Raw genomic sequence first — 72089 nt, 5'->3', positions numbered from 1 at the left:
CAAGACAATTAGGACATGATTAAGAAATACCAGTTTTTGTCCTCACAATTGGAATGGTAACTAGGTAATAAAACATAATTCAAAGATTGAATATCCTTAGATAGCTAACTTTTCCTGTAGAAAAGGCTCATTTAGTTATCAACCAGGGATGTAAACTTGAAATGGGCTAGCACTATATGTGCACCAAGTTCATATTGCAACCATTCTATATTACTACAGGAAAGGAAATTCTTCTTAAAGTAAACACATGGAATCTCAAATGAACTAATACTTAATCTTACAACTAGAAATTACTTTAAACAACTATTGTTAAATGATAAAGTTCTGGTAGGTAACATGAACTACTCTGCTGCTGTGGTTGTAGGAACAAACACATGAACTGTTTCCTATGGCTGCAAGAATAGACAACTGTAGAAACAACTGCTTTAGAAGTATAAAACTAACTGGAACATACAAAGGATTACTCACCAAGTGGGCCCCCTTGAGTGAGTATCTTCAGAACTGTAGTTTACAATTATCTAATCATTCAAAATCACATTGATCTCTTTATTTCATCTTTACAGGAAAATACATAAATAATACCAGAAGACTGTGTATTACAAAATACTATGATTGTTCTCTGTTATCCCCGAGAGGAGAGAGATCCCTTTTTTAAAAGAAAAAATTATAACAAACTTCTAACTAATTGACCACATTCCTACGGAATAGGCGAACAAGATTTATTAACAAGAGAAGAAGAAGTCAGTGCAGGACAACAAAACATCTATCCTGCAACTAAGAAAATATAGCATGATGAGCCTCCTAGATCTAAGCTCCACTAGGAACAATTATAAATTTTTCATAAATCAATCTGCTGAAGAACCAGTCAAGTGGTTTCAATCATTACTGCATTTCTCTGACTGGGTCTACATTGTGGTTATATACTTGATGCTCTTTTGAATCGCCATTTGTCTTTACTTCACCTTTGCTGACCCTGCATCATGATATTAATGTTCACAACAAACATGTGTATATACTAGTGCTAACATGATATAATCTAAACCATATTTATAATTGATTTTTAGATATTTGTATAGATAGGCCATTTGAAACCATTATATGACATCCTTAGGTATGAGTTAAACCAGTTTCAAAAACACTTAAAAGGTACCAACTTAGGAGAATATTATAATCCAAATGTCATCTAATAATAAGACCTAGGCAGGAGTATTATATTAAAAATCTATCAAAATACAACTATTATTTAGGCTCATCAACCAGTAAGCACGTTAGAATCATCCATAACAATTGCACCAACACCACTTTACAAATCTTCATCGGTCAATGTCTGAAAGCTTAAGAACACAAGCAATCAACAACTGTCACAAAGAAAGATAACTTGCAGAACAACAAATCATGATCCAACTGAAATGAAGATACATAAGACCATCCCAAGAAATATCCCAAAAGCTCAACACCAAATCTGATCACACCAGAATATACTAGAGAATATACCAAATTTTGCAAAATAGTGATAAGTAAACCAACACTACAAACTGGATTAAAAAATATTCCCAATCTGCAATCACCAAAGAAAATCACAGGAATATGTGGACATCAATGACATCAACATATCCTAGCAACAACAATGACCAACAATATCCAACAATCTCCCCCTTTGGCATTAATGGCAACATATGAATGTGAAAAACAATCAATGCAAAGAAAATAAGATATCTCCAGCAAACTCCCCCTAAGATGAAGTCTTAGAAATAAGTTTTTCACATTATCTCTCTCCCCCTTTGACAACAATGACAAAGTTCACAAAATAGAAAACCAAATTCTCCAAAACAGAAACATGAATCTCTCTCCCCAAAACACAGACTACTCCAGCAGAGGAGCAACGCCAACTCACCAATCCAGATAAAAAGATAAAGCTCTAAAATCCACCGTATTGATGCAACTTAATGCATCTAGCTCTCATTAGAAGGGGTGGATACCCATAACTTGTCTCTCAAGTAGACAAATGTATCTGCAGGCAAAGGTTTAGTGAAAATATCAACTATTTGTTCCTTTGTAGATACATAGTCTAGCTTCACCTTCTCTTCATTGACTTGCTCTCTCAAGTAATGATATTTGATTGACACATGCTTAGTCTTTGAATGTTGCACCAGATTCTTTGACATGTTGATAGCACAAGAATTATCACAGTATATAATAGTAGGCTCATCATAAATAACTCTGATATCCTTCAACATTTGCTTCATCAAAACTAACTGAGTACAATTACTAGTAGCAACAATTTACTCACCTTCAATAGTAGATAAGGACACTGAATCTTGTTTCTTGCTAGCCCATGAAACCAACTTCTTACCCAAAAATAATGCTCCATCGATAGTTCTCTTTTGGTCATCAACATCACCAACCCAATCAGTATCAGTATAGGTGTTGGTTCCCAAAACCACAGATTGGAAATCAAAGAGTTTTGCCAATTCTCTTGATGAATTCCGAATCAATCTTTGCTAACAAACAAGAATGATCGATAGATAAAATTCCTTTGCACTTCAAGCTTCACTAAACCAAGGTGGGTGAACCTATACCCTAAACCTAAAACTATAGGTTAAAGACTTTTCTATAGCGAATTTAAGAAATTAGGCGACTTCAAGATGGCAGTTGTTCCTAAACCCAATCTTATTATCTAAAAATTGTAACTGCTTGTTTGTAAATGAATATTTATAAAGTAGTAATTGTATGAATTAGAAATATGATTCCTTAATGAAACTTGCTTTGGAAATACTTGATTCAAATATATAAAATGAATAAAAGACTAGTGTCTTGAAACTTACTGGTTTCATATCATTTCAAATGAAAAATCCTACGTTTAACCTTAGAGACATTTTTTTATTTTGTTAATGAAACAAGACCATCATCTCAAAGGATTCCACATGAAATGCATTTAAAATGTGACATCCAGTTAGTCTTATTGAATTTAACTTTACTTTGAAAGATCAATAAGACAATTCAAAGTTTGCCAACCAATCCTTCAAACTGAAAAATCAATCTTAATTACAACAACATAAGATTGCACAATGAAACAACCTATGTAAATAGATTTATCTAAGGAACTGATCAATCCATTGAAAAGATAGATACCATCAAGAATGAAAAACACTTGAATCTTTATATTGAAAATAAAATACTTAAACCAGTTGATTTCAGTGCATATCCTCCATCAACTTGGTACTTCTAGACACAAGTTTATAAGAAAATGCATAGAGATTGTCTTGATTTAAAACCATAAAAACTATATATAAAATTTTGATATATGTCCTTCCTAAAAAATCCTCTATAGATAGATGAGGATTCACTTTGAAAATGAAAGGGCATACCCTTTCATTAAAACACACTAACTAGAAACTAACTACTTAGAAACTACCCTAACAAACTAAAACTATAAAATACAAAGTCACATCTTTAAACATCTTTTGATATCTATGGCTGGTCTCCAAGCATCTGATCGCACTTATGGATGTACTTCAAATATCCACCTAATTTGTAGGTATCTGCATCATAGATAATATCTCTGACCATAATTTCCAAAGTGATGAAGTTTTCCATTTGCTCGATTGTCTCTGTCATGTCAAGTATATCAGACCAGGCAATGTTAAGGGAAGCACTAAGAAGAATTTGGCACTCCACAATCCATTTATCCTTATCCTTAATCTATCCATTCTGATCTTCAATTTATGGAAAACCATGCTGTACTATTTCCTTACATTCATTAAATTGATTTTGCAATTATGTGTCAAAGTCTTCATGCTTTTTTAATAGCTTTTGTATCCCTTTAATAACTTCAACATCTGTATTGGCCATTGTCTTATCATGCAATAGAGTTCCCATTCTGTTATAAATCTGGTTGTGAGATATTGCATTATCCATATTCTTTTGATAAACAACCCAGAAATCTTCAAGGAAACCCTACAATTTTTCAAATCTCTTAGTCAATAAAATAGAGGCTGTGTCAGCCCTCACACTCTGCATTTGCCATTTCAACTTTTTATTTTCCAGTTGCACTTCCGCACATTTTTTTTCCACTGAGACCCATCATGGATTTGTGGCACAAGCTGTCCTCATCTTTTTAACAATTCTTCATATAATCCCTTGTACTGATCTCTTTCTTTGATCACTTTGACCAATTGTGCTTTATTAAATTTTGAAATATCAATACCCATATCAATAGTAACAATGGGATCCACTTCACCAAATTTCAATTTCATCATGTGACCAAAGGGTTTATCCACATCAATGATTTTTGGCCTCTTATTTGGAGGGTAAAGAGCCCATAAAAGAAAAGCCTCTTCATTCTGGTGAAATCTAGAGCTGACATACACATCATTCATCCCCTAAATATCCAATTTAAAATCCTTATTCTCAGAATGTAACATGCTATCAAAAATAAATGATGCACTCATATCCCATCCTAGAAAGATGATGATGCCTGCTTCACTAAGAAGCTGTCTTCCCCTTTGAGGGGTTATAGTGGTCAATTCTAAGCTGGTTTCTTCCTTTAGTTTCCCCAACAATTCTGATTCTTTTTTAGGGGTTACATTTGGGATAGAGTCTCTCAATTTTTTACCTTTTAAATTATATAAAAATGATTTAAATTCTTTTGACTTAATAAAAAAATCATCAGACAAAAAGGCATAATACTCATCGTATCTTGCATCACTATGTATGTTCATCCTGGAAACAATTTTCTCTTGCAAGTCTGGCTCTTCTGTTGTGTTTGGTGCTTGGTGCCTAGATATCATCTCAACTTCTTCTGACTCGCCTTCACTCTCTTCTTCTGACTCGCCTTCACTCTCTTCTTCTTTAGTTTCCATTTCTTACAATTTATTTTTCTTTTCTTCCAATTTCTTGTTTAATTCATCAATGGTTATTTGTGCCTCTTCCTCCTCCATGTTTCTAAACTTATCCTCTACTTCCAAGTAAACATGAAGATAATCTCCTAGATTTTTGATTTTTCTTGCAATTGTGAATATATCCTTCAGGGTCATAATTGACCCTAGAAACATATTTGAACAAATTGTATTCTTCAATCAATTTCCTATCAATGGCTTCATAAGCCTTTGTTGATACAATGGTAAAATTCCCAAAACTAAGAGTCCTAGGCAGGAAATTTTGCTTACTCATATCTCCAAAATGCTTGGCATTCGAAACACTTAACTATCTCACAATCTCCAGATAAGCAATTTTGTCTTGTACAAATTTTGGCAACAGATATGGGGTTCCTTCAAAACCATAAATCTCGAAGCAAGTAAAATCCTTATGAACAAACCAATCACCTCAGTTGTGATTGACAATACCTCTCTCATAAAAACCAACAGGTCTCAGAAATCTTTTAACTTCAGTGGAAATATATCCTTCACACAGGACACCACACATCTGGTATAACGACTTTACTATTAGCTCTTCAAACTTAATGTAGTTTGATTTCACATATCATGAGTCCCAAACTAATGTCCACATCTGCACTGGTTGTTCTTTACCTGCTCTATCCACTGTGTTCAATTTTAGATTCATTGGCCACATACACCGAATTATTCCATAAAATAAAATCAAATGCATTAACAATGAGTAAAACTTGAAAGTGGGCTCCCTATTATCCCTGAGGTTCAAGAAAACTTCATGTAATTTTTCTTCAAGATAAATAGCATAATCAAAGGGTCTCGTCTCATACATCTGTATATTTGCTGTTAACACCAGCGACCCAATATTAGCTACATTAGGGACCTCTATACCTCCAACCTGTTCGCATGACATATAGGTGTACTGTAAGTAGTGTCTAAAAATATCCATGTTGAATGGGGGACCATCCTCTTTGGGTAGAATTCCCTTCTCAAACCTGTGGAAGGCTAAGTTCCACCCTTTATAAGTAGTATCCATTTTAATAAATTTCTCCTCTAGTTCCTCAAACGACAAGGGTACATCAGGGTTAGGGTCTAAGCTAAAAACTTCATCTATGGTGCCACGACTAAATATGATAAACACCTTGCCATTTGGAAACTGAATGCATCTCTTCACAAAATTATAATTTTTGACCAAGACTTCCATCAGTCTGATATTTATGAAAACATTTGGAACAACTAGTTTTCCTAAGTTGGTTATCCACGGGTTACAAATTGGTACTTCTCTGACCTTTCTCAGAAAATGAATCAGGAAGAGTTCATAACCTCTCACCTTTTTCCACACATCTCCAACCCCTTTAAACCAATCTTCAAGCTGTTCTTTTCTGGGCAAATGTTGTTTCAACCTCCTTGATTTTGGGCCTGGAGACTACAATTGATCAATAATATCTTGATTCAGCTTCCGTGCAAGAGGGACTTCCGCTATTTTGGATTTTTTAGATGTGGATTCAAAGCCCTTAACACTCCTCTTTCTTCTTGATGAACTTGAAGCCTCCATGACGCGTGAATAATTGTGAGCAATAATTCTCACCTTGTGTGTTTTTTACTAAGACACAACCTGCATTTGGTTCTTAATTTTCCTCATGTGAGCCATCAATCTACTCAATTGCAAGCATTAAATATAGGCTGCTTTGGTTTTAGTTTTGAATTGCGTCTATAATGGCTCATCGGTATATGCTTTCTCAAAGAATTACTCTGTTGGTGCCATCGGCAATATTTCATTCCTTAACTCACTTTGTTTTTTATCGACGCGTGTCTTCTCGATCCCTCCATCGAGTATCGACATAACCTTGAACAACCTTTGCCGATAGTTACCTTTTCTCCGATGAACTTCCTACTCTATTATTTCCATCAGGCCTTGGGATAGCTTGAAATGTTACATCTTGATCTCTTTAAGTTATGCCAATGACTAATGTTTCTCTTCCTATCGGTTTAAGTCTTACCGATAGCCTTACTGACTATCGGCAAAACAAAAATTCACATGTTTCGATAGTGAAAGATACACCGATGATACTTTAGTAATTACTCAGTCAGTGTATACCCTCCCGATGTGTCTATCAAGTATTGGGATAACTCCTATCCCATTTTAGTGATAGTTAATCACTTCCCGATGACCTTTGGCTTTGCTAGGGTGCTTTCTTTGGGGTAGGCTACACCGATGGTTTGATTTGCTTATAAAATGTGCTTTCCTTAATGAAATACACATGTTTATGATTTTTTTACATATAAACTGAACAAAACCTCACACAATCTCAACCTCTGATATATCACATAGATCTTGCCTCTTTGGCTAAATTTGTCAAAATAAAAGCCTTATCTTTACTTAGTGCCACCCCCCAAATGCCCGACTGATGGTTTACTCTCTAGAGAAAGATCACATATAGATGGGAATTGATGTTGTAGGATTATTCCTACATATAAAATTTCAGCAGTAACTATTCTCATGATAAAAATCCTTGTTTAAAACAATAAGCAAATAGTATCTCAATAGCATAAATAATTCAAAAAATTATGTGCTAACAATAGGCACTAATTATGAAATCATCATTCCTAGGATGCCATAATCCATAGTCCATAGTTCCCTTCAAGTATTTGAATATCCTCCTCATAACAATGATATGACTCTCTTTTGGATCAACTTGATAGCTAGAAACCATGCACACAACATGCATAATGTCCAACCTAGTCTAAGTAAGATGCAATAGTCCACCAACTATAGATCTATACAAAATTTGATTAGCTTTAGGAGATTCATCATTCTTAGACAATTTACAACTAGTCACCATAGGAGTTCCAACTGGTTTGGAGTCATCTAAGTCAAACTTCTTCAACAATTCCTTCACATACTTAGTTTGAGATATGAATATACCTTTTCTAGTCCGTGCTATCTGCAAACCTAAGAAAAATTTCATTTCACCAATCATAGACATCTCAAATTCTTTTTTCATATCATCGACAAACTTCATGATCAAGTTATCATCACCACCAAAGATTATATCATCAACAAAGACTAAAACAATCAGAATGTTATCATTTTTAATCTTAAAGTACAGATTGCTGTCAACAACAACTTTACTAAATCCCAATTTCAACAAGTATTTATCTAGTCTATACCAGCCTCTAGGAGCTTGTTTCAATCTATAAAGAGCTTTGTTCAACTTACATACAATGCCTCCATTATTTGACATTGAAAATCCATCAGGTTGTTCAATGTAAACTTCTTCCTCATGATCATCATTCAAAAAGGCAGATTTGACATCCATCTGATATAGCTTGAAATCTTTATAAGCAACATAAGCAAGCAACAGTCTAACAACTTCAAGTTTCGTAACCAGATAAAAAGTCTCCTCATAATCAATCCCTTCTTACTGTGAATACCCTTTGCAAACCAGTCTAGCTTTATTTCTGACAACTTCATCGGTTTCATTCAATTTATTTCTGAATACCCATTTAGTACCAATAACATTCTTATCCTTTGGTCTAGGCACAAGTTTCCATGTGTTATTATTTTCAATCTGATCTAGTTCTTCTTCCATAACTCATCCAACTTTCATCTTTATAGGATTCAACAACATCTTTAGGTTCAACTTTGGAAATCAAACATACTTGTTCAACAACTAACCTTCTTCTAGTCATCACACCTTTATTTTTATCACCAATAATTTGATTTTTTAGATTGATTCAATCTTACATACCTTGGAGTCCTCTAATTGTTCTGATTTCAGGTTCCTACACTCTTTCACTAGCAACATCTGGATTCACAATCTCTATCCAATCATTCTTCTTAGTCTCTTTAGGCTGAATAGGTGTTAAAACAATAGGTTGACCATCATCATAACCACATGCTTTGATCTCTTTCCCAAGGTTCTCATCCACCTTCACATTTGCACTTTCTACTATCTTTCCCAGTCTCTTATTGTAGCACCGGTAGGGCTTGCTCTTTGTTGAATAACCCAAGAAAATACCTTCATCACTTCTAGCATCAAACTTTCCTATGTCTTCATCTCTCTCGATATAACATTTGCTACCAAAAACTTTGAAATATCTCACAGTAGGAACATGACCAAACTAAATCTCATAAGGGGTCTTATCAGTATCTCCTTTGATGTGATCTCTGTTGAATGTGTAAACAATCGTACTAATAGCTTCTCTCCAGTAGATCTTTAGAACATTCCCTTCAATCAACATAGTCCTTGCAACATCCAAAATAGTTCTGTTCTTTCTCTCAATGACTCCATTCTATTGAGGGGTTATAGGAGTAGATAATTGTCTTCTAATCCCATGCTTCTCACAAAATGAATTGAACTCACCAGAACAAAATTCTCCACCTCTATCAGATCTTAGACACTTCACCTTCAATCTAGACTCATTCTCAACCTTAGCTTTAAATATCTTGAATTTATTGAATTCTTTTGATTTCTCCTTAAAAAAGACAACCCACATCATCCTAGAATAATAATCAATTAGCAACATAAAATATCTATCACCCTGCACACTTCTAATATTTGCAGGTCCACATAGGTCAGTATGCACAAGATCTAGCAATCCATTATATGTATATTGTTTTATTTTGAAATAAATTATTGTTTGCTTACCCAACTGACATTCCTTACATACCGGATTAGCAGGCTTAACAATCTTAGGTAGATCTCTAACAACATGCATAGAACAAATCTTAATATTGAATCAAAATTTACATGACACATTCTCCTATGTCATATTCAACTCTCATCAATCTGAGCAATCAAACAAATTTTCTCACCAACATTCAAATAAAAAATGTTACCTTCAGTCTTAGTTCCAGATGCAATCTCTATACCGAAGGCATTTAAGATCTTGCATTTACCGTCCTTGAATTGTAAATCATAACCCTCATCAATCATCTATCGAACACTTAAAATATTATGCTTCAAACCTTCAACATACAAGACATCATCAATGCTATGCTTACCATGAAAAGAAATAGAACCTCTCCCACAAAGCACACAGGCTTTATCATCTCCAAATCTAACTATTCCACCATCATATCTTTCCATGCTTAGAAATTTTATTTTGTCACCAATCATATGATATGAACAACCACTGCCAATCACCCATTCATCTTTCTCTTCAACTTTAGCAACTAAAGATTTCTCGTCAATAGTACAACTAGTGGAATCAATAGGTACAGGTCCATCTTCCTTTATGGAAAGTAATACAACTTCATCTCTTTCATATTCTTCATCTATAATACCTTCATCAACAACATAATAACAATTGTTTTGATTTCTAAACTTCTGGTTAGGCTTGTAAGACTTGTCATACTTCTCATGCTTGTCATATCTATCATTCCTCTCATGCTTATGAAACTTACCATGTCTTTCATACTTAGCCATTCTCTTTGGGAATCTAGAAGCAAAATGTCCTATCTTGTTACAAAAAAATTTTAAAGGCAAATTTCCATCATACTTACCAATACCTTTAGGCAATCTCTGGGCAATTAGTGCTTCAAGTTCATCCAACTCCCTTTATTGCTCTTCCATCTTTCTTCTCTCTCTTTCATATCTAGATATTCTGCACTAATCAGGATCATATTTCTGCTTATCGAATACAAATGCAGATGCTCTGAATGTTGTCTTAGACTTTCCATGTGATTCTCCAAATTCACTCAACTCAAATGCAACAAGCTTTCCAACCAACATATCTCTTGTCACTGTAGTCACACTCTGGATTTCATCAATAGAAGCAACCTTATGCTTATAGGTAGGAGGCAAAGATTTCAACACCTTAGCAACAATTTCATCTTCCTCAATGGTTCCATTGACACATCTGATACCTAAGACAAGGTCATTCACCTTAGCCATAAAAGAGTGTATGTTCTCATCATCTCCCATCTTTAATGTCTCATACTTTCCTTTTAAACTCTGAATTTTATCAACCTTCACTTGTTTATCACCTTCATACAATACCTCAAGCTTCAACCAAATCTCATGTGCGGTTTGAAGTCCCATTATATTTGTCATCTCAGAATCAGTCAAGGCACTAAGAAATGCTTCCTTCACTCTAATATTGTGTTCTACTTCCCTAACCTCATAAGGAGTAGATAGTCCATTCTGAGGAAAAACATAGACATTCTTTGTAATCTTCCAATAATCTTCACCAAGACATTTCAAGTGCACTTCCATCCGGTCCTTCCATATAGCATAGTTACTTCCATCAAATCTCAGACTATCCTTCTTAAAGATTACACCTTGAGATGCCATCCCAGATCTCCTCAAGTGGTTAAGCTTCTATCGGAGGATCTAGATCTGATACCAATTGTTAGGAACAACCAAGAGAGAAGGTCGAGAGGGGGGAGGGTGAATCAGTCTTCACCAGAATAACAAACTTAACCACAAAACACAAATATGATAAACTGCAGCAATAAGACATATAAGAAAATTAACAACACAACACACAACACCAAGATTTTGATGTGGAAAACCCGATTAAGGGAAAAACCACAGTGGGAACCTATCCATAGTTAGATGATCCTCTGCAGTAGTATGTGAAAATATTATAATGGGGAATGCACATGCATTCAGGCACATTGCCTAGAGTTCACTACTCAAATATTATTTGCCCAAAAGGCTACAACCCTCAAGGAAGTCTCACTGACTTACAATAAGATTTAGCCTACAATTCGAAAGAATTGAACTGAAAGAATAGCACCTCCAAATGCTTGATTACAATTTTGGTTAAGCATAGATGTCTGCCCTTTAACACCAATCTTATTAGGTCCTGGAGACAACTGAGAGGGGGGTGAATCAGTTGTCCAATAAATTCAACCAAAATTAACTTAACCAAAACTTAATGCTTAATGCCGGTAAACCAAACTTTATGCCGGTAGACAGTTTTATTAGTTAATTGCAGCACCGGTAAAGATTAATGCATGAAATAGAAAGACAATAACATCCACAACACATAACACAAATATTTGTACATAGAAACCCTGTAAGGGGAAAAACCATGGTGGGAAGCCTTACCCACAATCAAATGATACTACTGCAGATAGTATGTGTGTACAATATGGAGTCTGCACATGCAAAAAGGCCAACTGCCTAGTGCTCACTGCTCAATCACAAAATGGGAGTCACACTGACTACAATTGGATGGTTAAATCCAATGATAATGTACTGCATAAAATAGCATCTTCATATGCTAGATTCAGTACTAGTTTAGCTCTGATTACCTTCACAAAAACCTTCAATCTTCAAATGATGTTTGCGTGTATAGCTCTACTTATTTTGGCATATACCTTACTACAATCCTTTTTATTATCGCATTTCAATCTCATAAATGAGATTTTACATTTATACCATAACCTAAGACCAATTGAATAGGCCGGCTCACTAAGAATATTACAATAAAATCAATTACAAATAAATCATTATGAAATGTATCATGTCTGCTCAATGCATTTACAATAATAATAAATCATCTCCATAACGTGCCGTGCTGATCTGGAATAGATATGCTTGCCAGTGCATAAACTGGACCTATTTTCTGGTAACAACAAATATGCAAACCCGAATAGACCAATAACCAAATCACCAAAACCAAGTGATCGAATAATGTCTTCAACATAACCAAGTAGTCTCCAAGTCATTCCAAGTGCCGGTGAACAATATAACCTACAGGTGAACCAAATACCGGTGACTGTGCATAAGTCATTGACTTGCCGGTGAACAAAACCAAAGATCTCCAAGTGTTGATAAGGTTGACAAGTGTTGACATCAATGACAAAACCATATCAACATATCCAAAATACCAACAATCTCCCCTTTGGCATTAATGGCAACACAAGATGGAAAAATCATCAAAGTGCCAAAACATAAATGCCAAAAACCAAAAACCAACAATCTCCCAAAGAGATCATTAACGAGAAATCCAAATACATAATTTATCTCCCCTAGGAGTGATTTCTCCCAAAATATATCTCTTCCCAAAATGTTTTTAAATTTTTTTTTCCATAATATCTATCCCCTTTGACATCAAATGCCAAAGCAATACAAAACCAAATTCAAAATACCAATTAACCAATTTATCCAACTACTCCGCTTGAGAAGTAGCTCTCCTCATCAAAGCCGGAATAAAATTTCTCTGTTAATTCTATCGGTTGATGACAAACATCAACTGTCTAAGTCTCTATCAGTGGGGGTAGGACTCCAAGCTGCTCTCTGAGATACTCAAAAGTCTCCTTAGGCAAAGGCTTAGCAAAAATATCTACAATCTGCTCTTTAGTATTCACATAAACCATATTCACTTCTTTTGCTTCAACATTCTCTTTTTGAAAATTGAATTTGATAGAAACATGTTTAGTCTTAGAGTGAAATACTGGGTTCTTTGATATATCAATTGCTGCCATATTACCATAGTAAATAGTTATAGGTTCCTTGCATTTTACCTATATGTCCTTCAACATTTGTTTGATCCATAATACCTGTGTACAATTAGTTGCTGTTGCAACATATTCTGATTCTGTTGTTGATAGTGATGTACAACTCTGTTTCTTACTCAACCATGAAATTAGTTTGCTACCAAAAAAAATTCTCCACCAAGGGTGATTTTTCTGTCATCTACATCTCCTGCCCAATTAGCATCTGTGTATGCACATAAATTAAAATTTTCATCTCTAGGATACCATAAACCAATATTTGTAGTGCCTTGTATGTACCGGAAAATCCTTTTCACTGCCAATTCATAATTTTCTTTAGGATTACTCTGAAATCTTGAAACAATACATACTACATTCATAATATCAGGTCTTGTTTGTGTCAAATATAGTAACCTTTTATCATAGACTTGTATATAGTCAGATTAATAGGTGTTGATTTGTCCTTCAAAGATAATTTATCAGTTGTAGTCATAGGTGTGCTTACCAGTTTAGAGTTTTCCATGCCAGATTTCTTTAGTAATTCCTTCATGTAGTTAGATTGACATAGGAATATACCTTTATTAGTATGTGAAATCTGCAATCCTAAAAATAATTTTATCTCTCCAATCATAGACATTTTAAATTCTTGCTGCATTTTGTTAGAAAAGTCTTTACACAACCCATCTTCTCCTCCAAAGATTATATCATCAACAAAACATTCAATAGCCAAGATGTCATCATTAGTCACTTTGTAGTATAGATTGCTATCAGCATTACCTTTAGTGTATCCAAGCTTCAAAAGATATTTGTCCAATCTAGCATACCAAGCTCTAGGAGCTTGTTTTAATCCATATAAAGATTTCCTTAACCTGCAAACCGTGTCTTTGTTATCTGTCAAAGAAAATCCATTAGGTTGTTCAATATAAACTTCTTCTTCAAGATCTCCATTCAGAAATGGACATTTAACATCCATTTGATATACTTTATAGTTCTTGTGTGCTGCAAAAGCCAATAAAAGTCCGACTGCCTCAATTCTAGCTACCAGTGCAAAGGTTTCATTGTAATCAATTCCTTCTTTCTGTGAATATCCCTTACACACTAATCTTGCTTTGTTTCTAATTACCTTGCCATCTTCATTAAGTTTATTTCTGAAAACCCATTTAGTTCCAATTACATTTTTGTCTTTAGGCTTGGGAACTAATGACCAAGTGTTATTCCTTTCAATTTGTTCCAATTCATCTTCCATAGATTTAATCCAATATTTATCTTCACATGCCTCATTAATTTATGTAGGTTCAATTTGAGAAATAAGACATACCTCTTCATTTGCCAATCTTCCTCTAGTCATAACTCCTTGAAGTTTGTTTCCAATTATCTGACTTTTAGAGTGGTTCAATCTTACATACCTGGGTGTTTTTACTTGCTGCTGTTCCTTTGTAACTGTTGAATCTTCAGATGATGCTGATGTAACTGGATCAACATTCTGTACCAATGTACTCATAGTAGGTTCATTTGTGATTATCTCTATTGCTGGTTTAGAGTCCATGTACATTGAATTTCCTCTAAATTGTTCATCAATCTTCACACTTGCACTCTAACCATATTTTCTGCAGTCTCTTGTTAAAACATCTATATGCCTTTCTCTTTGATGAATAACCAAGAAATATTCCTTCATCACTTCTAGGATCAAATTTGCCAATGTACTCATATCTTCTAATATAGCATTTACTTCCAAATATTCTGAAATATTTAAGAGTAGGAGTATTTCCAAACCATAGTTCATTAGGGGTCTTATCGGTTTCACCCTTGATATGAACTCGGTTGAATGTATAAATTACTGTATTGATTGCTTCTCTCTAGTATATATGAGGTAGATTTGCTTCTGATATCATACTTCTGGCTGCATCCAAGATAGTTTTGTTTTTCCTTTCAACAACTCCATTCTGCTATGGTGTCTGGGGTGCTGATAACTATCTTCTTATCCCATTCATTTCACAAAATGTATTAAATTCCTTAGATGTGAACTCACCTCCTTGATCTGATCTCAAACATTTGATTTTCTTACCGGTTTTATTCTCTACCATTACTTTGAATAGTTGAATTTCCCAAATGCTTCAGATTTCTCCCCGAGAAAAGTAACCCAACACATTCTAGAATAGTCATCAATGATTAGCATAAAATACCTATCTCCTTGTATACTTCTAGTTCTTGCTGGACCACATAAATCAGTATGAATTAAATCAAGAACATTGTTAGATTTCTTCAGAATACTTTTGAAAGTTGCTCTAACTTGCTTTTCAAATTGACATTCCTTACATATCAGATTGTGAGGTTTAACAATCTTTGGTAAATCTCTTACCGTCTTAGTTGTACTGATTTTCACAATGTAATCAAAATTTACATGACAAAGTCTCTTATACCATAACCAACTTTCATCAATATGTGCAATCAAACATGCTTTCTCATTGTTGTTCAAATAAAAGATATTACCTCTAGTCTGATTACCGGTTGCAATTTCCAAACCAGCTCTATTTAAGATTTTGCATTTACCATTCCTAAATTGTAACTGAAATCCTTTCTCAACTAATTAACCAACACTCAAAATATTATGCTTCAAACCTTCTACATAGTAAACATTATCAGTATTGTGCTTACCATCAAAAGATATAGTTCCTTTTCCTTCGATCATACAAGCTTTATCATCTCCAAATCTCTCTAGACCTCCATTGTAATCTTGAAAGGTTAAGAATTTACTCTTATCACCAGTCATGTGATGTGAACATCCTGAATCAATAATCCATTCATCCTTATCTTCAACTTTAGCTGCAGGGCCTACTCTACCAGTTGAACAGTAGGTGCTGGTTGATCTTCTGTTATAGCAACAAAATCCCATCCATTATCTGCTGGTTCCTCATTAGAATCATCAGTAACTCCTTCATCAACATAATAACAAGATTTGTCTCTATTCTTCTTGAATTTGTATCTTTGATAATCAGGGTTAGGCTTATATGTTATTTTAGCTTCTTCTCTTAATCTTGCATGTCTATCAGGGCATCTAGAAGCCATATGACCAATCTTATTACAGTTAAAACATTTAAAGGGTGCTTTACCTTCAAACTTACTTCCAACTAGACCTTTAGGCATTTTTCTTGCAAATAGTGCTTCAAGCTCTTCCCATTCTTCATTCTCCTTCCTGATATCTTCAAGTTCTTTTGCATAGAAGGCTTTCCAATTAGATTTCTCAGATGATGATGATGATGCTGCAGATGATGATGATGCTTTGAAAGCTAGATCTGCCTTAATAGTAGCAACAAGACCAAATTCCTCAAGTTCAAAAGCTGAAAGTTTTCCAACCAAGGTGTCTCTAGATACTGATGCATTAGGCATTGTTCTTATTTCATTTATAGCAGTAACTTTCATTTTATATGCTGGTGGCAATGTTCTTAAAACTGTAGAAACAATTTCATCTTCACTTAAGGTTCCTCCACAACACTGTATACCTAACACAATTTCATTTACTTTTTCCATAAAAGCAAAAATTCTTTCATCTTCTTCCATTTTCAGATTTTCATACCTGACCTAGAAGCATTCAAGTTTTGCAATTTTGACTATGGAATCTCCTTCATTCAATGTTTCCAATTTGTCCCAAATAGATTTAGCAGTAGATCTATCTGATAATGCACTCAAAAGTGCTTCTCTTGCTTTGCAATCATTTTCCTCATCTTTACCCAAGTTAGGTGGATTAGGTTGACCTTGAGTAGGAGCAGTATAACCATTCTTTGTAACATCCCATATGTCCTTTCCAATACAATTCAAATGTGTCTCCATCCTAATCTTCCATATGCCATAGTTGGTTCCATCAAGTTTCAGAAATAGTTAGAAGACATTGGATCTCCTCAAGTTGTTAAACTTTTGCAAATAGAGGACTAAGCTCTAATACCAATTGTTAGGTCCCAAAGACAACTAAGAGGGGGGGTGAATCAGTTGTCCAATAAATTCAACTAAAATTAACTTAACCAAAACTTAATGCTTAATGCCGGTAGACAATTTTATCAGTTAATTGTAGTACCAGTAAAGATTAATGCATGAAATAGAAAGACAATAACATCCACAACACAACACAAATATTTATACATGGAAAACTATAAGGGGAAAAACCACAGTGGGAAACCTTACCCACAATCAAACGATACTACTGCAGATAGTATGTCTGTACAATATGGAGTCTGCACATGCATAAAGGCCAGCTACCTAGATCTCACTGCTCAATAACAAAATGGGAGTCATACTGACTACAATTGGATGGTTAAATCCAATGATAATGTACTGCATAAAATAACATCTTCATATGCTGGATTAAGTACTGGTTTAGCTCTGATTGCCTTCACAAAAACCTTCCTTCAATCTTCAAATGATGTCTACGTGTATAGCTCTACTTATTTTTGCATATACCTTACTACAATCCTTTTTCTTATCGCATATCAATCTCATAAATGAGATTTTACATTTATACCATAACCTAAGACTAATTGAATAGGTAAGCTCACTAAGAATATTACAATAAAATCAATTACAAATAAATCATTATGCGATGTATTGTGTCGGCTCAATGTATTTACAATAATAATAAATCATCTCCATAATGTGCCGTGTTGATCTGGAATAGATATGCTTGGCGGTGCATAACCTGGACCTATTTTCCGGTAACAACAAATATGCAAACCCGAATAGACCAATAACCAAATTGCCAAAACCAAGTGACCGAATAATGTCTTCGACATAACCAAGTAGTCTCCAAGTCATTCCAAGTGCTGGTGAACAATATAACCTGCCGGTGAACCAAATACCAATGACTATGCATAAGTCACTGACTTGCCGGTGAACAAAACCAAAGATCTCCAAGTGCTGATAAGGTTGACAAGTGTTGACAAGTACTAACATCAATGACAAAACCATATCAACATATCCAAAATACCAACAAATCTCACCACAAACTCAACACCAAAGGATAAATCACTTGTTCGCACACAAAACTCTCTTTGATAATGCAGACACAACATCGACACCTAAACTACATGACTATATCACTTATATATACAATTCATCAACGTTGATAATAAGGTCAGCTAAACCCTCAATGCTTAATTACAAAATTACATCACATGATACAAAGATCAACCACTGGAACAATATAATAGTTTACATAGCATAGCATGGTCCTAAATCAAATTCCCAAACACACAACTCCATCGGAAATCATGCCAAGATCAACCGCAACACGCTACAACACCTGAAATACCACATAACACACAAATCATCACTAGTTGATAGAAACCACCAAAAAATCGCACAACAATAAATGCAAATTGCTAAGACAAATAGGACATGATTAAGAAACACCTGCAAGCACATTAGGATCATCCAAAACAATTGCACAAACACCACTTTACAAATCTTCATTGGTCAATGTTTGAAAGATCAAGAACACAACTAATCGACAACTGTTACGAAGGAAGATAACTTGCGGAGCACCAAATCATGATCTAACTAAAATAAAGATACACAAGGCCATCACAAGAAATATCCCAAGAGCTCAGCACCAGATTTGATCACACCGCGATACACCGAAGGATATACCAGATTCTGCAAAATAGTGATCAACAAACCAACACTACAAATCGGATCAAAAAATCTTCCCAATTTGCAATCACCAGAGCAAATCATAGGAATATGTTGACATCAATGACAACAAAATATCCTATCATTAGCAATGACCAACAATATCCAACAATAACAATACACATGATCAAGACAACACCAATGATCAAGATAACACCAACAATCGGTATATCAACAATGAAAACAATCCTCTTACTACACTTACGCAACAACTAAAAACACTTCAACAACAAATGCAAGACATGCAAAAAGGGGCCACAATACGATATTCCTTAGAGGATATATGTCCTTATCCCTTTGATAGAAGTTTAAACATGGTTCCATTCCCACCAAACGTCGAAATACTAAAGTATGACAAATACAATGGTAAGAGTGATCCCTGCGATCATATAAGGGAATTTTGCATAGTGCACTTGGAGTTTGCCCACAATGACTCTTACATGATGAGGTTATTTACAAGAATTCTAGGAGGACAAATGATGGAATGGCTTTCAAAACTCACACCTCCCATTAGAGCATTTGAAGAGTTGGTGAACAAGTTTCTTTCACAATACTCTTATAACATTCAACATGAGGTCACCATGCTTGACCTATGCAACACAAAACAAAAGAACAATGAACCATTCATGATGTTCTTGCAAAGATGGAGATGATTGATCTCTAGATATCATCGAACCGTACCTGAAAAGGAGAAAATGGAAATCTTTATAGACAATCTAAATGATGAGATGAGCTATCAACTTAAACTACAATGTCTACCTAGTTTTCAAAAGTTGAAAGACAATGGTATCTAGTTAGAAGAGGCCTTTATAAACAAGGGAACTTTGAAATTTTCTAAGGAAGGTACTAGCTCATCAAACAACAACTATTACAACAACCACTACAACAACAAATCAGACAAATCCAAATTCTGGACAAGGAACAAGAATATTGTCAATGATGGTGTAGTTGATGCTAACCATGTTAAATCAAAACAACCAGTGCTCAACTTATTAGGTACTACTCCAACAAACAACTATCAAGGAAACACCCATCAAGGAACAAACAATCAAGGAACTAACAAGCAAGGAACAAATAATCAAGGAACTAACAATCAAGGAAACAACTATCAAGGGAACAATAATCATGGGAACAACAATAACACAAAACCTGCGCCATATCAAAGGAAGTTCACACCTTTGGGACAATCTATTGAATCAACATTTCAAGAGTTATTGGAAAACAAACTCTTTACTTTTCCAAACACAATGGATTTTGAACCACAAGTCAAACCTTCATCATGGAATAAACCACACTACTGCGAGTATCATAAAAATAAGGGGCATCGCACAAATGATTGCCTAAGGCTGAAAAAATTGGTCCAAGTTTTACTAGACAAGGGTGACATAATGGTAGACAGTCATAAAACCAACAATGATCATGAAGCATTCAAGAATGCCCTCTTGAATTATGACAAGGGAGGAGCATCAAACAACAAAGGGGGTCCCCACATAAACCATCTTTATTACAATACCATCAATCACATATCAGCATGTGATAATCAAGTGAATGTCATCAAGATCAAAGATAAACAAGAACATATCTAGGTAAATGTGGCTACAACAGCCCAATCCAAATATATATTGAAAGGGGGAACTTCCAAAACAACAACACCTCCTAGAAATCAATATAGTTTGATAGATCAATTACAGAAAACACCGACCCAGATATCGATACTAGAGCTACTCAAAATTTCACTAGTACACAAGGATATCTTAGAAAGAGCTCTTGTTGACACTATGGTTCCAAATGACCTAGACATTAATCGATTCCAAGCCATGGTGGGACATTTGATTGCACTTCATAACCTATCATTCTTAGAACATGATGACGTCTCTCTAAATCATCCACACAATACCCCGCTCCATATTGAAGTTTTGGTCCATAAACACCAGATAAAATGTGTGCTAATATATGAAGGGGTTGGTCTAAATATATGTACTCTAAAACTTTTCCATGCATTGGGCTTCTTTGAAAAAGCTATTGATCCTAAAAAGAAGATAACTATAAAAGCATATGATGATGAAGAAAGAGCAACAAAAGGATTGGTGATGTTGCCCATTCAAGTGGGATCAATTCAAAAGGATACCATATGTCAAGTCTTGGATATAGAATTATCTTATAACTTACTCTTGGTTCATCCTTGGATTCATGAGATGTAAGCAATACCATCAATATATCACCAATGTCTCAAGTTTCCATACAATGGGCAAGAAATATTAGTATCAGTAGACACAAATCCTTTTCAGTATTGCAACAATCTAAAAGCAGCTCAAAATGTCTTAGTACCACATAACAGGGAAGCTCTTGTTTCCACATCATCAAGCAATCTGGATCAACTCAAGTCTTTATCCATAGATGTTGGAAAGAAGATACAACTGAAAGACAAGCATGGGGGAATACTCTTTTGAATCCCTATGTCTATCACAGTTACCCATATCACCAAGGTCTCATGGGCAACCATCAACATAAAAGTAAAAATATTCACAACCCATCAAAATGTTTGATGGTTCATTCATCCAAGCAGACACACTAGCAGATGAACTAGAGGACAAGGATGTCCTTAATTGGTTATACAAAGATGAAGAAGAAATCAAAGCAATAGTTGTTGATATCACAAGGCCAACAAAACAATATGACAATGAAGTCAGAATAATGCAATGGATGGGATACAAAGGAAAATGTCCTATTGAAAAGTGTTAGGAAGGTATCACAGATTTGATTCAGCCTCATTCACAACAAGACAAGGACAAGTCCGACCTAGGATAATGACTACACAATCAACCACAAGATCAACAACAACATCATCAACCAAACAAAAAATCAACACAATAACAACAATCATCACAGGAATTGATACAACAATAAGAAATATAAGAAGTAGTCCAAAAACAATAGGAAGAAGAATATGAATGCCAACAAGAAGAGCTTTCTATCAAAAGGGAAGAGGTCACTCAAAATTCATATGAATAGATCCACAAGATACAAGATAGTTCTGAGATCGAATCACATGAGTGGGAATGGGATTCCTCTAATGAAATATCTTGTGATGAGAAATAGATCCTTATCATCCAAAAATATATGCTAATATGCTATGAGGGACAAAGCTCAGGAGCTAGACCATTTAAATTTAGATCACAACATATCGATGACTCTAGTGAGGATGATCAGGTTCAAAGTGAAATAGATTCTGAAGAGGGTACCATCATAGACATTGACTTCACTACTACAAAATTTGATAATGTATCCATCATGACTCTCACTTCTATAGACCTTAACTCATCAGATGATCCCTTACCATTAATATATCTAGAACTCATTGATTGGGAACAAACAAAGCCACTCAATATCCCTATCTTTCAAGATGATGAAGCCATTGTTCATTACCTTTGTTCAGTAAACTTGAAAACATGTTCCAGTATTGAATCTCATAACGGAGTTCTCAATCAGGAGAGTTCCAAGTCTCTTAGTCACAAAATGAATAAAAAAATAAATTGATCTAATGGTGAAAACCATTTAATGATATTATTAGATCATAAAAAAGTAAAAACAAAGGATGTATCCAATGGTGAAAACCTCTTTGAGGTGCCAAAGGATGAGAGACTTGACACTTCCTAAATAGTATCAGGAGAGATCACCAATTTCGATTGAACCAACTCAATCAATCAACATTGGCACTGAAGCAACAACAAAGACCATACACCTGGAAGAGTCATTAACATAACAAGAATGACCCGACTTCACCAATTTCTTCAAAGAAAATAAAATCAATTTTTCTTGGTCCTATGTAGATATGCAAGGGGTAGATCTAGATTTGATCATGTACCATTTATCTATAGCTCCAAGCCAAGCCACTCAAGCAGAAACTGAGAAAAATGAACCCGCATGTCGCAGTCTTGGTTAAAGCAGAACTAAAGAAGGTACTTGATGTAGGATTAATCTGACCAATAGATTATGCGGAATGGATCTTTAACATTGTACCTGTATCCAAACTAGATAAAATTATCAGAATTTGTACATATTTTAGGGACCTCAACAAGACTTGTCCAAAGGATGACTTTCCTTTACCCAACATTGACACAATTGTAGATCTAACAATAGGACATGCTATGTTATCACTCATGGATGGTTTCTCAAGCTAAAATCAAATCAAAATATCACCAAAAGACCAAAATAAAACAACATTTACATGTCCATGGGGTACTTACTGCTGGAATGTCATGCCTTTTGGCTTAAAGAATGTGGGAGCGACCTATCAATGGGAAGTGAGTACAATATTTCATGACATTTTGCACACATTCATGGAAGATTATGTAGATGACCTATTGGCCAAATCATTTACAAGAGAAGGACATGTGGAAATTCTAGAAAAAATCTTTCAGAGGCTAGAACAATTCAATGTACGACTAAATCCTAAAAAGTGTGTCTTATGTGTAACCTCTGACAAACTTTTAGGATACATAGTATTAGAAAAGGGAATCAAGGTGGAACCCAAAAAGGTACAAGAAATCATGGAGATGCCACCTCCTAGAAATATCAGTCAGTTAAGATCTCTACAAGGATGACTACAATCCATAAGAAGATTCATTTCTCAACTAGTTGACAAGTGCCTTCCTTTCACTCATCTAGTCCACAAGAATGTCCCTTTTAGATGGGAAGATTGATGTGCAGAATCATTCCGCCAACTCAAGCAATATCTGAAGCAATATCTGATGAATCCACCTATATTGGTACCACCAATAATCGACAAACCTCTCATTCTCTACATATCAGCTACAAAAGTATCACTAGGAGCACTATTGGGACAAGAGGATTCATCAGGAAAGGAAAGAGCAATATACTACATCAACATGACATTGAATGGTTACGAGCTCAACTACACATTCATTGAAAAAGCTTGTTTGGCTGTGGTGTTTTCTTCTCAAAATTTTTGACACTATATGCTATCTCACATAATCAAGCTAGTTGCAGGATTGACCCATTAAAATATCTACTCAACAAAGTTGCTCTCACAGGAAGGATAGATAAATGGGTGATGATTCTAAGTGAGTTTGACATCCAATACACAAACAAAAAGGATATCAAAGGTCAAGATATCATAGATCAACTAGCAGAAGCACCATTACAAGACAGTCATCAAATCCATGTTGATTTTCCATATACAAATATTATCATGGTATCGACAAAACCATGGATCTTATACTTTGATGGATCGTACACACAACATGGATCAAGTGCCGATGTCCTATTGATCACTCTAGAAGGACACACTATTCTAAGATCTTACAGATTGATGTTTCCTTGCACAAATAACATAGCTGAGTATGAAGCTCTAGTAATAGGCATCAAAATGGTCGTAGAGTGGAAGATCACAGAGTTGAAAGTCTTTGGAGACTCCCAATTAGTCATTAATCAGGTTAACAATGACTATCAAACAAAGGATGACAAGCTGATGCCCTACAAGTGCATGGTGGATGACTTCAAGAAGTACTTTGTGGACATCAAATTTGAGCAGATTCCAAGGTTGGACAACAAAGCTGCAAACACCATAGCAACCATCACCTCACTCCTAAAAATACTCGACAAATAGAGTCATTATGAGTTCCTGGTGGAATAACTGTTTTCCCCTATCTATGAAAATTCTGAATCCCAAGTCATATGCCACATAGTAGGTTTCGACTCACCCCGCTATGGAAAGATCTATGCCTACCTAAAAGATAATATCCTTCCACTAGATCTCCAAAAATGAGAAACATAACTTTATTCATCAAGCAGCCTACCATACCCTAACTGATGAGGAACACATATTACACTTTTATTATAGTTATATTTTATGCTTTTATTGATCTTCAAACTTATATTCCTGGTGACATAACTTATTTGCACACATGTTTATTTAATTTTTACTATGATACTCTGCTAATTATAAGTAATATTAGAAGTAATGTTTATGATGCAATGTTTATCTTTTTGCTTGTTTAAATGATGAGAATGTGATGGTAATCGGAATTATATCTTCCAATTATCTTTTATCTTCATTTATCTATTTTTACATACTTTTTTGAGTAAACAAGTAGAATTCAAAAAGGTTCATGACAACTACCACATAGAAGATGATAATCTCCAGTTATTTCAAAATAAAATATCTCCCTTGATCTCTCTTTCTGTTCCTACCTCATTGACGTCTTTCAGAACTCAACTTCATCTCGGAGTTGATTTATTTCCTTTAGTTTATTTTTCTCCTATTATTACTATCGCTTTAGGTGGGTAACCTTAGTTTGAAATTTGAATAAGGATATTTATATATCCCATTGTTCTCATATTAGGAAGAAAGTTAGAAATCATGAAAATTAGTCAGTACTTAGTTTCAGTTGAGAATTTTTTTTTATAATACTCAGAACCTGTTTTACTTCCTTTCGAAAGTACATATCAATGAAAGTATTGTTCCCAAAAATGGGTTTACAGTACAACAAGGTAGAAACCAAGCTGATTCTTCAAATATCTATGGAGAAGCGAACTCCAACTATTAAAATCCTCAAGAAACTTGGAGCAATTGACAAGGATTCTGCAAATCTTCTACGCTTTGGGCTCCGCACAACCCGAGAGGGTAATCCCTTTAGTGAATTTTATGATCTCTACACCACACTCAAAGATTCACTAAAACAAAGCAAGTTATTTCATATGCATGCTCAACAACAGGGAGAGCACTCAAGGATGGCAAGTCCTCCAGTGATCCTCAACCCAATTGAAACATGAGATGGGTAGGACAGACATTAAAAGACATGAAATGAAAGGTATTCTAATATTCAACAAATTATAGCTATCTGTCAGTGAATTTGAACACAAGACTGATATTTAAAATCAATTATAATTTGTGATTAGTACCTTACTCCATTGGGTACCTGAAGATACAAGATGTAAAATGAAAATGTGACTTAATTTTATCTAATAGTATAAGATCTAAGATAATATTGCCTTACAATATATCTCATTCACAATCCCAATCTAAACTACTTATCTAAATCCCTACATAAGCCCTATCACTCTGTAATTCCACTCAAGCATTTAATCTAGGCAAGAAGAAAAGTCACCTCTAAACTAGAGGACGAGCTTCATCCTTCATGCCCATGATTAGAGAAAGTGGAAGGAGGAGCCTAAGGGGAAACATAATATGTTGGGGAGGGGTAGAAAATTCCATGCAGTCACAAAGATGACTGGCTGCCACTTCCCACCCAAACAAATCCTTCTTTCATTCCTTGTGGGCTCCTGCTTCAAATCCCCTGCCATCCAGTGGCAGAGTAGAAGCAGAGGATGTGCCATGCATGGCCTTTTTTTTCATTAAAAAGGCATTCATGCCACCTCTGAAAATACTTCTCACTTTCACAACCCCTCTGACAATAAACAAACTCACACAGGAGAAAAAACACCCATCCAATATCATAGAGCACACATCAACTCCATGCACGATCTTGCTCAAACATCATCTTCATTTTTGAGGAAAGAACCCCTCTTAGAAAATGAAAAGGCTTCTTCTCTCTTCTATAAATTAATTCACCAACCCATCATATTTATAATAAAAAACACTTCATCTGGTGATGCTCATTCACGTGAAAAATCATCATTTTGGTGCCTTCAACTCACCCTTCTAGCTATGGACTCTAGAAATCATGCCTATCAAATCCACTGCATCCTTCTAAGGTTCATCTTAAGTGAATGATTTTGTTTTGATTTTATTCCCCCTTGATTGTACAAATTCTACTTCAGAATCCCTGACAACAAGCAACCTCTGATTTCTCAGAGAAATCCATGATCTCCCATCTCTAACTCAGAAGCTATCGAGCCCTTTTATGCCTTTGAAACCGTTATCCTTGCTTGTCTTAATCAAACTTGACTCAGTAGCAATATTCAAACTAGTCCCTCAGGAATGAGTCAACATCTAAGTGTCCTGACTTGTCACTATCCTATTCCATGTCGACAAGCCTGCATTTTGTTTGTTCTAACTTTCCCTTGCAGGTGACAAAAAAATACCTTTGATTACCTTTTAAAAATTAGTTTGAAACTCTGCCATAGATCCTATCCAGCTTGGTGAATCAAATGATCACTAATGGTCAATCTGGCATTGACCTTCCATTGTGGCTTGTGGACCCATCAAATATGTGATGTAGCAATGCCATGTCATCTCCTAGGCTAACATTGTCTGCAGCCCCACCATCGGTCTTCTTGGTCAGCCCGGAACACATGGCATCATCTTGTGATGCCACGGTCCTTATCCCTCTTGCATCTTCCTTCACGGGGTTATCAAGGCCGTTGGATCTATTTTCACTTTACCTTGTGACCATAGTGCCCACCAACCTTTGCAAATTAAAAGTTGAGCACCTTTTCACCTAGATTATAACATCACCATCCATTGAAACATGCACAAATTGATGGGACCTTTAATAGTCTTTTTTTTACCTCTTGAGAACCGATAACATGGGAAATTTAAAAAGTCAAATCACTGGCTCACCCTTCTCCATCGAGGGCATGTAGCATCATCTTGTGATGTCACGGTCCATATCTTCCTTGTACTTTCAATTGCGGGGCTACGCGAATCGTAGGATCTGCTCGTGATTTAACATAAAGCCATCGAAAAAATACATAAGACTTTAGACTTAGGAAAATTTAGGCGCTAGCAGAAAATATTAAACGGGGACTGCCTAGGGTAATTTTGTGTGCAACTTAGGAAAAACCATAAAGGGAATGGCCAAACGCGACTTAATGCTTAGGAAAAAGAATGACCCTGTGAACGGTAATCGACCCTTGGCTTTAAGTGGAAAAAGGTAACACCGAATTATAAAAAGCCTAGGGTTTTTTGATAATTTTTTTATCAAAATCCATAGAACCCTAAAACCCTAAACCTCTAAGGGCAAGAACATAGAACACAATAATTCTAAAAAATTAAAAAATCATCAAGGCATGAAAATCTCTTGGATTGTCATTTTTAGGACTATCAGTGGCTCTAGTTGGGGACATTCATTTTATAGAAATGAAGCGAGAATCGAGAATCTTTGGTGAAGCAGACCACATTGCAGAGCAGACCAAAAAGGAGTTACCTGGACATGGCAACATCAATGGAAAGGAAACTACCTGACTTATATACAAAAACTAAACTAATTCTCATGGATAGTAACTACTTTAAGAAAAGTAGAGCTTCAAAAATTGTCCATGAAAAGGCAATTCAAGAAGAAAACGATAACTACTTCATTGGGCATAGAGTCAAAAAAGATTACTCTACCCCAAGTTGCTTTTGGCCTAAAGGTCAAACCACATGTGATGGCCCAGGGCCATTTGAAAATTAGTCAATGTTTTCCTCAGTCAAATATGTAGTTGTGATCGCATTGCATCTTGAACAATCTAAAGATATCACTCTTATACCTCTGTTCATGATCAACAGGCTTTTCATCCTTCACCATGTCATAAAAACCATTTATCTCAGTACATTCTTCACTGATTTTAACTTTATCACTAGTCATTACTTGAAACAAATAATACCCATGCTCAATATTTGAAACAAAAACATGTCAAAAACAACATTCACCAAGTTTCATGATAACCCCATAAAACTTAAGAGGGAAGTAAGAGATTTTATACTCTGTTCTGCAAATGGCATCCTGAAAATTGGTCTCTCCATTTGTTTGCACCTCCATAGCATATTCAACATTGAAAAACTCTTGCAAACATAATACAAACTCATTACATATGTCAAAAGAAATGATCTCATATGCTGGTCCATCCAACATAGATACTAGTTTAAAAATATCCACATCTGAACAATCAACATTTGAAAACCATTCTAATTCACTTATGTCTTCTATTGACATAGTCACTGATTCTTGATCAACATTTTGCACACTCATGTCACTATATGATGAAAAGGCATCATCATTCATCTTCTCAACAAAATTATCCTTATGCACATGAAAAGTTTCCAAATCTGATTTCAAAGTATCATGTGGAGCAACAAGGCAACAATCTTCTTCATCCACTTCACAACCTTGGATGATATCAATGAACTTTACTCTCTCATATTCGATGTCAACACTTGTAGCATCAGAAAGAAAATCACCCTCATATTCACTAGCCACAAATGTTTCTAAATTAGATTTAAAGAAATCATCAGGATAATAGGTTTCATCATAACCTATGTCATCCTCTTCACTTTCCAATTCTTCACATGAAGCAGACCCTTTACATAAAGCAAACTCACTATATGGTTGATCAATAGATTTGTCTGATGTACTCTTTATTTATTATAAATTTTTGAGTCTCTTCATGCACAACTATTTGTAATGGAAGAACTAGTATGCAACTATTTAAAACATTATTTTCAAGGACACACACCTGAACTAAAAATTCATGCACATTACTTTGGATGAATTCATGTGGCATAGATACAGACTCCAATACATTTTCCTTATTTGAACACACCATGCAACTTTCTATCTCAAGAGCATTATCAACCAAAAATGGTGGCACATCATCATTCAAATTTTCATTATCACACATAATTGAGTTTTGAGAGACTGAATTCATATCATCAAAATTCTACATACTACCATTTTCTTCATCAGATGCACAAGATTCCAATTCTTCATACACACTGTTGGATTTATCTGAAAAACAAGACTGCAGATGAATCTCTTGTGGAATTTCCCTGTTGGACAAACTACTGTTGCTGTCATATGGTGTAATAAATGAAATTATCTCACTAACTTTTTCTTTATTAACATGAGGAATAACCACTACCTAAGACAAGTTCTCTTCACTCACATTTTTGTTTGAAGCATAAGTCATAACGTGGTTAGTGTAATTAGTAGGGATGTAGATGCTTTGACGTTGATCTTTACTTTTTGATTCACATCTTTCTTCAACATCTAACATCTTAGGATAGAACACTCTTGCTGATAGATAACCTCTAGGGATTCCATATTTTAGGTTATTTTCAATATCCATTGATATCCTATAAGCCTGATGCATGGATTTAGGGTCTTTGTCTCTCAACAAATAGCCCATTTCCTCATCAAATGCAGTTAGGTAAACAACTAAACACACTACATCATTTGGCCTATAGCTACTAGGAATATCATCCAATGTTCTTGCAAATCTGAGATTGAAAGTAGGGATTAATTTATCTTCCTTCTTTTGAATATCCATGAATCTTTTTATAACTGATCCTGGATCAACTCTTTCACCAAATGGTTCCATGAAGGCTACTTTTAGTTAATCCCATAAAGAAATAAAACATGCTGGAAAATAAGAAAACCAATCTATGGCATCCCCCTTCAAAGATTGAACAAAAACCTTCATGAGAATATCTTCTTGATTTATCTCAAAATATCTCATCAAATCATAAAACTCTTGCAAATGTTGACGTGCAGATTCTGATCCTTTCCTAGTGAATTCTGGTAAATATTCCCTAACCTTAGTAAGAACAAGGTTTGGGAAGCCTTGAATACCATTAAAACTAAATGGCTTATATCTTCACCTCTCCATTAGGTTTCTTTTGTAGAGTTGCCATGAAGGCTTGCAATAGTGATAGATCTAAAACTATCTTCACCTCTCCATTAGGTTCTTTTGTAGAGTTGCCATCTCTTTGCAAAGGTCAAAATTTTGAACAACGGGAATTTATTTACAGGTCAAAATTGTTCAAAAACAAACACTACAACACCTTCTTATCATCATATGACATCATATGAATTCCATCCTCAACTTGTCAAGGTACTTCATCATGAGAGCTCAAGTTTGCTTCATCTCTTCTGCAAATTCTTTGGTTCTTCTTTAAATAATGCACACTGGTACATAGATCTCAGAGTCGCCACTCACAACTTGTGAAGTATTCAAATAATCATAAATATGGACAAAACCTAGGCAAACTTGCATTGAAAGATGAAATACAAAAGATTCTCAGACAACATTCATGAGAATTGACTCAAACTGACAAGGGATAGATTTAACAAGATCATAAATCTATGAGGAAAAAGGTTTGGGTCTTATGACATGGGAGCAAATCTGAACCATCAAATCACATGAAAACCCATAAAACTTTATGAATTCCCCAATAGAGTTTCCATTTTGTTGGTTCCCAAAAACGGGTTTACACTGCAATAAGGAAGAAACCAAGATGATTTTTCAAATATCTATGGAGAAGACAACTACAATTATTAAAATCCTCAAGAAACTTGGACCAATTAACAAGGATTATGCAAATCCTTCTACGCTTTGGGCTCTGCACAACTTGGGAGGGTAATGCCTTTACTGAATTTTATGATCTCTGCACCACACTCAAAGATTCACTAAAACAAAGTAGATGATCTCATATGCAGGCTCAACAACATGGAGAATGATCAAGGATGACAAGTCACCCAATTGGAACATGAGATGGGTAGGACATACATTAATAGGCATGAAATGAAAGGTATTATGATATTCAACAAATTATAGCAATTTGTTAGTGAATTTGAACACAAGATTGATATTTAAAGACAATTATAAATTGCGGTCAATGCCTTACTCCATTGGGTAGCTGAAGATACAAGATGTAAACTGAAAAACACAACAGAATTTTATCTAATAGTATAATATCTAAGATAATATTGCCTTACAATATATCTCATTTGCAATCCCAACCTAAACTACTTATCTAAATCCCTACATAAGCCCTATCACTCTGCAATTCCACTCAAGCATTTAATCGACCCCTTAGGTCAAAGCATGAAATGAAAAAAAACATACATCATGACATTGCAACAAATGAAAAAACCCTTTATTCTATTCATTTGAAAGATGATAGAATTATACACTGGAAAGAAATAGATCAAAATTTTATTTTTATTAAATAAAATTACTACTTTTGTCACAAAATAAATTTACATATAACTCCTTCAGTAACCTACACAAAGCTTGACACTAAATGCTATTCATTTGCTCTGTAAATGACTTTACAACTTTCTCACTTCACCTAGACTCACTACTGGAACCAGACAAGGAAACCCAAGGAACCAGAACTCAAAAACCTCGAGAGACCCCCCAAAAAGGAACCCTTCTAATGGCCTTGATTTCCCTTTTTATAGAAGAAAAGGGAGAAACAAGCTTCAGGCCAAGAGACACATGTCAATAATAGATTTACTCTCAGCAATTAGACCTAAAAGCCCATATGCGATTCTGTTATAGAAGTATTCTTTATCCATGTGCTAGAACCCATGAATCAAAACTTTCAACTAAAAATTGGTTGAAGCAAATTGATCCATGCCATTATCATCTTGATACCTTTAGATGGAGTGTGAGATGGTATGTTCTATCCAACAGAGCGTATCCCTTCTTGGAAGGGATATGGGGTCCTGGCAAGAAGAAAAGTGGCCTCTAAACTAGAGGAGGAGCTTCAACCTTCATGCCCAAGATCAGAGAAAGTGGAAGGAGGATCCTAAGGGGAAACATAATATGTTGGGGAGGGGTCAAAACTTAAATGTAGTCACAGAGATGACTAGCTGCCACTCCCCACCCAAATAAATCCTTCTTTCATTCCTCTGTGGGCTCCTTCTTCAAACCCCCTACCATCCAGTGGTAAAGTAGAAGCAGACGATGTGCCATGCATGGCCTTTTTTTATAAGAAAAGGATTTCATGCCCACTCTAGAAATCCTTCTCACTTTCACAACCCCTCTGACAATAAACAAACTCACACAGGAGAAAAAACACCCATCCAGTATCATAGAGCACACAACAACTCCATGCACGATCTTTCTCAAACATCATCTTCCTTGCCGAGGAAAGAACCACTCTTAGAAAATGAAAAGGCTTCTTCTCTCTTCTACCATTTAATTCACCACCCCATTGTATTTATAATAAAAAAACACTTCATCCGGTGATGCTCATTCATGTGAAAAATCATCATTTTGGTGCCTTCAACTCACCTCGCTAGCTATGGACTCTAGAAATCATGCCTATCAAATCCACTGCATCCATCTAAGGTTCATATTATATGAATGTGTAGCATCCTAAAATTGCAACACTTGCAATTTCAACTGCATTTGGGTCTTCACGATGGCGGCGCAACGTTGAACCTGAATGGAGACCTCGAAACCTGTTTACGACACCAAAAACTGCATTTTTCTGCACCCTGGCCTGATCCCTCCTTGCACCCTGCTGTCCCGGGAGGTGGGACCATGGCGCCTAGTACCCTGGTCCTTCTGGACTAGGGCACCCAGTGCCCTGGTCCCCCAGGACCATGGCGCCCAGCACCCTGGTCCCTGGCCCTATTTTGGGCCCGGTCTCTTTTGGGCATCGGGTCTTTAAGTTTGCAATTCGGGAAATAATGTTTCCTGGTCAGCCTAAGGTCAGGAAAATTAGTCTATCAGCCCTAATTGACAAGTATATAAACTACTTTTCCTCTCCTAAAAAGGAGGAGAAAGAAAAATAAGCAAGAACAAGACGCGGAAGCGATATTCAAACATTCAAGCATTCAAGCATTCCTTCAAACAATTGAGCATTCTAAGTCTCCATTCAAGGCTAGGTGTTGCATTCAAGACAAGGATTCAACCATTGAAGAGGAGATCACATACAACATACAACATACTACATACATTACACCTTCGCATGTAAGAATATAAAAATTCTTACAACAAGGTATCAGTACTTGTTTACATTACAAACATTTACATTTACAGCATTCTCATTTCTTGGTTAATTCCAAAACCGGGGTTTGACCTAAAGGCAAACCCCTAATCCCTAGCCCCCCAATCATCCTCTCTTTTCTGTGTGTAGGTTGCAGGTACGCAGCTGTAATTGAAGATCTGGAATCCTTGTGCAGAGACGAATAGATCCACCTTCATTTCGCGGATTTTTCGGAGGACCGTGTGCACGCCGGGCACCATCGTCCCATCAACTTTCGCTCAAATTTGCAGAACAACACCATCTTGACATTTTACTGCTAATTCCAGGTCCGCAACTTCATCCCATATCCCTATCTCTATTTATAAGCGAATCTTTCCTACTTTACATGCATTCCTAGTTCAATCTTTCTATCTACATTCTTTACAAAAGAGGGTATCCTTGATGTCACAACCCTTGAAACTCATTTAGAATCCAATCTTGCACTGCGTGGGATTGGATCTTGTGGGTTTCAACCCCTCTTTTGAATGTAAAGTCTCTCCTAAGTGAAAACCATCAACCCTAGTGATCTCCCTTCTCTCTCCTTTGAGTTGGGGAGGGGAGGACAACTAGGGTTCGATTTTTCCGCTTTACAGAATGATTTTGTTCTGATTTTATTTCTCCTTGATTGTACAAATTCTTCTTCAGAATCCCTGACAACAAGCAACCTCTGATTTCTCAGAGAAATTTGTGATCTCCCATCTCTAACTCAGAAGCTATCCAACCCTTTTATGCCTCTGAAACCATTGTCCTTGCTTGTCTTAATCAACCTTGACCCAGTAGAAATCTTCAAACTAGTCCCTAAGGAATGAGTCAACATCTAAGTGTCCTGATTTGTTGCTATCCTGTTCCATATCGACAAACCTACATTCTATTTGTTCTAACTTTCTCGCACAGGTGACAAGAAAATACCTTTGATTACATTTGAAAAATCAGTTTAAAAATTTGTTGTAGATCTTGTCCAGCCTGGTGAATCAAATGATCACTAATGGTCAATCTGGAATTGACCATCAATCGTGGCTTGTGGACCATCAAATATGTGATGTAGCAATGCCATGTCATCTCCTAGCCGAACACTGTCAGCAACCTCACTATCGATCTTCTTGGTTAGCTCAAGACACGTGGCATCATCTTGTGATTCCGCGGTCCTTAACCCCATTGCATCTTCCTTCACGGGGTTACGAGGGCCGTTGGATTTGTTCGCACTTTACCTTGCAACCACAATGCACGCCAACCTTTGCAAATTAAAAGTCGAGCACCTTTTCGCCCAGATTATAACATCACCATCCATTGAAACATGTGCAAATTGATGGGACCATTAGTAGTCTATTTTTTACCTCTTGAGAACCAGTAACATGGGAATTTTGAAAAGTCAAACCAATGGCTCACCCTTCTCCGCTGAGGGCATGTGGCATCATCTCGTGATGTCGCGGTCCATATCTTCCTTGTACTTTCAATCGTGGGGCTGTGCTAACCATAGGATCTGCTTGTGATTTAACATAGTCATCAACAAAATACATAAGACTTAAGACTTAGGAAAATTTAGGCACTAGCAAAAAATATTAAACGGGGACCGTCTACAGTAATTTTGTGTGCAACTTAGGAAAAACTATATAGGGACCGACCGAACATGACTTAATGCTTGGGAAAAAGTTTGGCCCCGCCAATGGTAATCGAACCTTGGCTTTAAGTAGAAAAATGTAACAACAAAATGGGCGAAAGAGTAGAAGCTGGAGATCCTCCACCAAATAGGACATTCTCATATCCTATTAATTTGAACCTTGGAGAAATTGAACCTCCTATGAAAAATATTTCACCCTCTGTACTACCAATGTTTAGAGGAAAAACTTTTGAAGGTCCTGATCAATTTCTCTTTGAATTCAAAGTCTTATGCCAGACTTATGATTACACATCTGATAATCAAAAGTTGAATTTATTCCCCTCCACTTTGAAATAATCTGCATTAAGATGGTTTATGGGATTACGAGCTGGTTCAATCTCTACTTGGCCTGAAATGGAAACAATTTTCTTGGATAAATACCAAGATTATTGTTGGGTTAGAGATATGAAAGAGGAATTTTTTTGGATGAAACAATTAGAAGATGAGATCTTAGAGGATTATGCTGATAAATTCATGTTTGTATATAAAAGGTGTGCCAAAGGACTTAATGATGAAATCAGTCGAACAATTTTCTTACGAGGAGTTGATGATGAATCAAAAGAAGCTTTGAACTTAATGGGGAAAGGAGATATTAACAAGATTGATTTGAACAAAATTGTTGATATTTGCAAAAATTACTCTAGGACAAGAGTTGGGACTAGAGGATCTCAAAGAAACAAAGCTTTGGGACCTGATGTATCTCAAGTTATGGAAGAGTTAGTAAATTTGAAAACTGATATACTCCTCTATCTTAATACTTAGGGAGAAAAGAAAAACATTGAGCCTTTAGCCATCTATTTCTTGAAATGTAGAGGAAAACATCTTATAAGGGAGGGTCCAATGAACCAGATTAAGGTCTGTGAGATTTGTGAGAAAATTCATGCTACAATTTCTTGCAATCATTTACCTGAAATTAAGAATCATTTGAAGAAGCCACCAATAATTGAAGAGGAACTCAATTATGTTGGTCAAAGATCACATAATATTGGCTTTTATTCTTGCACTGGGCAATATGGTTCTAGGAATAATGAGAACTAAAATCAATGGACTCCTCCTCCAATGCAACCACCTTCTACATCATGGGGACCTCCAAAATGGGTTATTCCACAGTGGAATCAATGGAATCAACCTCAGTGGCAATAAAATCAACAACCATGGCAAGAAAATCAACCATAATTTTAACCATGGAAAAATAAAGGGCCGAGACATCCTTGGGTACAACCTCCACCTCTTATCATTGGTCCAAATGCTACCAATGAATAGGTTAACCAACCCTTGATTCCTCCTCAACCAGTTCCTAATACCAAAAACAATCATCTTCAACAAACATACAACACTGATGTTAATCCTTATGGGTTAAGTGTTATTGAAGTGAATGATATCCAACTAAGAAATCGCAACGTTCCTTCTAAAGATAATATCAAAGAGAAAGGAGATGAAGAGGAAGTAAGGGAAGAAGAACCAAACACAAACAAGGATAAAGAAGCAATAGATAAAGCCCCATATCCAGAATGATTGGACATACCATAGAAGCCTCTTGACAACTGTAGATTAGATCATACCAATCTAATAGATTCACTGCTTTTAGAAGAATTGAAAAAGATTAACATTGAAATACCTTTGCTTCAAGCTATCAAGGATATTATAGAAATAAATCAGCTCATTAAGTCACTTCATGTTAAAACACTTGGTAGAAAATAGAAGTTTCCACCTACAATACAATTAGGAACTAAAGCTACTGATGTTTTATTAGGAAGATTACTTCCCCAGAAATATAGTGACCCTGGGAGTCCTGTGATTACCTTGAGCATAGGAGGAGTTGAAATACCAAATGTGTTGATCGATTTAGGAGAAGCCATAAATGTTATCACAATCGATACGATATAAATGTTTGAAATGACCCAAGTCCAACCAACAACAACTATACTTCAGTTAGCAGATCAGTCTACTGCTAGACCTGAAGGGGTCCTGGAAAATGTCATAGTAACTATAGACAAATGGGATTATCCAGTATATTTATTGGTATTAAAGGCTAGAAGAAAGGCATCAAGATATCCAATTATTCTTGGAAGACCTTGGTTAGCAACTGCTGCAGCTCTAATAGATTGCAGATCAGGTAGTATGACCATTTCTAATGGTCATAAACAAAATGAATTAACACTTTATCCTCCATTAAAACCAACAATTTACTCTAATACTCAACAATGGGTTGATGAGGATACAGACTCAGAAAGGGATGGAATTGTTGGATTAGCCATGGTTACACTAACATAACATGTTGAAGAATATGAAGATTATGTGGACAAGGGAGAAAAATTGGATACTACTGAGAATTCTTATGAATAAATTGAGGAAGATAATGATGGAAGCAAAAGGAAAACTTTGAATCACCAATACCGGGGAAATTTTCCTTTAAATACCCTTATTAAATAATGTATTGAAGGAGAAAGTCATACAAAGGAGATTTTACTTTTAGAAAATAAACCCTTGTTCATTAATGCATCTCTACCTATGGAACACGAAAAGGAGTTAAAACTTACTTTGGAAAAACACATAGAGGAATTTGCATGGGATTGCAAGGACATGAGAGGAATTAATCCTTAAATTTGTACACATCATATTTATACAAAGGATGCCAAATTTGTAAGACAAGGACAAAGGTGTATTAATCCCACTTTAAGAGATTTTGTTAAAAATGAGATTGAGAAGCTATTAAAGGTAGGATTTATTTATCTAATCTCTGATAGTTAGTGGGTGCCACCTTTGGTTATTGTACCCAAAAAGAATGGGAACTGGCATGTTTGTGTTGGCTATAGAGAATTGAATTAAGCCACAAAGAAGGACTATTTTTCATTGCCCTTCATTGACCAAGTTCTTGATAACATAGCAGGTAGTAACTATTTTTACTTCTTGGATGGATTTAGTGGCTATAACCAAATACAAGTAGCCACTGAAGATCAAGATAAAACAATGTTTACATGTCCTTGGGGAACTTTTGTATATAGAGTCTTACCATTTGGACTTTTTAATGCACCTGCTACTTTTCAATGAGCCGTTTTAGCGATTTTTGCTCATTTAACTACTTCATGTGTAGAAGTTTATATGGATGATTATTCAATTCATGGAAAAATAGATGAAGAGGCATTAAAAAGTTTGGATAAAGTTTTACAGAGATGTAAAGACCATAGGTTGTCATTGAAGTATAAGAAATGTTCACTTATGATGACAGAAGGAATTGTGTTGGGCCACCACATCTCTAAGGAAGGTATTAAAGTAGATCCAAACAAAGTTGAAGTCATCCAAAAAATTGAAGTTACTAAAACTCAAACATATTTTACAAGCTTTCTCAATCATGCTGGATACTATAGAAGATTCATAGAAGGTTTCAGTAGAATTGGTGAACCTTTTTTCACCTTACTCAAAAAGGACTCAAAATTTTCCTGGATAGATGACTGCCATAAATCATTTGAAACTATAATAAATGCTTTGACTGTCTCACCAATAATCAAGGGACCTACTTGGGGAGAGCCATTTCACATACATACTGATGCATCCAATTTTTCCATAGGGGCAGTTTTAAGACAAAAAGATGAAAATGGAGCAATGCATGCTATTTACAACATCAATAGAAATTTGAGTCTAGCTGAGAGAAATTATACAATGTCTGAGAAGGAATTATTAGTTGTTGTGTATGCTATAAACAAGTTTAGACGCTACATCATTGGTTATAAAATTTTTATTCACACAGATCATGTAGCCATTCGTTATTTAATGAACAAAGCTATAGTTGCTGGACGTATAATCAGATGGTTATTGATTTTGCAAGAATTTGATATAACCATTGTGAATAAACCAGGAAAAGATAATGTTGTATCTGATTTTCTCTCTTGAATGGTTTTGCAAGGAAATGATGAACTAGTTAATGATACCTTTCCAGATGAACATTTGTTTGCTATCTTAGTACAAGCACCATGATTTGCAGATATTGCAAATTACCTTATGACAGGGAAGTGCCCAAATCAATTTAACTCTAAGCAAAAGAAGTGATTGATTTAGGAGACTTATACATTCCAATGAATTGATGGATTATTATTTAAAATGTGTCCTGACCATGTTCTTCATAGGTGTGTGCAAGAAATTGATGTCTATGACATCATACATTTGTGCCATTTTGAACCAGAAGGAGGACACTACTCTGTGATCAGAACTATTCGTAAAATGTGGGAGTAGGATACTTTTGGCCTTCTATGACCAAAGATGTTTTATTTTATGTGAAGCATTGTGATGAGTGCCAGTGCATGGGAAGAACAACAATAATAATGTAGATGCCACTTAAACCGCAAACAATTCTTGAACCTTTTGAGAAGTGGGGTATTGATTTTGTGGGACCCATATATTCCACTTCAAGAGGATATCATTATATTCTGGTTTGTATAGATTATGTAACAAAATGGGCTGAGGTGAAAGCACTACTAGTAGCTAGGGAAGAAAAGGTTGCTGATTTTCTATACAAACATATTCTTCAGAGGTTTGGTGCTCCACGAGAGATAGTATCTGATCAAGGGCCACAATTCATGTCTGCTATGATGAGAGATTTTATGCACATATATAAGATGACACACAGAAAATATTCACCCTATCATCCACAAGCTAATGGTCAGGTGGAGGTTACCAATCGAGAGTTGGAAAATATAATTAGAAAAAATATTTCATTGAGGAAATTAGATTGGTCAGATAGGTTGGATGAAGCAATTTGGGCTTACAACACCACCTGGAAAAAAACTACGAGTTTTTCTCCATATGAATTGGTATACTGTCATGCCAATTGAGTTTGAGTTAAAAATATTAAGAACAACATGGGAAGTCAGGATTAATCTTTCAGAAGAAGAGAAGATCAAAATTTTGCAGCGGAACAGACTAGATGAGATGAGAATATAGGCACTATAGTATACATAATTGATTAAGAAGCAGAAGAAACTATGGCATGACAAGCATATTGTAACTAGAAATTTCAAGAAGGGAGACTAGGAACTGTTATTTGATTCAAAGTTCCAAGAATTTAAAGGAAAATTTCATACAAGATGGTTGGGACCTTATGAAATTAGTCAAGTTATGATAATTGTGTAGTCCAATTAATACCCATTGATAGAGAGAAGAAAATGATGCCGGTTAATGGTCATCATCTCAAGTTATATCACAAACCAACATCAAGGGAGGAACTATGTGAGGAATTACAAGCCAAAATTGAACAATTCATCATAGAAGATATCACTTTTATGATGGAATCCAATAATGCATGACCCAGGAAAAGATTGAATAAAGAAGATAAATTGAAAACCGAAAAAGGCAGTTTATCTTCCAAAAAAAAAAGGAAAAAAGGGAAGATTGAAAACTAGAAATGGTGTCTACCTCAGGGGTGAATTGAAAACCAAAAATAGCGATTCATACCCATGAAAAAAAGTAGAAAACTAGAAATGGCAGCTTTTTCCTGATCAACTCCTGACGGCTCCTGACAAATCATGATGGTTCTCAAGATTACAAAATAAGTCTTTTGATGAAGCAGTTCCTTCCTTGTTCTTGTTTGTTTCTGATGATGGATCTTGTCACTTCATTTATTGTTGTAAGGTTAGTGCAAAGTGAGCCTAGAGTAACTCTTAATTTGAAAATTGGTTTCATACTGATGAAGCGATATCATTACTCTGAATGACTCCTGATCATTACACTATTTTATTTTTATAGCATGTGATTATATATACATCATCTCTCTTCACCTGCAACACTTTAGGTGTGTGGGAGATGATAAGACCATAAATTGTCTCATATTTAACCCATTAAAATAATCTATTTCTTCTTAGTGTATTAATGTAAAAGTGGATTTGAGTAATAATTGGAAGTTCTTTAGCTTGTTTAAGGTAGAATATAAAGTAGATATTTTATTTATTTTTATTAAATTAATGTGATCCCAAATTCTTCTAATATGTCTCCATGAGTGTGCAAGATGTTACAATGTAGATTTATGAGTTATTAAATAACTCATGACAAGAAGCTTCAAAAACACTTGCAACAGAGAGCCCCAGACATCAACTCCAGACAACTCCAAACATTGTAGAAGGATTTGAAGATATTAAGAGAAGATAGAGGATAATCTTGAAGACTCCCAGAACACTCCAAAAATGATGCAAAATCATGGAGCATCAACCATTCCTAAATCAATGGGCAAAGTATTTGTTTCCTACCAGTTGTAGTTGCACACTACACTATATTATCCTTCTCCAAAAAAGATAACTCAAGTTATAAAAGAACTCCAATGTAATTATATGATTGTAGAATCTACTTCATAATCATAAAAAATGATTTGGTCAACTGAAATGAAGAATAATTCTTTCATTCATGTTGAGAACTTGAGACTTCCTAGAAATCAGGCGCCCATAAATTGTGAAAAATGCAGTCTCAGTAAAACAGACATATCTCCCTTGTTTCTCAACAAAATTAAAAAATTCAAAAGGATATAGAAAGTATAATTGAAGGGATAAAACCCATTTTTAGGGTTTGACAAGATTTGCAATAGGGAAGTAGCAGTGCACATTAGAAAATGACAGAGACAGATTGGTGGGATGAAGGACAACAGTGTTAGTTTTCTCAAAGTTTTATAAACAACCCCTAAAAAATAGGATATTGGATCCAAATTATTATTAGATTGGTTGGGTAGATATGGAATGAGAATTTTATAAGTATATTATAATCAATCAAGCAAAGGGGGGGATTAGAAAGGCTTGTTTTAGCATGAGGAAATAGGATAGACTAGTTTCATTTCCAACAATGTATTTTCTAGAATTTCTTAAGAGTAAATTTGAATTCAAGCAAGTATTTTATTTCTAGAAAGTGTCAATTATATTAGCCTCTTTTCAATTCATGCAAGTGTTCCTTAGATTATTTTTTCCTTTCATGCAAGTGTGCCTTAGATTAGCTTTCGTTTCCTGCAATTTATAATAGACTGTCAAATGAGTTTTCTCAATTCTCTATTGCATATAACTATGGACACCACCCTGGATTGATAAATTAAATGATGAGGATTGAAGTGACCCCATCACTAACCGTTGTCACACTTTACTGACTAGGTCTCAATGGTACTCTTCTTCAGTGTCTTGATCGTAACAAATTTGAAACCGCCTTGCAATCTAACTTCACGAAGGTATTTGTGGCACACATTCAAGTGGTCCTACTCTCACCAAGAAACTTCTAAGGATGGGATATTACTGGCTGACTATGGAAAAAGAATCATACCAGTTTACTAGAAAATGTCCAAAATGCCAAATTCATCGCAATCTTATACATGCACCAGCATAGGAGTTGAAACCGTTCACTACATCATGTCCATTCTGTCAATGGGGACTCGACCTAGTGGGCAAGATTCATCCTTCCTCATCAAATAGACATAAGCTTATCATCATGACCACTGAGTATTTTATAAAGTGGATAGAGGTCATACCATTGACTACTATTACCAGCAAACAAATATCCTCTTTTATCCTGAATTATCTCATTTGTCGGTATGTCATTCCTAGTTCCATTAACACTGATAATGGAAGACCCTTCAAAAATTAAGATGTGCAAGAATTGTGTGAATGATTCCATATCAAACATCATTTTTCCTCACCTTACTATCCACAAGGGAATGACCAAGTAGAAGCCTCAAACAAAACCATCCTCAAAATCCTCAAAAAAGCAGTAAACGAGGTTGGTTATGATTGGCAATTTCAATTCAACCCAACATTGTGAGCATACAGAACTAGCATCTGCGCACCTATAGGAGCAACACCATACTCACTTGTGTATGGATCAAAGGCTATTATACCTATTAAGGTGAAGATTCCATCACTCGAAGTATCACTGAAGGGACTCATTCTAGATGAGGAATATTGAGTAAACAGACTGCAAGAGTTTGAGTTGCTGGATGAGCACCGACAATGTGCTTTTGATCACCTCAAAGCATATCATCAAGGCATGTATCAGAGCTATAATCACAAAGTAAAGCCAGGAGAATTTTAAATCGATGATTTGGTACTAAAGGAAAATCTCCCCAATCAACAAGATTGGGAAAAGAAGGGCAAATTTGGACCAAATTGGCTAGGTCCTTTTGTCATCATATCCGCTTATGGATCGGGGGCATATCAGTTATCTACATCAGAATGGGACCTATTTGATGAACCTATCAACAACATGCACTTAAAAAATTACTATACATTAGTTATCCAATGCATGTATAAGGGATAAAAAAAATCAAGAAAAATACAAAAAATCCAAAAAAACAAGAAAAATACAAAAAATCAAAAAATCAAGAAAAATACAAAAAAAATCATAAAAATTAAATAGTGCAATAAAAGCAAGTAGTGAAAACCTGACAACAGATGCTATTTATGATAGATCAACTCTTCCATCTATAGGTGCATATATCATATCTTTGGCATCCATTTGAGCTAACCAATGGACATTGCAAAACCTTTTAAACATAGCACAATCTTGGACACACTTAGCGTAGTCACTATCTTTGGTTATCCGAATAGTTATCCACATCATATCTCACCATGGCTTGGTGATCATTGTATATATCCATATCAAAATAAGTGTCCATCGCTGTGGATAAAATCCTAATCTTAACTGGGGGCATCTCGCCTTTTGAGTTTCAACAAACAAACAACACAAACATAGACACCTGAATGAAAACAAAGATCATAACAATCAATGATAGACATCAAAAAACCAAGAACTGAGCAAACTAAATAAAGATATAATTGCAAGATGTTTTATGTGACATGATACATAGGGTAGCATGCATGTTCACCTATGGTTGTTTTTGATTTTTGATATCATATCTCCTGAGCAACTCAAGGATGTCTTGAAACTAGAGATGCAAGGAGGGAGTGTGATTTTTCCTTGTCTACTGTTTGTGAGTGGAGCCTTATTACTGTGCAAGTTTGTCTCAAGATGTGATTAGGTAACATATCTATGAGGATATTGTAGACACCTAAAATTAATATTTAATTAATTTAAGCCTATCAACATAATTAATTAACTTAATTGTGTCATCCTTATTCCTCTCAGAATCAATTAAATCTAATGTAATTAATCTTGTCACTATAGTCCAATAATTAATTTATCAAATAAATTAATTATTCCCCTATTCTTCTAAAGTCCTCTCAATAATTATTTCCTCTAAAACCCACTTAGTTAATTAATTCTAATTAATTAACCTAGTCATGTGATTCCTACAAATCACTTTTCCTAATCCCACTTAGCCTAATTAATTCTTCTAGAATCTCTCATAATCATGCTTATCATTATTCTCCACTTTTTAATTCCCACTCATGTCACATCAACTTTGAATCTCTCAAAGAAGTTCAAATTTCTTTGAATCCCTCAATGCATCCTTATTTTGGAATTTTTAATTCCTCAAGTTTGAAATTCAAATTTCTCCCCCCTTTTTCCAAAGGAATTTTATATTCTTGTTTATTTTCCCAAGGCACCCTTGATCCATGCCTTCTATCCAAAATCAATCTTGACCCTTCATAATCAAATCAATCTTGGCCCTTCATTGGCCTTCTCCTATTTATAAATTGGAGCATATTATCCTCACAAGAGGATCCACTTCTCATGCATCCTCATGCTGCTCTATTCTCCTCTCATCCTCTTCTAATCCTCTCTCAAATATAATTCAAATCCTCCTATCCATCACTCAAATCCAATCCAAGTATCAAATCCAATAATCAATTAGTCTTGTTGAGCAAAGGAGAGCATTCCACATCAAGCAATCAAAGGAGCACATCAAGTGGAGCATCATCAAACGGTGCCTTCACTTCATCAAGCTCAATCCGAGGGAGAGGTAAAGATAGCAAGGTAAAAAGCATTATTTTCATATTTTTATGTGGTTTTATGCATGCTTCATGTTCCTATGCGTTTAGTGTTTGATTTGTATACTAACTACCACTAATCCACCTTGTTGGCTTTTCCCCTCTTCATTTTGGCACGCTCAGTGGGACCTACGTCCCGAATTTAACAATTTTTTGAGTTTTTTGTGAAGTTTTTTTCGTAGGTTCACGCTTCAGCGTGACCATTTTTTAATCAGCATGAGCACCTGTTAATCAGTGCGAGTGCCTCGGGTTCAACACGACTGTAGGAAAAATTCAAAAAAAAATTGGCGGCTCTGTATTTCAGCATGAGTGCCTTGGCTTTAGCATGACCGCTCTGCGCGTTCTTCCATCTCCTCCTCATTCTTCTTCTTCTATCTATCTTCTGTTTCTTTTTTGTTTATATTTGAGCGCAACAACTCTGCGATTAGTGTGAACATTTTTGTAAAAATTCAAATTTGAAATTTTTAGGCACTAACTCTAGTTGTATTAGCGCGAGCGCCCGTGTTTGAATGCGTGCGCCCATGCATCAGTGCGAGCTCCTGCTAATCAGTGCGTCTGCATTTTTTCCTTTTCTGTTATCTGCTCTATTTAGTTTTAATGTTTAGCACAACTGTCTGCAAATTAGCGCGTCCGCAGGAATTAAGTAAAAAAACTAAAAAAAATCTATTAGATCCCCCATAATTCCATTTTGCACATTTCCTTCCTTGGGTGCCTTATCCCAAAATCCACTTTTTGAAGCCCAAAATCCCACATTCCTCTATTTTTAGGGTTTGCCATAACTCCTTCCACTTTTATCCAATCACCTCCAAATTTTCCCATATTGTCTATCTCCAACTTTTGCTTCTTTGTCCCTCTTGGACAAATTTTTCCATTCCTTCACCTCTCCTCCAAAATCCCCATTTTATGCTTGCCTATCCCTTGGAAAGTGGCAAAAATATAGTCAAACCCCATTTACCCATCAAATTTTCCTCCAAATCCACATTTGTCATTAGTAGAAAAGTTTTTATTCATGTTTTTCTACTCATTCCTAAAAAATAATTTTTTTTTTGTTGTCTTTTGCAGGATGCTTGTTGAAGACTTCATTTTCAAACTACTAATCCACTTTTTTGTAGGTTGCCTAAAGAAATCCGACCAAACATTGTGTTTTTCTTAATCATTTATTCTAGGCACCTAGATCTAATTAGGGGTAAAAGAACTCTTGCCTTTTGTGTTTGAGGAAAGTGTAGAGGTAGGAGAGTATACTCTTGTCTACATAGACAATCAGAAATCCTGACCCGCGAACCTTTTCTTGTTTGATTGCATTCTTACCCTTAGCGGGCTTGCCCTCCCAACTTGCTCTTTGAGAAGGTAAGAGGGGAATGACCCAAGTGAGTACACTTGGACCTGGGGTTCCCAAATCACTATAATAAATAGGCCATTGACTACAAAAGGGTCAATGGTTGGGGCTATATGAGAGTTCACTCTCACATTGGGTGCTTAGTAGGATCCTAGAGATCTCAATCACACTTGCGTGACTAATAAGTTCTTGGTGCTTCATTAGGCTATAGGCCTCAATTGCGCTTGCGCAACTTCGAAGGGTAGCTCCTAACGGGAAGACTTACTAAACACCTCATTCATAGTGGCCAAAAACCATCTAGTCATTGGTGTAAGAGGTCGGACCTCCGAAGCCACCCATATTTTTATGGCCCTTAGTAGAGACACAAAGTTTTCCATGAGGAGTTTTCATGGGAATTGATGCTTGGCTGCCCTGAGAAGTGAGTGCCGTGGAGGGGAGCTAGTGGGGTCAAGCATCTAAGTGTCTGCTCTGGGTAAGCATAGTTGGGAAACCAATTGGGATCAATTGACTATTGTATTTTCTCACCATAGGATATGTTGTGAAGGAGCATGAGTGTCTTTTGAGTCTAACTTATTTTGGCCATTATGTTTTCTTTACTTGACATTTCTTGCCAAGTCCATCCCCCACAACCAATAAATCACCCCTCTTTCCAAATCCCATCTTGCCATCATCAAATCTTTAATCCAATCCATTAAATCTAGTCCAATCCAACCAATCCAATCAAATCAAAATCCAATCAAGTCCTAATCCAAGGACTCATCCAATTCCAATCCAGATCAACCAATCCAATCAAATCAAGTCCTAATCCAAGGACCAATCCAATCCATTCAACCAATCATCCAATCTAATCAAATCAAGTCCTAATCCAAGGACCATTCGAATCCAATCAAATCAATTCCAATCAAAATCAAATCAAATCTAATCAAATCTAATCCATCATCATTCTAAGCCAGGTCCTAATCCATCATCATTCCAAGCCAAGTCCTAATCCTCATCTTCATTTAACATCATCTTCTAATTCTTCACTCTCAACATGACTACCCATAATTTCAAAGCTTGGTATGATAAGATGCTCATGGAAGTTCATGAATTTGCCTACCAAGTTAATCCCATAATCTCCCACTCTCCTATCATACCTTCACCCATCCCATCTCAACACATTACACCTAATCCCAATCTATACCATATCTCCTATCCTTCCTCTACCTTCAACGAGGGAAATCCATCTTATTCCTCATCCATAAATCCATCTTATCCCCCATCCATAAATCCATCTTATTCCCCATCCATATCTCCTTATTACCCCTCATCCACATACTCCTCTAATCATATAAGTATACCTCCATCTCCCCCCCCATCTACATCCCAATCCCCATCCTTCTACAATGAATTCATTACCTCTATTCCCCATCCAAATCCTTCAATCCATAGTCCTCCAAACATTAATCCTAATTACCCAATCTATTATCCCAATCCCCCATCTAATCCCAATTCTCCATCAAATCCTAATCCTCCAAAGTTCATATTGTCCACATCCTCCAAATCCATCATCCATAATCTTATCCAAGACATGCTAGCAAAGGAGACAAAATTCTCACCTCAAAGCAAAGTGGCCAAATCTCCTCAAATCCTCCACCCACCCCAATCACCTCCACCTCAAAACAAATCCCAATCCCCCACACTTAATTATACTCACATTTCTCCATCTACTCACATCAAAGCTTTCATATCTTCCTCCATCACACAATCCCCACAACTCCAAACATGCCAAAAGCTTGTTCCAAAGCATGCTAGCATAGAATACTCTCCATCTCATGATGCATCTCCCTCCACTCCATCTATTCCCATCCCGTCCACTTCCTCTCATGATCATATGATTCCTCTATCATCACATGATCCTCCTCCATCTCATGATCCAATCACCCCTCCCACTCTATCTCATGATACCCTCCCTAGTCAAGATCAAAGTATCTCTTCATCCCCATGTCATGATCCCAATCCATCTAAAGATCCTAATCTTCCTTCCACATCTCATCCCCCTCAAAATGGACTCAGATCTTGTTTTCAGCATAATAAGGATCCTCAAGATAATGCTCAAGATGTTAGTACATCCTTTATTCCTCCTAAATCCAAATCTCCCTCATACAAATCAAAATCCCGTTATCCCTCATCTTCCACATCTATTTTGGGACCCTATGTCCCAAAGTTAAACCCTTCATTCCTTCTGTCCATTTTGGGCCCCTATGTTCCGATCCTCAATCCTCCATCTCTTCCATCCATATTGGGTCCTTACATCCCTCCATCCACCATTCCATCACAAAATCAACAAAGGCACACATCCTTTGATGCCTCCCAACACTCTTTTTCCACCATCCCATCCATCAATCCTTTATCCTCATGCACCCATCCTGTTGCTATTAGAAGCAATTTGGATGCCTAATCTAAAAAGCACAAAGCTCAAAATCCACAAAAATCAAAGGATCAACATGTCCCCTCAAAATGACATGCTCAAAAGAAAAATGTGATCCGAAAGAAAGAAAAATTAAAAAGGCCACAAAGGCCCCAAAAGAAAAAATGAAAAACTATGTGGATTCCCAAAGAAACAATGCATCCCAAAGAAAAATCAAAATTGGCATCCAAACTTGTTAATCCAAAAGCATCATCCATTCATAAGTCTCCCAATCCTCCATCTAACACTCCTCCATCTTCAAAATCCATTTTGGGTCCTTATGTCCCAAAATCCACCATCCCAACTCCACCACTCCCTTCCTCTATTTTGGGTTCTCATTTCCCAAAATCTACATATAATCCAAAATCCTCTCCTCCACTACTCCAACACCCTTCAAGGTGTGTGCCAATGTTGATCTTCCATAAATTCTTCAAAACCCCGTCCATTATCCACCATCCACTTTTCACAATCCCATTCCATTAGTCCAATCCTTTCCAAATTCTTATCTTCCATCCCCTATCCATTTCATCTCCCCAATTATTATAACCAACATCTATGAGCATACCTCTAGTTCAAATAAATACTAAGGGATACCATCTATGGAGCTAGATGCTTGAGTCCTCCCTTCCTCTTTCACGCATCCACTATCTTCCATATCCACTCATCCTCATCCTTATCCATCCAAACTATTCCAAAAATTCAATAATTATTCTTCTTCCAATTCCTACTTCTCTCTTTTATCTTAATCCTTTCATCACTTATTCTTCTAATTCCTTTCAAGAGCACACCCATGTTCTCTGAACCCACATGTCCTCTCGAGGGGGCATACCACTGCTTCCTCGTCATCCTTCCTCCTTATCATTCTTCCCCATCCTATGACTGGGGCATCATGCTACTAGTCCTTATCCTTTTTCTTCCACTATGTTTATTCTTCTTTGATATAACATCATTTCACGATGCTATATCAAAGAGGGGCAAAATGTAGACACCTAAAATTAATATTTAATTAATTTAAGCCTATCAACATATTTAATTAACTTAATTGTGTTATCCTTATTCCTCTCAGAATCAATTAAATCTAATGTAATTAATCTTGTCACTATAGTCCAATAATTAATTATCAAATAAATTAATTATTCTCCTATTCTTCTAAAGTTCTCTCAATAATTATTTCCTCTAAAACCTACTCAGTTAATTAATTCTAATTAATTAACCTAGTCATGTGATTCCTACAAATAACTTTTCCTAATCCCACTTAGCCTAATTAATTCTTCTAGAATCTCTCATAATCATGCTTATTCTCCAATTTTTAATTCCCACTCATGTCACATCAACTTTGAATCTCTCAAAGAAATTCAAATTTCTTTGAATCCCTCAATGCATCCTTATTTTGGAATTTTTAATTCCTCAAGTTTGAACTTCAAATTTCTCCCCCTTTTTTCCAAAGGAATTTTATATTCTTGTTTATTTTCCCAAGGCACCCTTGATCCATGCCTTCTATCCAAAATCAATCTTGACCCTTCATAATCAAATCAATCTTGGCTCTTCATTGGCCTTCTCCAATCTATAAATTGGAGCATATTATCCTCACAAGAGGATCCACTTCTCATGCATCCTCATGCTGCTCTATTCTCCTCTCATCCTCTTCTAATCCTCTCTCAAATATAATTCAAATCCTCCTATCCATCACTCAAATCCAATCCAAGTATCAAATCCAATAATCCATTAGTCTTGCTGAGCAAAGGAGAGCATTCCACATCAAGCAATCAAGGAGCACATCAAGTGGAGCATCATCAAAGGGCGCCTTAACATCATCAAGCTCAGTCCAAGGGAGAGGTAAAGATAGCAAGGTAAAAAGCATTATTTTCATATTTTTATGTGGTTTTATGCATGCTTCATGTTCCTATGCTTTTAGTGTTTGATTTGTATGCTAACTACCACTAATCCACCTTGTTGGCTTTTCCCCTCTTCAGATATTTCAAATTTGCATAGGACATAGGTTAACTCTTGTCTGTTTTACGCAAGCAACACTTAGGTCATCTTGGTTCAATTTTACCACAATGCTTGTGTCATCTTGCAATAATAAAATCCATGTAACTTATACTCAGGTCATTATGGTTCAATTATACCATGATGCTTGTATCATCTTTTAACATATCAAAAATTTTTGAATGGGAAGTTTGAGCGTGAACCTGGGCGGGCAACTTGCCCCTTTGATTTTGGCGAATCTGTAGGGGAATGCTATAGATGTTGGTCCTCAAGGACAACAGGTGGGTGAAAAGATAGGGAGCGGTCAAGATGACAACATGGTTTTTGAAGATTGGGACCCACAAAATTTGGGGATTCTAGATGACCCTGGAAAGGGACCTCATGATGTGGGTGGGGAGTAAACCTTGGGCCTCCCTCTTTGGTATCAAACCTAGTGGTAAGTCAGCAACGTTCCCTACTGTTAATAATATTTTAAATCCGGCTTTTGGGTGTTTTGCGATTGTTGTCCCTGATTCGGTGATTGATCACAATATCTCTATTATGGCTTTATCATTAGTTGGAAAATTTATGGGCGCTAGGCCTAACATTGATGTTGTTAGATCTTTCGCTAAGAGGAGGTGGTGCCTGAAAGGGCAGATCAAAATCATAGCTATGGCTAAAGGGTTTTTCTCCTTTGCCTTCTCTTGTGAAGAAGACTTGTCTTACGTTCTTTATGGAGGCCCTTGGGTTATTGGGAAGACTTCATTGGCTTTGAAGCATTGGTCCCCTTATCTAGATATGAATGATGGTATTTTTGGTTCTGCCCCTATTTGGGTTAGATTGCCTGGTTTTCCCTTGGAGTTCTTGCATGAGGATGTATTTAAGGGTTTGGCTAGCTTGTTTGGGGAACTTCTTTCTTTTGACTCAATGATGATAGCCAGGAAAATAATGGTTTATGGGTGGATCTGTGTTTGTGTTCATCAAAATACTGATCTCCCATCCTCAGTGGATATACATTCTAGGTTGGGGAAATGGACCCAGCTAGTTGAGTTTGAGACTATGCCTTTTGTCTGTTTTCAATGTAAAAAATATGGGCATTGGGCTAAAAAATGTCCTCTATAGATTAATAATGTTGTTGCCCCCCTAAAATGAATTCTGGAAATAATAATGGCTTGCATAAGCAAATTTGGAGAGAAAAAACGTCAAAGGTGACTCATAATGAAGATGGTAGTACTGAGATGATCAATGATATTGGGAATTTGAAGGAATCTTATTCTTCTAGTCCAGTTCAATTAGAGAAAGATGGAGATACTGATGTTATCAAGACTAAATTGCAAGCCCAACAGGAGGAGAGTACTAATATGGTAAAAGATAATAGTGAGGATGGTTATGGTGAAACATAACATTTTGTTAAAGATGGTCGTATGCCTTATCCAGTTCTTCAGCAGCTTGAGGAAGGTGAAATTGATGCTAGACTTAATGATGCTGGAGCTTCTTTTTCCAGTCCTAAGAGCATGGGAAAGGAGGATCAAAATGAGGTTGTGAATTGCATACTCTCAATCTAAGGAGAAAGTGAAGTCTACCTATCTTGCAAAGGAGAGGTCCCCTCTCCCCCAGAACTTGTTGGAGGAAAATTGGAGCGAGTCTGGTGGTGGAATCAGTCCATTAAAATCAGGGAAAGAGAATCACTTGCCGACCCAAGAGGCTGTGAGGGGTGAAGCTCCGTTTATCCAAGTTGAGAAAAAAAATCTAAGAAAGTTGGACAAACTACTGGGGCTCCACATGTTGGTGTTTCTACAAGGCAGAAACATAAAGATGATACTGGTACACCAAATACCACTCCTGGTAGAAAATCTACTAAATGGTTGGGAGAGCAAGAATGCAAGCGTAACTTGGCGGATGGTAGTTAGAGGACCATCTATGAGGTTTGTTCCCTTGGTAAAAAAATGAAATTTATTTCCTGGAACATACGGGGACTCAATGTGCCTATACACAAGATATAGTTTGTAACATGATTAGGGATCATAAGATGGATATTGTCCTTATACAAGAAACCAAAATGATTAGGGAAAAAGTGGAAAATCTGAAGTTTTTCAAGCATTGTGGGGTTGTTGGTAGTAGTTCGAAAGGTGCTTCGGGTGGGACTGCTATTTTTTGAAATTTGAATTACATTAAGGGTGAAGTCTTGGATGTTGATTCCAATTTTGTTTCTGTTAGATTTTACCATATTAGAGATAATTTTTCCTTGGTTCTCTCTAATATCTATGCTTCGAACTCTAAAGAAACTAGGAATAAGTTTTGGAAGAAACTGAAGGTTCATCGCTCCAAGCACTGTAATGAAAATTGGATTATTATGGGAGATTTTAATACTCCCGTTCATAATTCTGATAAGTTTGGAGGTTCTCAGATCCAAATGGATAGTCAGTTGGACCTGATGGTGTTTATTGATGCTCAATGTCTATATGATATTGACCTTCAAGGTGCCTCATTCACCTGGACCAATAGGAGAGTGGGTGATGACCTGATTCAAGTCTGTCTTGATTGGGCTCTTATCTCTAACAATTGGCTAGTTAAGTACATCTTCTCCCTTACGACTCTCCCTAGGGTTGGTTCAAATCATTTCCCCATCTCTTTTGTTGCAGAGGCTATTGATGGTAAGAGAAACTATCCTTTCAGATTTGAAAAAATGTGGTTGTCCCACCCCCTACTAGAAGATTATATTGTGCAATTGTGGAATATACTTGTGTTTGGGTCTGCTATATTTAGAGTTGCTAAAAAACTCAGATTTGTGAAAGATAATGTTAGAAGATGGAATAAAGAAGTGTCTAGCAATCTTTTTACTTCTAAATCTGCTATTTAGTGTGAGTTGAAAGACTTTTAGGATAAAATTCAAGTTGTGGGTTATTCTTTAGGATATTTCGAAAAGGAAAATGATATTATGAGAAAGTATCATGATGTCATAGCTAAGGAAGAGGTTTTTGGAGACAAAGATCTAGGGCCTTATGGTTGTCTACTGGGGATAAGAACACAAGATTTTTTGATTCAAATACCCTCAAACATAAAGTTGCCAATAAGATCTCTAAGTTGGTGGTGGATGATGGTGTGCTAGTGAAAGAGGAGGAAATATGTGGGGAGGCATCTCATTTTTTTTCCTTCCCTTCTCTCGGTTGAGGCTAATTTGGATGTTGATGCCCAAAATTCTCTTTTGGGAGCCATCTCCTCTATCCCAAAAGAAGAGCATAAAAAGTTCCTAACTGCTATTCCTTCTAAAAATTATATTAAAAGCTAATGTCTTTTCTTTTGATGGTAATAATGTTGGCATATTGGCATAGCTGATGGGGATGATGATGTAACGGTAAAGGATGATATGATATGTTAGAGTTATCTTGTATTGGCTAATAATTATTTATTTAATTATTAGTCTATTATACTCCACGCTTAAGATAAACTTAAGCATTTAATAATATGGTAGGTATTTAATAATTATTCTAATTATTAAATAAACTTTATCCCTTTAGGGTTTATTTAGGGTTGCACATCTTTAGGGTTGCATATTCTCCTTTTATAAGGATAGTATTGTAATTTTTATTCAATTCCCTCTTTGAATGATAATCTTCTTCTTCAAAGCCATTATTGATTTTTGCCTCCATTCTTCTCTTGTGACAGGTATTTTTCTTGCAGGTGTTCTTGGGATCTCTGAAGTTGTATTTCTCAACTTCTTCATGGTATCAGAGCTTTAGACCTGAGGCTTTCCTGTTCTTTAGATTGGGAGATTTTACCTAAATTAGGTCTTTTGTGCAATTTGGGTTGATTTGGACCTCACCATTGAATCTGACACATGTCAAATAGTCAAGATTGACCTTTTGTTTGTCAATTTTTGATTCATGGGGCCAGATCTATGCGGTTTGAAAATTCAGCTTTTTTAATGATCCAGAGGCACCTATTTTTTGGAGCAACTTGGGCAAAAAAGGATGTCATATTTCACTTTTGGAGGCCGATTCCATGAATTTTGATATATAATTTTCCTATTTTCGATGACAGGGGCATCTGGGACATGATTTTTTATTGGCATGTTTTTCGAGACACGAAAATCTGTACAGTTGTACCTGCACGTGCACCTGCATTAGAAATATTTAAAAGAAAAATCAATTGGCTATCAACCCTTTGCAGAAAAAGTACATTACATCAACACTGACATCAGCAGTTCAGTCAACGGTACAAACAACTTGCATGGCCCTTCTGACCCTCTTTGTGCCCTAAAAGAGGGTTTTTTTTTTTCTTTTGGCCATAACTTGGGCATACGATATCATTTTTTGGCAAATGAGATATCATCGGAAATCTGGTTTTGTTTACTTTCTAGACATGTAGGTTTGATCACTTGGTTGTGCTGTTGGTACATTCTATAGCCATTTTAAGTTAGAGGTGTTGTTTTCAGTCTTGAGTTCATAACTTTTCATCAGTTTCTCCATTTTTCGTGATTCCAATAGCGTTAGGACACTGTTTTAGAGCTCTTCATAGTCATCCATGCACTTTTTCCAGATTTTACTCCAGGTACATTTTATTCAATTTTTTGTGTTTTCACACTCTGGTGAATTACTTGGACATATGAGCTTGTGGAAACTTCTAGTTTGTGTGGGATGACTTGTTTTTGGCTATTCTTCATGTATTTCTAGTCTTATATCTTTTTTTGACTTTCTGAGCTTTCATTTTAAGCACTTATGATTTTGTAATCACATTGAGATAAAGTGCCTTTGTATTACACATGTATTATGGGATCTTGCAAATCAATTTTGTGCCTTATTGTACTCGCACTATGATATAAAGTGTCATGGGGGTTTGATGTTTGCCTTTGTTTGCCTTCATACCTTTCTCATGCGTGTGTTCCTTGGTTTGTACACCTTTTGTATTTGCTTGCACTTCCATGTTTGCACGGTAAGATGTTCTTGGTTCTTCTTCATGCACTACATTATGGCTTTCAGATTCAGTGTACCTATCATACATCTCCCTTGTCAGCATTATGGGGGGGGGTTTCTACTATTAGTGCTAATGCTTCCTTGGTTTCTTGTTGGAGTGAGCTATGTATTCAGTATTTGTTCCTATGTACTAGGCAAATGTAGTGGCTGGTTACCCATGCATTTAAGTGAGATGAAATACTTACCATATGGACACTCTTGCATTCCTATTTCTGGAGGTGACCTTCCATTTTTTCATTTGATCAGTTCTTTAGACTGTTGGTACTTGTGCCATCTGTACCTTCAGGTTCTAGATGTTTTGCCTGTGTTTTCCATCTGATTCAGTCTTGATCCTGATCATCTTTTATTTCAGAAGAGGTTCTTATTTCAGCATCATAGTAGTCATTCGATGATAATGTTTGTAGCTTCTTCATGCTTTAGTGATTCTTCATGCTCATCTTTTGTTCCTATCTTTTGGAACATTCTTGTTTGGAGGCTTCTTAGTCCTTCACTCAAGTTTTCATCTCTTCTTGGAGAGGAGTTTTGTTCCCAATGGGTTTTCTCCTTTTTCTCCACTTTATAGAGATCCTTTGTACTTGGGTACCTCATCAGGCCTTGTTATCAGAACCCATTTTGGCTTTCATGCATGTAGTCCTTAGTTGTTTTTTAGCTTCTCCCTAACTTAATCTTAAGGTGGGGTGTTAGAGTAAAAGGTATAAGTTTACTTAATTAATTAAATCATATTGATTTAATAATTAAGTCACCTTTTCTCTATTTCACTTAAGCTAAATTTAGGAAGCTAAACTTAGGAATATTAATAATTAATTTTTTTATTAATTATTAATTGCTTTTAGGGTTTTACTTTTTAGGTTTGATCTCCTTTTATAAGGATTGATCCCTTTTGTAATTCATTATCTGATAATCATTATTGCATTCTTTTTCTCTAGGTTTTCAAAGCAATCTTTTTGTTTTGTGAATCTTCCATTGTTGTGACAGGTTATTTGCATACATGGATTCATTGGGTTTTGTGAGGTTGTATTCTACAACTTTTACATGATATATTGATGGACTGTTGGTGATGATATAACTGTGATATGATGCTTTATGATCACTTATTTGTGTTGTCATTGATGGCAACCATGTTTTTTTATGTTTGGTATATCATCTAGGTTATCTAAGTTATCTAAGCCTAACCGGTAATGAAATGTTTGCTAAGTTGACAGTGAACTGGTAAGTAGAACAATGAAGGAGATGGTTGCGGTACAGATCCGTGTTGAGTTAGGTGTTGCGGTTTGGAATGTATGCTTATGACATTATAATGAGTCTATGACATGCACCGCATCATGTTTGAAGAATCGGAAGTCATGTTTATAATTGACTATTGTATATTCAGTGTAGGGTTTGAGAACCAGTGATATTTTATGGTTTGATGGTGGATCTTTTCATGATCTTATCTTAGTGGTAACATGTCAAAAACCATGTATGATGATAAAATTTCATTTGAGCATGATCAAGGAGCGAATTTATTGGGAAAAAATGAAGTGCTTAGCAGAATGTGTTAAGGGTTTGATAGCTTATCAGATCGATGTGTGGTGGTGTGTTATGATCATTCAATGACTGTAAGTATATTAAAATTTGTTGTAATGATCTATATGATAATCTGTAATGATTTGTAATGATATGATATGATCTATGATGTAAATTCAATGTATTTTGAATGTTGCTAGGGTTATATAACCGATCTAGTTGAAAATTATATTTAGGTCGAGTTTGAGAAGGTTTAGTGTGTCGATGATTAGAGAAGGAGAGTGTGCCGAACCAGATTGAGATGTCTGCCTGTGTGAAGCAGATTGGAGTTGAAATGGATATGTACTAGCAAGTAGAGAGTGCATTGATCAGATCATTTACCTATTGTTTCCTAACAGTTGCTGCAGTATTAAAATCCCTTAATTGGGTAGGTCCTAACGGGCCTGTTGTTGTAAATCCCTTAATCGGGTGGCTCATTAATTTGGGTTTAAATCCTTTAACAATGTTATTCCTAACAGGGTAGAGATCCTAATAGAGCCGAGGTTAAAATCCCTTCACCAGGTGACTCCTAATAGGGTCTGTGCTTAACCGGGCATTATTGTAAAGCTCCTAATCGGGCTAGGCCTTTAACAAGGTGCATTCCGAAAGAGTGCAATTTTTGTGGGTACTAATTACCACCGTGGTTTTTTCCATTTGATTTCCACATGAAAAATCTCAGTGTTCATATGGCGGTTGATTTGTTTATGTGTGGATTTGATATCTTTACATTGCTTACATGTTGATGAACACATGAATGAGTAGTTTGGTAAATCTAATTTAAGTGATTGATTGAGTAGTTACTAGTATTGATTATGAACTATTTTTGTGAAGTGTTTTAAGATTGGTGAAATATTTCAGTTTATTATTATTACTGATTCACCCCCCTCTTAGTAATAACTAGATCCTCACAATAACAATTAGTATTAGAGCATTAGGTCCTCTTTGTATAGAAGCTTAACTGCTTGAGGTAAAGATCTGAGAAGATGATGAAGGAGGGTTCCAAATTCACTAAGGACAACTACATAATATGGAGTGACAGAATGAAGATTTACATCAAAGGTATGGGTGCTCAGTTCTGGCAGCATGTTATTACTAAGTATGTACCTCCTACTGGTCCTCTGACAACAAATTAGCTTAAGGAGCAACATGAAAGAATTCAAGCATTGTAAGCCATTGTAAGTACACTTTTTGATACTGAATATATTGATGTCCATGGTTTAGAAACTACTTTTGAAGTTTGGGAGAAGTTAGAATTAATCTATGGTGGTGATAAGCACGTGCAAAAAGCTAAAGAAGAAAGCCTTAGAAGAAAGTTTGATGATATGAAAATGATGGAAGGAGAAAATATCACTCAGTATGGAGAGAGGATAAAAGAAGTTTTTGATGTAATTGAAAGTGCTGGTGGTACTATATAAGAAGACATTGTGGTGAGTAAAATGCTTAGAACCCTATTGCTTGCTCAATATTGATTCTTTGATTGGTCAGCTCACTGCTTTTGAGTTGAATAGTTTTGGTAACAGTGTACCTAAGACAAAATCTTTTTTCAAAGCATCTGTATCTAGTGTACCGGTGAGAAAAGGGAAAGATGTTTGTCATAGTCATGAATGCGGGTCAAGTCATCATGGTAGTAGTAAAGCTGATGAATTTGAAGCTGTATTAGCAAAAAGACTTCCTAGAGGCATTGGTAAGTACAAAGGCAAGCTTCCTCTTAAGTGTTTCTCTTGTAACAAAATAGGACATATTGTTGCACACTGTCCTAATAGTGATCAAAAGGAAAAGTTTAGAAAATATAAGAGAAAAGGAAAGAAATAGTGCTATGTTCCATCAGATGAAGGTGCTACTAATGAGGAATACGAGGATGAAGACAATGGGGAGATTGTTTTTGTTGCTGTTAAGGAAGTTCTATCTGATAAAAAGGCTTTAGTATCTCACATTGACAACAGTGATGAATGGATTATTGACAGTGGCTGCACACACCACATGACCGGTGATAAGAACAAGTTTATTTCTCTTGAAGAATTTGATGGTGGTGTAGTAAGATTTGAGAACAATTCACCTTGTATGGTAAAAGGTAAATGTTCCATCTCTTTGAATGGTAAAAGTAATGCTGATGATGTATAATGGGTTGAAGGTTTGAAACATAACTTGTTGAGTGTTGGTCAATTGAATGACAAAGGTTATCATCTTGAGTTTAAGAATAGAGTGTGCAGGATCTTAGGATATAGAGGAGAACTGATTGCTACTGGTAAACAAACTAAAGGTAACTTATTCCATCTGAATGCTAGTGTAAATAGTTGTTTGGTTTCTAAGGTTGAAGATAGTTAGTTATAGAAGGTTTTGTCATGTGAACTTTGATAATGTGGTTAAGATCGGCAAGTCAAATATGGTGAGAGGTATGCCGCAAATTGTTAAACTAGACAATATGATGTGTAAAGAATGTCAGTTGGGTAAGATGACTACATCTTCTTTTAAGAGTAAACCTTTTTCTTCTAAGCATATTCTAGATTTAGTGCACACTGACTTATGTGGTCCTATGAGGACTAGAAGTTTTTATGGTGACAAGTATTTCATGTTATTTACTAATGATTTTTCAAGGATGACGTGGGTTACTTTTCTGAAGGAAAAGTCAGAAGTTTTCAACAAGTTTAAGGCATTCAAATCCTTAGTAGAAAAGGAAACCGGTAAGAATATTAAGTGCCTGAGATATGACCAGGGTGGAGAGTTTACATCAGATGCGTTTGTGAGATATTATGATGAAAATAGAATAAAAAAGCAATTATCTGCTCCAAGGACACCACAATATAATGTAATTGTAGAAAAGAGAAACAAAACCATTGTTGAAGCAGCAAGGACTATGTTGATACAAGGAGATGTAACTAAGATGTTTTGGAGAGAAGTAGTCAACACTGCAATTTACACATTGAACCGGGTACTGGTGAAGAAAGGTAATGACAAGACACCCTATGAGTTATGGTATGGTAAAACTCCTAATGTTAGTTATTTCAAAGTCTTTTACAACAGGTGTTTTATAAAAAGAGATGATTATACTGGTAAATTTGACCCTAAAAGTGATGAAGGAACATTGCTTGGCTACTCTACTAAGAGAAAAGCTTTAAAGTGTTTTAATAAAAGAACAAAGAAGATTGTGGAATGAATTAATGTAAAAGTTGATGAATACTTTAATGAATCTAATGATACCAGCAAATCTGATTCAATAGATGATGAACAAAAACTTGTGGTTATTGAACCGGAAGTGCATAAATATGTTAAGCATAATAGTGCAGAGGAAGATACTCAACTGAAAGATGAAGAAGATGAAGAACAAGAAGAGGTTATTGCACCGAAATGGGTTATACCTAGGTATGTAAGGTTAAATCATCCTGAAGACCAGATAATAGGTGACAAGAATGCTGGAGTGCAGACTAGAAGAAAAATCAGAGAAAGTGCATGTCTGATTTCTATAGTTGAACCAAAGACAGTGAGAGAAGCTCTTAAGGATGATGATTGGATAAAGGCAATGAATGAAGAGCTTGATGTCAGCATTATGGATGAATTGATTATGTGTTACATTGATATTTTGTAATTGATGTCAACACTAGAGCTATTATGGTTGGTTACCGATAGACAGGTTTTGGTTACCGACAGAAAGGTTTTGGTTACCGGTAGAAGATCTAGTGTTACCGGCAGAAAGGACTATCTGTTGGACACTTCCAGAATGTTTGGATCAATGGAGTATGTTTGATTCTATGTGTTACATTCTTCTGGAGCATGTTTTTGTTAGTTGGTATTGAATTGGTAATTGAATGCTATCATATACTCTTGTAAACCCTTACCGACATTGGTTTAAGGTTTAATCGACAGAGCTTTCACTGAGAAATCTTGACAGGATGCATAAGTGGTGTTGGTGCAGCTTCTAGATGGCTTTCAGAATGTTGAAGATGTTCTTTGGTCGTACCTCAACTGAGTGAAGACATTGCTTTGGCATGGTGGACCCAGATTAGGTTTGGTGCCTATCTAGGTTATGGACCGATATCATGTTAACGTGTTCTCTACATGTTACCGAGATTATTTATGGATTGGTTATTGTTGTTTTGGTCTTAAGCTAACATGGCATATAATTGTAAAATAAATGTATGTAATGATCTTATTGTAATATCTTTTAGGTGGCTGACCTAATTGGTTTAGGCCTTAGGGTTGGTATAAAATGATGTAAGATCTCATTATAGATGATGGGGAATATGTGTCATGGTATTGGAATGCAATATAATATGCGAAGGAGATTTGGTCGATCATAGGTGATCGAATTGGGATTAAGGAAGAGGTAAAAGGCCTTCGATATTGAGCTCAATCATGTCTGTAATCAGGCATGATAGATGCTATCTCTGGCAGTTCATTATTTTGGATTGTTGTCCATTTATCTTGAGGTGGTTATAACCTCTCTATATTCAGTGAGACTCTTTTGTAATAAGCAGTACACTCTAGGCAGTGTGCCTTCCTGCATGTGCATGCCCCTCATTGTATCACATACTTTTTGCAAAAGTATCATTTGACTGTGGGTAGGCTTCCCACTGTGGTTTTTACCTTTCTGGGTTTTCCACATACAAATCATGGTGTTATGTGGTATGGTTGCATTTTGTTGATTATCTGTTTCATTGTTAAGTTTTATTGTTTATCGGTATCTATTTCTGTTATTCTGGCACTTAATGTTTATGTGATTTGGTTAAAGGTTATTAAGTGGATTAATTGATTTAATCTGTCAACAAATGATTCACCCCCCCCTCTCAGTTGTTCATAGGTTATCCTAACAATTGGTATCAGAGATTTGGTCCTCTTTTGTAGAAGCTTAACCACTTGAGGTAGATCCTATGGCAGCTAACACTTCAAATCCACCGACAACTATTTTCAGAAGAGAAATCCCTAAGCTTGATGGAACAAATTATGGGATATGGAAAATTTGAATGGAGATTCATCTTAGATATCTTGGAAAGGATATTTGGGAGATCACTGAGAAAGGATACACACCTTATGATCCGACATCTGGCGATCCCGCTCCTGCAGACCTGGACAAGAATATTGAAAATGATTGCAGAGCTAGAGAAGACCTCTTGTGTGCACTTATTGATCAAAAAATCATTGGATTGACTGATAAATCATTGGCAAAGGTTATGTGGGATAAATTGAAAACTCTGAATGAAGGTGATCCTACTGTCAAAATTGCTAAACTTGATGGTTACCAGGTAAGATATGAAAACTTGAAGATGGAAAATAATGAAAGAATAGCTGTGTTTATGGAAAGAGTAAATGAGATTGTTATGGGAATTCAATGTTGTGGAGGATCTCTGAGTGAAGATGAAATAGTTTTCAAAGTCTTAAGAGACCTTCCACAGGCTTACAAGATGAAGGCAACTGCAATTAATGAGCTGAGAACAATGGCCCTCTTCAGTTAACAGAGACATTCTGATTGGGAAATTATCTACTTTTGAGCTTGAAGAATTTGGATCTTTTGGAGCTGTAAAGTCTAAACTTGCCTTTCATGCATCATCATCATCATCTACCAGCAAAAGTGATTGGAAAGCCCTATATGCAAAAGAATTGGAAGATATGAGGAAAGAAGATGAAGAATTTGAGCAACTTGAAGCCTTATTTTCTAGAAGAGTACCTAAAGGACCGACATCAAGTAAGTATGAAGGAAAAACACCTTTTAAATGTTTTGCATGTAATAAGATTGGTCATTTTGCATCTAGATGTCCTGAAAGGAATGCAAGATCTGAAGAGAGAGTTAAGAAATCATTTAAGCCTAATCATAACAGATATAGATTCAAGAAAAGTAAACAATGCTACATAGCGGATGAGGAAGGAGTAAGTGATGACTCTAAGGATGAACCATCAACAGAATTTGCTAGTGGATCCGATAATGGAAACAAATGTATGTTCTATGCTTTAAAGGAAGATGAACTGCAATTGGCTTTCATGAATGAAGAAAAGGTCCTGGCAAAAAAGTTGAAGATAAGGATGAATGGGTAATTGATAGTGGATGCTCACATCATATGACTGGAGATAAAAGAAAATTTTTGTCCCTGTAAGAATAAGTCAGATTTGGAGATGACAAAGAATGTATGATCAAAGGTAGATGTATTATTTCTCTTGATGGAAAACATAATATTGATAATGTCTATTATGTAGAAGGTTTGAAGCATAATCTTTTGAGTCTTGGTCAATTAGTGGACAAGGGTTTCCAACTTCAGTTTACAGATATAAAATGCCAAATCATTAACAAAACTAGTTTGGAGATTGCAACCGGTACTCAGATTGGAGGTAATATCTTTCACTTGAACACTGGTAATAAGACATGTTTGATTTCTCATATTGATGAGAGTTGGTTGTGGAATAAGAGGTTGTGTTATGTTAATTTTGATTGTATTGTTAAGATCAATTCAATTAAGGTAGTTAGAGATATACCTAATATTATGAAGCCTCATAATTCGGTATGTAAGGAATGTCAATTGGGAAAGCAAGTTAGAACTTCTTTTAAGAGAACACATGATAAATCTAATGATGTACTTGATTTGATTCACACTGACTTATGTGGTCCATCAAGGACTAGAAGCTTTCAAGGTGATAGGTATTTCATGTTGATAATTGATGACTATTCTAGAATGACGTGGGTGACTTTTCTAAGGGAGAAGTCTGAAGCCTTTGAGAAATTCAAGATCTTTAAAGCAAAGGTTGAAACAAAAACTATATTGAAAATCAAATGTCTAAGATCAGATCAAGGCGGCGAGTTCACTTCTCATGAATTCAATAGTTATTGTGAGACTAATGGAATTAGGAGGCAGTTATCTACACCTTGGACTCCTCAACATAATGGAGTATTGGAAAGAAATAACATAACCATTTTGGATGCATCAAGATCTATGATGATGGAAGTCAAATTGCCTCACATCTACTGGAGAGAAGCAGTGAGTACAATAGTCTACACATTCAATAAAGTTCACATCAAAGGTGAAACCAGTAAGACCCTTATGAAATATGGTTTGGACATACACCTACTGTTAAATATTTTAGAATTTTTGGAAGTAAATGCTATATCAAAAGAGATGATTCAATTAGAAAGTTTGATCCTAGATGTGATGAAGGGATATTTCTTGGTTATTCAATTCAAATTAAAGCATATAGATGTTATAACAAAAGATAGAAAAAATAAGTGGAGAGCACTAATGTGAAAGTGGATGAGTAATACAAAAATTAAAATATATCATATGACAGGGAACTGGCAGTGGAAATGATCATAATTGAACCGACAATGCCTCAACCAGTACAGGAAACTGAGACAGTAACACCGACACAATCAGAAAATTCAACTGTGACTGATGATCAAAGCAGTGAACCTAAAGTTCAGAAGACACAAAGGTATGTAAGATTAAATCATTCTAAAGATCAAATCATTGGAGATAGGAACAAGGGAGTTATGACAAGAAAAAGACTAGCATATGAAGAGGTATGTCTTATTTCTCAAATTTAACCAGAATCTATTATTGAAGCTTGTAAAGATAAACATTGGTTAAAGGCTATGGAAGATGAATTAGATTAGATAGAGAAGAATGAGACTTGGACTTTAGTTCCCCGACCTAAAAATAAGAATGTTATTGGAAATAAATGGGTTTTAGGAATAAACTGAATGGGGATGGTCAAGTTGTAAGAAACAAGGCTAGATTGGTTTGTAAATAATATTCTCAAATGGAAGGAATTGATTATGGTGAGAAATTTGCACCTACAACTAGAATTGAAGCTGTTAGACTATTACTTGCCTATGCAGCTTATAATAACTATAAGGTTTATAAAATGTATGTTAAATGTGCATTTTTGAATGGTGAACTTGAAGAATAAGTATACATTGAACAACTTGATGGATTTTCACTGACAGATGATAAATATATGGTTTACAGATTGAAGAAAACTTTGTATGGATTGAAACAAGCTCCTAGAGCTTAGTATGCAAGGTTGGATAAATATCTTTTGAAGGTTGGTTTTACTAAAGGCAGTGCTAATAGTAATTTATATTACAAGATCACTGATGATGATATTCTGATTATTGAAGTATTTGTTGATGATATTATTTTTGGAGGAGAAGATACATTGTGCATGAAATTCTCTAATAATATGAAGATGAATTTGAAATGTCCATGATTTGTGAGATGAGATTTTTCTTAGGTTTGCAGATTACTCAAACTACCAAAGGCATTTTTATCTGTCAAACCAAGTATCTGAGGGAACTATTGAAGAAGTTTGGTATGGATAATTCCAAACTGGTAAGTACTCATATGGTGACAAGTGAGAAATTATCTATCAAAGATACTTCTACACCAGTAAATCCGATAAGGTATAAGTCTATGATTGGTGGTTTGTTATATATAACTCATACTAGACTGGATATTATGAATGCAATAAGTATTGTTTCAAGATATCAAAGTAATCCTAAAGAAACTCATGAATGTGCAGTGAAGAGGATATTCCGATATTTGCAAGGAAGAACAGAATATGGCTTATGGTATTCTAGAGATGATGATTTCACTTTATGTGCATATAATGATTTATATTGGGTAGGAGATACTGATGACAAGAAGAACACTTCTGGTGGAGCTTTCTTTCTTGGAAAGAAACTATTTTTATGGATCAGCAAAAAATAGTCATGCATTTCTTTATCTACTGCATAAGCTGAGTATGTTTCAGCAACAACTAATTCCACTCAAGTCTTGTGGATGATGCAAATGCTAAAGCATATCAAGGTAAATTATAGTGAACCGGTAGTTATCTACCGTGATAACTTTGCAGCTATTGACATGTCTAATAATCTGGTATTTCACTCTAAGACTAAACATATATCAATAAAGTATAGCTTTTTTAAGGACAAGGTAGAAGGAAAGGTAGATTGCAGATATATTCACTAAACCACTGTCTAAGGAATCATTTGAGTATTTGAGAGACAGGTTAGGGGCTTCTGCCCCTCTAATAGAGACTTGATTGATGCAGTTTGTCATCAGTCCGACATGCATTATCATAGATATTATTCATTTTGACACTGATGAGTGGTGCTACTACTCAAGGGGAGTAGTCAGCTTTGAGATTCAGAGGTTTATATTCTTGCTTTGATATTTTTGTTAGATTTCTGGCATTGATGTCAAAGGGGGAGAGATAGTGATGTGAAAAATAAATTCAGAGATATCATTCACAAGGGGAGAGTTATTGATATTTAGGAGATTGTTGGTCATCTTCCATAGGGGGAGACTTGTTTGGCATTTCTTGGTACTTAGATGTTTTTTCACATCTAGTTTTGCCATCAATGCCAAAGGGGGAGATTGTTGGCATTATGGATGAATTGATTATGTGTTGCATTGATGTTTTGTCATTGATGTCAACACTAGTTATTATGGTTGGTTACTGGTAGACAATTTTTGGTTACCGACATATAGGTTTTGGTTACCAGTAGAAGATCTAGTGTTACCGGTAGAAAGGACTATCTGTTGGACACTTCCGACATGTTTGGATCAATGGAGTATGTTTGATTTTATGTGTTACATGCTTTTGGAGCATGTTTTGGTTAGTTGGTATTGACTTGGTAATCAGATGCTATCATACACTCTTGTAAACCCTTACCGACATTGGTTTAAGGTTTAACCGACAGAGCTTTCACTGAGAAATCTTGACATGATGCATAAGTGGTGTTGGTGCGGCTCCTAGATGGATTTCAGGATGTTGAAGATGTTCTTTGATCATGCCTCAACTGAGTGAAGACATTACTTTAGCATGGTGGACCTAGATTAGGTCCAGTGCCTATCTAGGTTATGGACCGATATCATGTTAACATGTTCTCTACATGTTACCAGGATGATTTATGGATTGGTTATTGGTGTTTTGGTCTCAAGCCGACATGACATATCATTGTAAAATGAATGTATGTAATGATATTATTGTAATATCTTTTAGGTGGCTGACCTAATTAGTTTAGGCCTTAGGGTTGGTATAAAATGATGTAAGATCTTATTGTAGATCATGGGGAATATGTGTCGTGGTCTTGGAATGCAATATCATATGTGAAGGATATTTGGTCAATCATAGGTGATCGAATTGGGATTAAGGAAGAGGTCAAAGGCCTCCGATATTGAGCTTAACCGAGACTGTAATCAGGCATGGTAGATGCTATCTATGGCAATTCATTATTTTGGATTGTTGTCCATTTATCTTGAGGTGGTTATAACCTCTTTGTAGTCAGTGAGACTCTTTTGTAATGAGAAGTACGCTCCAGTCAGTGCACCTTCTTGCATGTGCAGGCCCCTCATTATATCACATACTTTCTATAGAAGTATCATCTGACTGTGGGTACGCTTCCCATCGTGGTTTTTCCCTTTCTGGGTTTTCCACGTTCAAATCATGGTGTTATGTGGTATGGTTGCATTGTGTTGATTATCTATTTTATTATTAAGTTTTATTGCTTATCGGTATCCATTTGTGTTATTCCAGTATTGAATGTTTATGTGATCCAGTTAAAGGTTATTAAGTGGATTAATTGATTTAATCTGCCAACAACTGATTCACCCGCCCCCCCCTCTCAGTTGTTCACCGGTTATCCTAACACTTGATCAGATTGAGAAAAACAACACTTGGTCACTTGTTCCTAGACGTGATGATAAAATGTGATTGATACAAAGGGGGTATTTAGAAACAAGATGAATGAAGATGGTGAAGTTGTTAGAAACAAGTTAAGACTAGTTTGGAAAGGGTATACACAAGAAGAAGGTGAATATTATGGAGAGACTTTTGCACTAGTTGCTAGGATTGAAGGAGTTAGGATGCTACTTGCATTAGCAGCTTTTAAAGGTTTTAAAGTTTACCAAATGGATGTAAACTTAGCATTTTTGAATGGTATTCTTGAAGAAGAGGTGTATATTGAACAACTAGATGGGTTTGCATTGACTGAAGACAAGGATATGGTATGCAAACTGCATAAAGCATTATATGGATTAAAGCAAGTACCAAGGGCATGGTTTGAAAGAATTCATGCAGATCTGATAAAGTTAGGATTTCAGAGAACTAGTGAGGACAACAATATTTATTTGAAGACTAAAGGAGACGAGATGTTGATTGCAAAAATATTTGTTGATGACATCATATTTGGAGGAAATGATGATATGAGTATGACTTTTGTAGATGAGATGAAGGAAGAATTTGAGATGTCTCTAATAGGTGAGATGAAATTTTTCATTGTTTTGTAGGTACAACAGATGAAATGTGGTATCTTTATCAGCCAGTCTAAGTATGGGAAGGAAGTGTTAAAAACCTTTGGAATGGAAGACTGTAAACTAGTTGGAACACCTATGGTTATAGGTTGCAGATTGTCAAAAGAAGATGATTCACCCTCAGTGGATGAGAAGGAATATAGATCTACGATTGGGAAAATTCATTATGTTGTTCATAGTAGACTGGATATTGCCCATGTAGTTGGTTTAGTAGCGAGATTTCAGAAGAGCCCCAAGGAGACACATATGACAATAGTAAAGAGAATATTTAGATATCTTAGAGGGACAATTGATTATGGATTGTGGTAATCATATAAAGGCAATATTTCTTTGTAGGTATTCATTGAGGCTGATTGGGTAGGAAATGTAGATGATCAAAAGAGCACAACCAGTGGCGCATTCTTTTTAGGTGGTAGACTGGTATCTTGGACCAGTGAGAAACAAACTTGTATTTCTCAGTCTACAACAAAAGCAAAGTATGTAGCTACAACCATGAATTGTACACAAGCTATATGGATGAGACATGTATTGGAAGGAATCAAGTAGGATATGATAGAATTGGTAATCATACATTGTGATAACACTAGTGCTATAAACATTTCAAAGAACCCGATACTGCATGCTAGGACTAAACATATTGAATTGAAGTACCACTTTTGAGAGTAAGAGTACATGAAAAGAAAGTGAGATTGAAGCATGTGTCAAGTAAGGAGCAATTGGATGACATATTTACTAAGCCATTATCTAAGGCTACCTTTAAATATCTCAGAGGTAAGTTAGGGGTTATACCCCTACCTAAGGTCAACTAAGAAGATTTGGAAGCATCAATCCAGTGGAATCATTGAATATCTTTCACTGTGGATTGATGAGAAGTGGGCTACTCCTCAGGGGGAGCAGCAGAGACGAAGCAACATAAATGAAGATAGAAGATGCCTTTGCACCTTTGGCATTGCTGTCAAAGGGGGAGAAGAACAATGACAGGGAGAAGAACAATGATAGGGAGAAGTAATGCAAAGGAGGAGAAGATCAAGTGAAGCACATATCAGTACAACATGGCATGATGAGTTCCTAGTATTTGTCATTAGCTGATTGTTTTGGTGTTGCATTCTTTTAGTATTGCCATCAATGCCAAAGGGGGAGAATGTTGGCATATTGGCATAACTGATGGAGATGATGATGTACAAGTAAAGGATGATATGATATATTGATGGACTATTGGTGATGATATAACTGTGATACGATGCTTTATGATTAGTTATTTGTGTTGTCATTGATGGAAACCATGTTTGTTTATGTTTGGTATATCATCTAAGTTATCTAAGCCTAACTGGTAATCGAATGTTTTCTAAGTTGACAGTGAACCGGTAAGTAGGAATAGTGAAGGAGATGGTTGCGGTAGAGATCCATGCTAAGTTAGGTGTTGCGGTTTGGAATGTATGCTTATGACATTATAATGAGTCTATAACAGGTACCACATCATATTTGGAGAACCAGAAGTCATGTTTGTAATTGACTATTGTATATTTAGTGCAGGGTTTGAAAGCCGGTGACAAGATCTTTAACCGGTGATGTTTTATGGTTTGGCGGTGGATCTTTTCATGATCTTATCTTAGTGGAGACATGTCAGAAACTGTGTGTGATGATAAGATTGAATTTGAGCATGATCAAGGAGTGAATTTATTGGGAAACAACAAAGTGCTTAGCAGAATGTGTTAAGGGTTTGACAGCTTATCAGATTGATGTGCAATGATGCGTTATGATCATTCAACGATTGTAATTATCTTAAAATTTGTTGTAATGATTTGTAATGATGTGATATGATCTATGATGTAAATTCAATGTATTTTGAATGTTGTTAGGGTTATGTTACCGACCTAGTTGAAAAGTGTATTTAGGTCAAGTTTGAGAAGGTTTAGTGTGTCGGTGATCAGAGAAGGAGAGTGTGCCGAACCTGATTGAGATGTCTGCATGTGTGAAGCAGATTGGAGCCGAAATGGATCTTTACTAACAAGAAAAGAGTGCATTGATCAGATCATTTACCTATTGTTTCCTAATAGTTGCATCAGTATTAAAATCCCTTAACTGGGTAGGTCCTAAGATGCCCATTGTTGTAAATCCCTTAACCGAGTGGCTCATTAATTTGGGTTTAAATCCTTTAGCAAGGTTACTCCTAACCGAGCTGAGGTTAAAATCCCTTCACCGAGTGACTCCTAACAGGGTTTGTTCTTAATCGAGCATTATTGTAAAGCTCCTAACCATGCTAGGCCTTTAACATGGCACATTCTGAAAGAGTGCAAATTTTGTGGGTACCAATTCCCACCGTGGTTTTTCCCATTTGGGTTTCCATGTGAAAAATCTTAGTGTTCATATGGTGGTTAATTTGTTTATGTGTGGATTTGATATCTTTACATTGCTTACATGTTGATGAACACATGAATGAGTAGTTTGGTAAATCTACTTTAAGTGATTGATTAAGTAGTTATCGGTACTAGTTATAAACTATTTTTGTGAAGTGTTTTCAGATGGGTGAAAGATTTCAGTTTATTATTATCACTGATTCACCTCCCCCTCTCAGTAATAACCGAATCTTCACAATAACAAAAAAAGCCCCGAGTCCGGATGGTTTTCCGCTATTTTTCTTTCAATCTTTTTGGAATATTATGGAGAAGGATATTTTAGATGGGGTGAAAGAGTTTTTTGGAGCTAGATCATTGCTTAAAGAACTCAATTCTACCTTTATTGTGCTGATTCCAAAATGTGATGGGGTTAGTTCTATGAATAGCTTCCGCCCAATAAGCCTTTGTAATTCATTATATAAGATTATTTCTAAGGTTCTCACACTAAGGCTTTTATCCATCTTGCCATATATCATTTCTCCTCAACAGAATGGATTTGTCCCTAGTAGACAAATTCTCGATTCTATCATTACTATGCATGAGAACATCCATTCCTTGGAGGTGTCTCATAAAGAGGGCTTTCTTATGAAGTTGGATCTTTCTAAAGCTTATGATAGAGTTGATTGGCCTTTTCTTTCCTGAATCCTTCATGCGTTTGGATTTTGTGATAGAGTTATTAAGCTCATTTGGAAACTAGTCTCTCTTCCTTCCTTTGCAGTTCTTGTTAATGTATCCTCTTCTCGCTTTTTCAAATCTTCCAGAGGTTTGAGACAAGGGGATCCGATTTCATCCATTCTCTTTACTATTATTGGGGAGGC

This window comes from Cryptomeria japonica, chromosome 6 (genome assembly GCF_030272615.1).
Source record: "Cryptomeria japonica chromosome 6, Sugi_1.0, whole genome shotgun sequence".
Classification (NCBI taxonomy): domain Eukaryota; kingdom Viridiplantae; phylum Streptophyta; class Pinopsida; order Cupressales; family Cupressaceae; genus Cryptomeria; species Cryptomeria japonica.
Note: the sequence above shows the minus strand (reverse complement) of the source record.